General features: G+C 41.2%; 1 protein-coding gene and 1 long non-coding RNA gene across 2 annotated transcripts; one reads left to right on the top strand and one right to left on the bottom strand.

Annotated features, from left to right (window-relative positions):
- Nucleotides 1–1,216: 1,216 nt before the first annotated feature.
- Nucleotides 1,217–3,728, top strand: LOC122461293. Its single transcript, XR_006283189.1, has 2 exons — nucleotides 1,217–1,343; nucleotides 2,277–3,728. It is a non-coding gene; the product is annotated as an uncharacterized LOC122461293 (long non-coding RNA).
- Nucleotides 3,498–38,100, bottom strand: TGFBI (transforming growth factor beta induced). Its single transcript, XM_038413945.2, has 17 exons — nucleotides 37,812–38,100; nucleotides 32,391–32,489; nucleotides 21,426–21,490; nucleotides 19,643–19,800; nucleotides 18,394–18,558; nucleotides 17,608–17,754; nucleotides 16,682–16,823; nucleotides 14,720–14,932; nucleotides 13,826–13,963; nucleotides 13,385–13,530; nucleotides 12,813–12,949; nucleotides 11,879–12,009; nucleotides 8,393–8,517; nucleotides 7,973–8,075; nucleotides 7,072–7,151; nucleotides 5,889–5,913; nucleotides 3,498–4,556 (listed from the first exon to the last, which is right to left on the bottom strand). The coding sequence occupies exons 1-17, from the start codon at nucleotides 37,931–37,933 to the stop codon at nucleotides 4,516–4,518; spliced, it is 2,037 nt and encodes a 678-aa protein (XP_038269873.1). The 5' UTR covers nucleotides 37,934–38,100; the 3' UTR covers nucleotides 3,498–4,515.
- Between the last annotated feature and the right edge of the window lie 33,989 nt (nucleotides 38,101–72,089).

Here is a 72,089-nt window from a genome sequence, read left to right on the forward strand (position 1 = left end):
GACAGCATTGGCCAATGAAGCAAGAGAGCAGTTCCCCTCTAAAATTTCCAAAGACACACAAGCACACAACAGCACTTTGGTGCTTCCAGAAGTGTTACCAGAGAAAATATTTCCCATTCTTAGTTGCAGCCTCTCAGCTAAGAATATGCCTGCTCACAGCTGAGACTACAGGAGAAACAAGAAGGAAGGAGCATGCCTGTCTCTCTAATGCCAGTGCTGATTGGAGCAGTATCTTTATTTTCTACTGGCCGCCTTCAGCCCTAGTAGAACAGGGCACAATGGTGCGGCCAAGGGGTCCGTTATAGCTAGGTACTGGAAGGGGTAAAGAGCCTATAGCAGGAGTATGGAAATATGGGGTTACAAGGCTCAGGAGGGATGGAGAGGAGGAAGAATAGTTGGAGAGCAGAATAAAAGATTGAGTGGCAGGAGGGAGGGAGAAAGAAGAGAAAGATGACCAAAAGGAAGTGTGGAAAAGGAGGAGGCATCCATGGTTAAGGGACAAGAAAACCAAAGTGAACAAATAAAGGATGATTAGGTGGGACTTCCCAAAGGGCCTCCATAAACCTAGAAGCACACGTACCCTTGATTTTGAATGGAATATAGGTCATTTAGGAGCATAGGAGTTTTCAAAGATGCCCTCTGTTATAAAGCAATCACAAAAGCAGGACAGGTCAGTGATGGGAAAGGCAAGATCTAAAATGGAAAGACTGAAAATTAACTTTTAATATTTTTGATTACGTAGAAAAGGGGCTTGTTGCTTTGATCTCATCATACCCATATCTGCATCATTCTGCTGGCTCCCCTTCTCCAGCACATCAAACACAAATGACGCATCTTCACTTTCAACATCCTTCACAGCCTGTCCCCACTCTACCGATCATTTCCTGTGCACTATCAAGCTGCTAACGCCCACCTCCAATCAGCCAATATTGCTGGCCTTCATTGCCCACTTGTTACATTTTCAAAACAAGTCCCTTTGAGGCACTTCTCCCAGGCACATGAAGCAAAATAGAAGCAAGCATAAACGTCCACAAAAGCACCTCACTGTTGTCCTTCAAATCAGCCCCTTAGATTTCTCCTTTGCCACAATGCCTACCAAACACTCACTCAATGGCTAGACCCCCTGTGTGCTGAGATCACTCCCTCTCCTGCTACCCAGTATTGTCCCACCATTTCCTTGTGTGCCCACATCTGTATCTGTCACTACCTCTTATCTTAGGCTGACCTCTCTTTGGAGCGTGGATCATTTTTGTTCAGTGTTTGTACAGGATGTGGTATACTGTGGGACCAGGACCACAAATGTGAATCTGATCTAGGCACCACTGCGATATAAATAATAAAATGTGAGTATTTCTAATAGAATGCTGGTATTACCATGGTCGAGCTGTGTGTAGATTAAAACAATAGTTAAAATGAGCCACCATGGCCCCGTTTTATGCTGAGCAGCATTTCCCTTGGCCTCCCGAGAATTAAAGACCTCAGTCTCAAGCTGTGGGCCAGGCTGGCCTACCCACTTTAGAGAGGTCAGGAGCCTCCACTATCCTTGCCTATCACTGGCTGATTTTCAAGCCTTCTTCCTGCAACAAAATTGGATTTAAAAATGCCACCCCCACCCCCAGTAAAATCTGGGCCTGCTCCTGTGATCCCTCCAGTCTCATTAAGGTAAAACTGCATGTGGTGCACAGAACGTGGCAGGCTCAGGGCCCCCCCCCCACATGTGCCTTTGTCTTAGGCCCCTGTGGCTATAGGGTTGAAAAGCTCCATGTCGCCACTCCATTTTCCGAAGACTCAGATCCCAAAATCAAGTTCATCGTGCAGAAAAGTAAGACGTGCGAGAACTCAGACAAAAAGAAGAGGCTGTTTTTCAGCTTCCTATTATACACATGGTTCAGATACAGCTTGTGGAAACTTGTTTTGCATTTAATGGAAGAAAAATAAATTGGCATTTTTCTCAGCTTGGAAAACAAGAAGTCTAGATTTAATATTTCTGAAGTGAGATGTTTACATTTGGCTTATTCATTTTATACAGGCTAACAGATGGGCCCAACAGTGAATATAAAGGCTATAACTCAGCGAAGAAACCTTCCTGGCATTCCGATTTCAGAAAGCTTAACTCCAGATGTTTAGAAAATGCAGCAGAATTCCAGGAGGGAAGGCAGCCTTATGTCCGCTTTCCAAGTCTTCAGAGTATAAGGAGATTGATTTGATGCTCATTAAAGCCTTGAGGCGTTAAAGTTAATGCTAATTATACTTGTTTTTCATATTTCTTCTGATAGGCTATTGGTTGACATGTGAAGAGACTGTGGCTACCACAAATCAGTAGAGAAATCCAGGGGCTGTTTTCTGGCTGGTGTACAGAGATGCCAGAGAGTTTTGCCTTTTAGATGGCCTTTGGACAGGCTTCAGCACTTGGCAGCAGGAATTAGTGATTTAAGCCCCCACCCACCAAACCTGTTGAGCCGACTCCAGAGACTAACCTCAATGCAAGGTGATGGCCACTGGTGTGTCCCTGTCAGAGCTTGTAGGGGTCTCACAATCCTCTGAGGCTTGTGGAGAGATTGAGTACAACCCTCAGCACTGGACACCTGGTGGCACTGTAGAAGACCAACAGACCCAGCAGGCGAGATTGAACCTGGGGCCTCTGGAACTTAGTGCATGAGCTAAAAGCCATATGGCCCTTAGCTAAGGCTGTAGAGAGAGATTAATGATTCTGCATTAAGTGGTCTCGATGCCACTAGATGGGACAGAACACCCCCACCCAGGAAGTGTGTGGGTTATACTAGCCCTGAAGCCACTCACAGTGTCTCAAGCCAGCTGTCCTAGTCCCATGTAAGGCCAGCCTCAGTGCATAAACAGCTACAAAATCTCAGGTGTGGAGGTGGGCTGTACTACTCAGACTGCAGGGGCTGCATGTCCCACCTTCTGTCCGTGGCACTGCAGCCCTTCAAAATCCTGTCACTTTGGGAAATGGAGCCAGTTGCACAGTGGAGGCTTGAAACCCTGGAGTGAGAATCCTGCAAGATGATCTCTTCAAGAGAAGCACAAGTGCAAGGTTAGAGATGATCCCTTTCAACAAGTCACTTGTAAAGAGGAACAAGATTGCAAAATAGAAACAAGTGGGAGTTTCCAAACATTGTTTTTTCTCCTTTCTTTTTACATTCAGAGCTGAATAATACTGCCCTGCCAGTTGATGGTCAGGGGGAAATCAACCCTCCAGCCTCATTCAGAGGGACCATTACTGCTACAAGCAGCCAGGACTACTCCCATCTTCCAGTCCATTCTGCAGTGTAACCAGCACAATTATGGCTGCTCACGATTTGGGGAGAGAACTGCAGTGACAAAACAAAAAAAAGAGGAAGGTCTCTTGTTCTCTCTCCCCACTCTAATGCAGCCATGATTTGGCCCACAGTATTTACCAGGCCAAATATAACCTAGATCCCCAGCAAGTCCGAAGTCAAACTGTACCCTTGAGCAATAAAAATCATGCTGCTGTCATTATACATTTTTGATTTTATTGTTTTTTTTTTAAAACCAACAGTTATTACAAATGAATCATTTGAAGGTTTCTGAGAAGGAGAAGTCTCATTACAGATATGATGTATTTTCAGTCTTCTTGTGAACCGAGACAGCAAAGTCAAATCCATATGCATAAACAAAACCAAACAAAACTAGAACAGTTCACACTGCAGTTTATATCATGCAAATTCCCTAACAGAAGGTTTTTAAAAGAAAACAAAAACAAACAAAACCTCAAACTCAGACTTCCATGGAAGACTTTCAAAACACAGACTAGGGAGGGAGGGGTGAAGAGAAAGAAAAGATGTATTCTTTGGTTTAAAACACAGTATTGCTTGGAAAACATTTAGTGAGTTCAATAAAAGGATGATCTTTAAAATAATCCCTGTGTAACCAACTGTAAGGTTGGCACCTATGTGATCATTTACTTGAAAGGTGATCACGTACAATTATGGCCCAGTCATTAGGTGAATGTTTTTGAAAAGGTGACACTTGGATGCTTTTTATTTTTTGCACAAATTGAGACCATACACTTTAGATCTTGATTTTTCAGAGGTGCTTAGAATCCACAAATGCAGTTGAAGTCAGAGCTGAAGATCAGTCTTGATTCAGGAAAGTGTCCCTGTTCAGGATAGCCCTTAACTAGTGCTGTCCTGAACAGGGACGGACCCAAGTACTTGCTTAAGTTCTTTCCTCAACCAAAACTGTAATCAGCACTTGATCTGTGGCAGTTGTGGGCCTTACTTTTCAAAAGTGCAAGAGCAAGTACCTAAACTTGAAGCATCCAGAATCAGGGATTACTTCTGAAAAGCATTCGCCTTAATGTACAGCCCCTAAAGGTCAAAAAAGCAAAAATGGTTTAAAAATATGGCTTTTTTCTCCTATCCATTTGAGTGGAAACAAAATAAACTTAAGTGTGATATTTGGTTTTTAAAAACAATTCTGTCCTTTCCTTAAAATGACAGCAAAAGCTGATTGTTCTGCTGAATGTTCTTCACTTTATTGTTTCATCCTTGCTAATAACCTGGAATATACAGGTGCTGAAAAGGGAAAGGAAGAAGACAGACATGAAAAATACAATGCACAGAAACATTTAATTCCATCTTCCCCTGGATTCAAACAATATAATACATCTCACTTGGACAGAAATCAGTAGCCAGTAATATACATTTGCTATTGCTTTTGCTCTGCACTCATATGGTTCTAGTCAAGTCTTACTAAAGTCAGTAGAAAGATTCCCACTGATTTTAATGGGCTCTTGGTTATGCTCATAGTGCATGTTTTGGGCTTGTTCCCAAGAGGCAGTGAGCACTTACAACTTCCACTGATTGCACAGGGAGTTGCAGGTGTTCAAAGCCTCTCAAGGATCTAGTCCTTTAAGTCCAATAAAAGGAGGTAACAGCGCTATTTCTGATCTGCATTTCCCATTTATTGGAAATCATTAATACTAAGCTTGTAATTGTACAGTGGCACCTTGGTCTTTCCTGTGGCACACAAATAGTTTGGTTTCCAGAGGCCTAGAATGCTTTAGTCTAACCCAAGGCTCAATATAATGGCAACTGGGTGAAATTTAAATGGCCTGTGATATACAGAAGTCAGATGAGATGATCTAGTGGTTCCATCTGACCTTAAATTCTATGAAATAAAACTTACGATAGCAGATGGTCTGGCCTTGTAACACCTACAGTATGTGACTACACACCAGCATCAGGGTGGGTAGGAAAATATTAAGGATCCCTTTAGAGCAAGGATCAGCAACCTTTGGCACATGGCCCATCAGGGAAAGCCTCTGGCAGGCCAGGTCGGTTTGTTTACCTGCCGCGTCTGCAGGTTTGGCCAATCGCAGCTCCCACTAGCTGTGGTTTGCTGTTCCAGGCCAATGGGGGTTGTGGGAAGAGGTGGCCTGGCCCATGCCACTTCCTGCAGCTCCCATTGGCCTGGAGTGGCGAACTGCAGCCAGTGGGAGCTGCGATCAGCTGAACCTATGGACGCTGCAGGTAAACAAACAGTCCCGGCACACCAGTGGCTTTCCCTGACAGGCCGCATGCCAAAGGTTGCCGATACCTGCTTTAGAGGATGATAGTGAAACTCTTCCTGCAGGTTCCACATGGATGTTTTTTTCAGCACTTATGAAATAGGTCAAAGGCAGCCTAAAAGTGCATGTTTATTGGGGGAGGGATTGATTTAAAGTGATAAGTGGAAGTTGGTGACACGTAGAGTTCCATGAGCACAGTAGCAAACTGAGACCTATTTGAATTTGACTCCTAGAAGGGAAAGTTATTCCATTGGTTTAAAAAACAGAGGTGACAAAAGGGCTAGTAATATTGGAAATATCCCAGAGAATACGAGAGAAAGCAAGTTGTGTTATTTACCTAGCCGAGCACTCCTCAGGGAAACCTGTAAGAAAAGAATATTTAAAGAATAAATTCTGACTCTTATCTATATTGGATAGCAACTAATCAATATTTTCCAAGTATACTGAACAGAGCTGGTCAAAATGTTTGAAACTATCAGCAAAAAAGGATTTGTTGAAAAATAAAAGCCATTTTTTAAACCGGCATTAATATTGAAGCCTCAGCAGCAATAGCTTGAGCAGAATACAACTGCATCCTGCGTTCAGTGATGCGAGCTGCAGGAAGCATGTTACACTAGCTCTTCAAAGACAAATGCTGACTTCCTAGCTTTGTTTGGGTACAAGTGAAGGTATTGATTATGATGACTAAGGTAGCAATCCTGAACAGGCTTCTGCATGTACTTAAACTTTATACACTGAGACTTCAATGGATGATTGTTCACAAACGTTAAGCACCTGCCTTTATAGGCTCAAGCTCTGAAGTCCTACATGATTTGGGTCCTGGTTATCTGAGAGACCTCTCCCACTGTCTACCACCAGGGACATAGAGATCAGCTGGGAGTTAGAGATTTTTAGAGAGTGTGCCATCAAGTGGCTGGTGGAAAGGCATTCTCAGCAGAAGGTCCCACAATTATGAAACTCCTTGCCCCAGTGTGCTAAAAGACCCCTCGATCTGTAAGTGGCAAGGATCAGTGTCAGGTCCATCTCCTCTCCAAGGCATTTTCCTGAGCGGAGGTCTGAGGTAATTACGGAGTATGATACATAGTTTAATGTTGGATAAGAATCTCCCATTGGTCAACAAGTTAAACATGTTTCTTTCTGGTTATTACTTCTACAGCTACCATTGTCTAGGAGTGCCTGGCACATTAAAAACAAATGCAGAAGGGAAGTTCCCTGCAGTAGAGAACTTACTGGATCTGAACAAAGGAGCAGGGAAAGTGATGTAATAATTACATTTGAATACAACATATGCTGTTGAGGTTTGGCACACGTCTGTCTTACTGCAGATAAAATCCTGGTGCTGTATGTTATAATTTTTTTTTTTAAATTGTAAGCAAGAAAGAGAAGACTGCTCAGGGTTCAAAGTGTTACGTGATTAGTATTTTCTTAAATCAAAAACTGAATAAATATAATGATCCTTAAAAATTGTTAATAGATCTAATTTCAGTAGTGTCCCAATATGTGGGCTAAATTTTGTTTACCTTGGATAATGCAGATGCCTGTTTGAAGATTTCTAGTGCAGGATCTGCAGGCTCATCTCCTCTTTCTTGAGGCCTAAAAGCTGAGGGTGTAATTAAATCATTAATATAGACTTTAGAAGAAGGAAGCAGGAAATATTTTTTTTAGTGTTCTGTAGCTAGGCATGAAATCACACATCAATACAACAGCACCCACTGAATTATAATACTTACTAGGTCATCCCCCTTCTTCAGATAGCCAAGCGAGCAATGGTCCTGCAGCTTGTTGTTTATTTGAACTATTCCTGTGACAGCCCATTCTCTACTGTACTTTAACTGATGCGTACATAACAATAGCCAGATAGTCCCACTTTACAAATTGTTCACTGTAGCCGATAGCTGTACAGTCACTACACTACCATTAGCTCCTTCAGAGCAGGAGCACAATATATGAAGGCCCTGATTCATCCCTGGTCAGGACCGCTCTTGAGATGCTAAAGAGAAGCATATGCTTAAGTTCCACTGACTTCAACAGGACTGCTTACATGTTTAAACTAGGCACATGCTTATGTAGCTTTCTGAACTGGGACCCAACTTAATAGAACCCAGATGAACAGGTTTCAACTGTGTCACCATACGTGGTTAAAATACATTAAAAAACCACTGAATACTGATATTTTATAGTGTAACTGCATTGTGTAAAATGAACAGACTATATGACTGATGGTATATTGCACAGCTGCTCACAAAATATCAAAAATTGTACCTATTCTGCTAGCAGAACTTAAAGAACTAGTATATTTGCTATAGCAAATTTTGCTTCCTAATAAACCCGCACAGAAAATGTATTTCCTTTTATAAACTGTGCAAAACATCAGTGAAATTCCTAGCCAGCAGCTTTATATATTTAGAAACGTTGACCTACCTGGAGGTTGTAAGACAGCATTCACAGCATGAATCACACCATTAGTGGCCATGATATCAGTTTCGGCAACAGGTTCCTTGTTGACATTTACTACATTGTTTTTCTGAATGGGGGAAAGAGAGAAACCACCATTTAGTGGATGGGACAAAACCCCCCAAACCTCTACAATAAAGTTAGCCTGTTTTCTCCCTAGAAGGCTTTTCCTGAGATCTCAAAACAGGAGTTATTATTTCAAGACTGTCGGCTTCCTGAGGTTACACATCTCTCTGCTAGGAACCAGTGATGCCATTTAGTAAGAGCATGTGTCCATTTGGAAGCTGTTTTGACATTGTGCAAGTGAGCATAACCATACTGTTGAAAAACAAACCAGAAAACAAAACCACAAGGAAATCCCAAAAAAAACCACACACAAAAACTTACAGTGCTAACTTCAATTTTATCACCCTGCAGAGACTTCAATCTCACAAGAGCTCCAACTGCTCCACTGACCAAGATTTCATCCCCAATATGGTACTTCAGAATAGTAGCAAGTTCTTTAGCATTACCTGGCATAAGAAACATTTACAGAACAATGTTACAGCTTATTCCCTGTACACTGTCAGTTTTGAGAGATAAATGCCATATGCATATACAGGTGGGTGAGGTAATATTTCTTCATCTTTTATTAAAAGACATTATCTTACCACCTGGTCTTGCTAATAACCCAGGGCCAGCATGGCTACACCACCACTGCATATGCATATAAAGTCACTTCACCCTCTACTGAAATCCAATCACCTCTGACATCAAATGGAAAAATATCATTGATAGTTCAAAGTACAGAGATAATTTGAGGAGGTAAAATGTAAATATCCTAGCTGGAACATCAGGGTTAACACTCATCTGTATAGAAAGTCCCCTGGATCTTTAACCACAAGCAGGCCTAGAGCTGTGCAAACAACTGATTTTTTTCCTGTCTGCTGACCAAAGTTGGAAGTGGAGCAGGGAGAAAAAAATAAAAATAAAAAAAGTTTGTTTCAGATTGAGCCAATACAAAAAAATTCAAAGCAATTTAAACAAATTTAATTAAAAAAAAAAAGATTAATTCCAGATCAAAACATTTTACTTGATCCAAAACCAAGTGTCAGAGTAGCAGCCATGTTAGTCTGTATTCGCAAAAAGAAAAGGAGTACTTGTGGCCCCTTAGAGACTGTAATTGAGTTTTTTTTTTTTTTAGAAAAAAAACTAAAATAAAATTGAAGCAAAATTCTAAGCAAAAAACTGTTTTCAGTTGAAAAATTGAGATGTTTTATTTTTTAAAAGGTGAAAAAAACATTTCAACCTAAACAATTTGGTGAATCGACACAAATTCACAAAACGTTTCAGTCGACCCAAAACTGCAACTTTTGGGAAAGGGTTAAAAAAAAAGTTTTAGCTGGAAAACATCACCCAACTTTAGTCAAGACCAGTTTATGGTCCAAAAGATATGTCAGTAGTACAGTGCCCTCAAACCCCATGCAGAGGTATTGGGTCAATATTCACTCAATATTGATATTGAGATGAGATCTATTAATTGAGATCTATTAAGAAATAGATATTTCTTACTGCTTCCAGTACAGATTAGTCCTGACCGTGCTTAATTTATGAAATGTAACACGATGACAACCCGGAGCCACTCCTAGTCACTTAGAAGAAGAGGGGCATATGAAAAACTCTCCAAAATTAAAGTGTTTCTTTATATTATTTACTTTATTTCCTGGTATTGATTGGGTTTAAACAAAAAAAAAAAAAGGGAGGAACTCAGAATCTTGTCTGCTAGTTCACATATCAATGGAGTTACCAATACTAATATTACTTTAAAATAGATACAAAACTTGCTCATAATGAGCTAAATTGTGGCACTGGAGAGTCACTATTTTCACGGAACCAACAGAGTTTACAGACATTGGTATCAGAGTCTGATCCAAACCCCACTGACATCAAACAGGAGTCTCTCTATTGAATTCACTAGGCTTTGGATCAGATCCTGGAAGAACTAAGTTGGTGTATTCCTCGCAGTCTGTTTCCTGGTTAGCCAGAGGGTGGAGCAATAGTGTACATCAATCTCTCTCATTTTCTCCTTAGAGATGCAGTGCCAACAACTAAACTCTAGGTCAGACAGAACATGTGATGCTAAGGGCCAGATTTGTAAAGGTATTCAGGCACCTAACTTCCACTGATTTTAATGAGAGGTAGGCACCTAAATCCATTTAAAAATCTGGGCCTTGGTCCAAAATGAAAGCAGCCCATTTAACAAGATGTACATTTTATTTCAGCAGCTTCATCTCAATAAGCACCAAATCTTTTCCTCTATGGTCCATGTGAGGCAGTTCACACTGCATATCCTCACCAGCATGATTCACTTCACCTTCAGAACCATAAGCTAAATATTTGCTTTGAAAAACCAAGAACATTTCAAGCACTCACGTCTGGGATATTTCACCCGTAGAGCTGGTTACAGTAGTTGCAAAAACAGATGTGAAATATTTATACATAAACACTAGAATGACTGCATAGGCTGATGTAATAGATTACTGCTCCATGCACTTAAAAGGATAGCCAGCTACCATACACAGATGCTTTACAGATTATGTCGTCAGTGTTTGCTTGGGTTTTAAATGAATAGCCAGCATTCTTTCCAAACCACATCCATTTTTTAAACTCAAAAAGGGACAACATTCTGTTGCTTACACAGAAGATGGCTGTAAAAGTTCCCATATTTTTTCCATGTCATGTCTGCAAGCCTGTGCTTTACAGCTGTAGTTCTCAACTAGGGGTTCGGGCCCTCTGGGGGTGGGGAGGGGGCACAAGCAGGCTTCAGTGAGCCCACCAAGCAGGGCCAGTGTTAGACTTGCTGGGGCCCGGAGTAGAAAGCCGAAGCCCCACCGCAAGGGTCTGAAGCCTGAGGTCTTAAGCCCCCGTCACCCGGGCTTGAAGTCGAAGCCTGAGCAATGTAGCTTCATGGGGGTACCCGGTTGCATGGGGCCCCAGGCAACTGCCCTGTTTGCTACCCCCTAATGCCATCCCTGCTTTTACATGCAGAAACCACCAGTTGTGGCACACGTGGGCCATGGAGTTTTTATTATATGTTGAGGGAGGCTTCAGAAAGAAAAAAGGTTGAGAACCCCTACTTTACAGGACATTGGTCTCCTCCTGGTCTTTATCTTTTCCTAATCCAAAATATCTGTCTCTTATAGCAAGATTTGTTTTCTTCTTTCCCTGCTATTTTATATATATAAATATATTTAAAAAAAAAACATTCAGTTTGGGGTAGGACTCTGCCTGATAAATGCTTGGATAGGAATCATTTTCCATCTACAATATTAAACACTTTTCCACATCCATGCAAAACCTGGTTGTTAAAGTATCATGAGAACAGGGCGCAATGATCCTTCCGCCATATACATTTACTGTGCAGCAGACAGGCATGCAGACTACAGGCAGGTTCATAGATCTCACCCAGCTGGCATGTGAGGACCAGAGACCTCAAGTGCCAACAGCATTGCTAGAAATACCATGGACAGGTGAAGCAATTGTGATTCCATGGTCCCAACCAGTCTACACTGGCCAGGAGAGCTAAGCCCAGGCAGGGGAGTGTTCCCTGCATGCTCTGAACAATCATAACGGATGCCATTGTATCCCAAACGTTCCCAGAGGTCTTGTATCTGCCTCACTAGAAAATTTAAGGCCACTTTTTGATGCCTTCTGTACAGATCACAAGCTTTCTGTTAGTGCATGACATACGAGTTGGTTATGTAGGAGGAGAGCTTTCAATGGATAGGGAGACACAAATTTTAAAGATCAAAGAATGCGATATTGAAGGCATATTTATCTTGGTCAGTCCTTCAACATTATGCAACATTAAAAATCATATCTATGGATATTTACCCATAAGTTTGTTCAGTTCCCCTTGTGGCATAGCTCGGAAAGCTTCGTTTGTTGGAGCAAACACCGTGAAGGTACCTGGCCTATTTAATGTCTCCATTAGACCTGCTGATTGGATGGCAGCCACCAACGTACTGCAAGACACACGCAAAACACAGTTGTAGGCAGTGCTTAATTTGTAATGAAAGAGGTGCCAGGGCTTAAGCCATTTTTTTACATTCATAACTGATGCAGCAAGCCCAGAGGTGTCAGGGCTAGAAGCTGCCAAGCACAGAGGTACCGGGGCTCAGCCCTAGCAAGCCATGGCACGAAACACTGTTTGTAGGCTTCACTTGTTTAAACCTACATTATTCTAATGGCAGATACATTCAGCTAAAGAGTAACGCTGTAGGTTATTTTCAAGAAGAATTATGTTAAAGCTACAAAATATGATAGGTTCTGGCAAATAATTTAATTGAAAAGTTAAGGCCTAATCCAAAGTCCACTGAAATCAATGGCAGTCTTTCCCTGGGGCTTTGAATCAAATTCTTACTGTACTAACCTACAGATGATTCTTTTTAGATCCCAATCCAGCTCCCACTGAGTTGGTCTAGGGCTCTTTGATAATTTGAAACAAGGAACAAATTGGGGGACACAACAGAAATATTCTGGACTCACTTGGTAATTAAAATTTTTAAGCCCCACTTTTATTTTAAAAGTTTTGCTGCTTATAATTTAGAAAGACATGCATTTAGATGCTTTTTCATTAACAAATTATATAATAATGACTTCAATCCATAGTTAATTGGAATTGCTTTGACAGCTCTGCTGCTACTGCAAGACTAACAGCAAGAACAAAATTTCACCTAGTCTATTCTATGTGGGTTCTGATATTGTGCTCATCATCATGCTATCGGAGCACTTTCCATAAGGTGCATTAAGCAATGTGACTACACACCTGAAACGTTGGTCTGCCTTTAGAACATCCATGACTGTTCCTACTGGTGGAGTCAGCATTTTATCCACTGTAAACAAGGTGCCAAACCTTCCTCTCCTGTCATGGGCAGCAATACAGACGTTTTCAATGCAGAGGTTCTGCAAATATAAAAACACAGACAAAATAAATTAAAAATACATTTCAAGGGATAAAATATTTTAATTGTTACATTGTTTGTTTGTATTTTTCACTTTGATACTTCATTCAAGCTAACTTTTTTATATTATATAAATTAGCCCTTAGCAGGCTTGCATATGTATAACTGAGGGCACCATTTGGCCTCCAGAATTTTTGCTACAGATGATGGATGAGAAAGAAAGAATACAGCCTGACTCTCAGATCCCAAACTGAGTTTGCAGATCTGCGTTGAAATCCTGACCCCATTGAATTCAATGGAAGAAATCCCATTGACTTCACTGGGTCCAGAATTTCACCCCTGATGTGTTATCAGTGAGACATTAAATAACAGAGCAACAGCCCTTCTAGAGCAATAATACTGTATCAGACTAAGAAAGAGTTAAATAGACACTCACATTGCGGTATACAAAAACTCTCAGTTCTTTGCCACCCAGAGTTTCTAGCTTCTGTCCATGGTAAAGATATTTAGAAGAAAGCTGTTCTTTAAGAATGTGATCTAGAAGCAAATTCTTTGTGTTCCGGTTCATAGGAGGAGTCCCATCTGCAGCAAAAAGCATTTCAACACACAGTGATTAATTTTAACATCATCATTAAGACTCTACAGGATCTAAATAATAAATATGGTATCTGTGTTGCCTTTCAGTTTCAAAGCCATCCTAGCAAAACCAGTTTAAGTGAGAGAGAGGGGATGTGTGTACACACACACACACACCCACCCCTCAATGAAGAAAGCAATCATTAACAATAGTAAAAATCTGGCATATAACTCTGGTTCCTCCCAGAAGCAGGTCTGTGATAAGAACCAATGGAACGTATAGAAGATTTCCAAAGTTTACCTTTGAACACAATGTTTACTGGGGCAAGAAGCGTCACACGCTCATTTCCACTGAGATGAGAGCTGAGATCAGCTTGTCTAAAAAGGTCAATAGATGTTGAAACATCAGATTCTTTACCTAACTCGAACAAAGTTTTAGCTAAAGAAAAGAAAAAAAAAAAAACAAACAAACAAAACCAGGAATCACTTGTTAAAACTATATTAAATGCTTCAACAAATTGGTTTCAGCATGGACTACCATCTTTTTGTAATTAGAAATACATACTAATGAGCAATGCATATTGCCGGAAAGCAAATGGATGCAAAAAAAGGATCAATCAAAAGCACTACTTATTTCCAAATCCCAAATACTGGGATTTTCAAAATAGACACTGAATTTCAAAGGGAGTTGGATGTCCCAACTCTTAGGCTTCTTTGAAAGTCCCAGCCTTGATTTTTTTTGACTGAATGTAATACCTATCTTCTCTTTTGCCATCTGTTGAGTTATTTCCAATGAGTCCTTCATTAAAAAACCCTTAGAACTTTAAATTAGACACCCCATTAAACTGTAATGATACAAAATTCTACTGAAAAAAGATTTCCAAAGCAGGGTTGGAGAGGAGGAACATAAGGACATCACCAATGTAAAGGTGCACGTCAACCTTCCTAAAGGATCATGAAAAACCCTGTATTTACACATGCAGGTCAGGTAATTGGGAACCTAATGACATATCCAGTTACCAAATTTGTATGCGCAAATACTGGCTTAGGTGGGCAGACATTAGCGTGTGCACAGGCATGCTTGTTACATTGCCCAATGAAAAAATTCTATCACAAAATATATTAAAAACCCACTACATGTACTACTCCAAACAAAAACAAAAAAGAAATCCAATATGCAGATCAATGGTTTTACCTGAGTCTGGAATCAGCAGCTCATTAACAAAATGTACTACACCATTAACAGCTAGGACATCCTTTTCAGCAATGATAGGCCTTCCATTCAGGGTGAGTTCATCACCAGTACAGCCTACTTCCAACATGGTACCTTCCAGCGTCTCCATTGACAAGCCGGCAATAATGGCCTCAGCACACATGGCTGATTTCAATATGTGATGATTTAACAGGTCTAGAAGAGAGAAAATGCACATGGTAAGTAGAAGTGTGGAAAGCCAGCTTGGAAATTATTATTTGTAGTGCCTAGGAGCCCTAGTCAAGGACTACAACCACACTGTGATAGGCACTGTACAAAGACCAGTCCCAAAAGGGCTTACAATGATTGATCAGATTTTACAGCCTATGGACTAAGACCCCTGCAAGTGACAAAACCTGCACAAAAGGAGTAAGTCACTGTACTTAAGTTTTTATACAGGATACAATCTAGCTTTTGCTACGTTAGCAAAAGATTTAGAATTGAATTCTCTCTCTCTACTCAGGGAAACAGGCAGACATTATTATGTCTTTTAGTAGTGGAATCTTCACTCTGCAAGATGCAGAAGACTATAATTAAATGTAATAGCAACCATCCTCGTTTGGAGGCCACTCTTAATTCAAAGCTGCCAAGGAAGTAGTGAAATGTAATAGATGCTCCATTCTTGTCCAAGATATGGGTCTAAACATTATCCAGAGAGTTACATCAGTGGAAACCTGAAGGAGCTTTATTGACTTCAGTGAGTTGCTCCAGATTTACTGTGCTATAGTTGAGGGTAGGATTTGGCCCGAGATATTTAACTTCTCTAGTAAAAATTAATAATCTTCTGCTGGTGATAGATAAAGGCCAGATACCAGCCTCAACTAACTCCCCTTTGAGCTACTCCATTAACCCAAAGGGATGCAGCTAGGGATCCTCCCCGCCCTGCCAGTAGGCTCAATGTTACTTCCTCTCAATCTCAGAGTTTGGGGTGGGATGGCATGCCATGCATCCCAGGGTGCATAACAGCTCCTAGGGGGCCACCACGAGCATCTTGGAGGCTGTTGTAACTTATACCTGGGACTGAAGCAGCCACGGGCTGGAGGGAGTGCAAAGGTGGATCTTAGCCCACTCCCCAGGTCCTACACTAAGCAGAGCTTGGCTAGCTACAAGGATCCGTGTCCAGATGGCCGTTCTGATGGACTGGTAGCTGTGGAACTGATCACATGAGCAAGGTAGCATGGCCCATAATTTTACGTTCTAAAAATCATTAAGCTGCCTGGATGTTTATAGCAGGAGAAAACCTATTTTCTCTCTACACAGCAGCCCAACAAGTGCATTCATTTTGATCTGAAGATAGTAATTCTTTTATGGCCCAAATCCTGCCCCATCCCTGTCTGGCTGCAAAGGCTGTCCTACGCAGCAGAAGAGCTATAGTGCCACTACATGGTGTGGGCATAGATGGATGGCTGTTTGTGCGGGGCACCTTTGCCCTCTTAATGCCATAGAGCAGAGTTCCCAGTACAATCACACACTGGCTCTGTAGCAGTAAGGTAGAGCTGGAGGATTGGTTGCTTTGTGTGTCTTCTGATTCCCCCCCCCCCCATACTCAGGCAGAGATTTCTAAAGGAGTTTGTAGTCAAACTCCCAAACACCTTTGGAAATCTCAGCCTCAGTTCCCCTGTGAGCCAGCTGTGTGCTCTGGGGAGTGCATGGCTTCCTCTTTCCCGCATGGAGTTCTCCTATGCCCAGCTAACACACACAGCTTGGTGCAGCATGTGGACCTTAAGTTCCCTGTGTTTTGTCCTAAAGAAAAGGCTGCACCATCCAAGATAAAAAAAAATAAAAAAATGTCAAGTGGATTATTCAGCCTATGTCAGGACGTATCAAGGGTCAGTTCTCTTACTTACCTACTTGAGCTGCAAAAATACTTTTCTACCTTTCAACACACTTGGCAAACTCATTTACCTTTGAGAGCTTCCGGGTCCCCAAGGATCCTGTTCAGTGTTTCTTGTGGGATCTTCTCAAAGGCTTCATTAGTTGGAGCCAAGAGTGTGAATTGGCCATCACTTTCTAACAAGGTATTAAGACCAGACGCAGCCACAGCAGCCTTTAAAGAAGTGGGAGGAGAGAGGCTAGAATCCTCTCAACAAGAACACAAAGAAGGAAAAATATCCCCCCCCCCCTCCAGACAAGGGCTAAGGAGCAGACTTTTAAAAGCATCTGGTGCCTATCTGCATCCATAGGCACCTAAATACCTTTTCTTAAAAATCTGGCCCTATGTACTTAGCAGCATCTTACCCTTCAGGCAGGCAATCTTTGGAACACATCGGGTGGCAGACTTAGGGCTTGCTCCAATACCTATTGGAGTCAATGGAAAGGATCCCAGTGACTTCAAATGGTACTGGCTCAGCTCCTTAACCTGGTTAACTGGGAAATGCCAATTTATGTTTAAAATGTTAAAGTTCAATGTATAAGATGTGCATTAATATTTTAAGTTGACATTTGTTAAATCAGTTGGGTCAATGTTTCTGAACAGTAACATCTAATGCCAGGATTTTCAAAAGGAAATAAGGGAGTGAGGCCTGGTGTACATTTTAGAAGTTTTACCAAAATAACTGTCAGTAAGTGGTGTGATTTTTTAATTGATATAGTTAAACCAGTAGACACAGTTATGGCAGTACATGATGCTTTATACTGGTATAGATTCCAAATCAGAATAAACTATATCAGCATAAGCAGTTTGCTGGCAAAGATAAAGCAGCAAAACTTTAAAGTGCAGACAAGCCCTTGGTTATGTACATCCTACTGAAATTCAGTGGGAGTTGGACACCTTTGAAAATCATGGATGAAAGCATGAACGAACACGCTGTAAACCCTTGAGATGAACTCACCCGAAGAGTTTCAAGATTTTCATTGGTCTCAACGATTTGCTGAATACTGTTCGTTGTGGTGGCGATGACTTTATCTATCAGATGGACCACTCCATTGGTGGCATGATGGTCTGCTTTCAAAAGTCTGGCACAGTTCACGGTCACAATCTGCAGAGGAAACGATCCAGAGGGGATAGAGTTCAATTAATTAAAAAACTAAAACAAAAAACCCCACAATCCACAAACTGCATTAGTACTAGGAGAAGTTAAAGAAATATATGTAGAGAGGATTTAATACTGTAATGACTCTGAATTTACACTTTTCAATAAATGCTCCTTGTATATAGTTCTGTAATCAGAAGCTTAACACACATTTGATAAAATTATACTGTAGCAAAACTACTCACTATAGTATGAAGTATAAGCAAATACATATCAGCACGCTCACCCAAGTGTAACATTTACTGCATCATCATCTATGGATCGATCTGTGTATAAAAATTCTGTACAAGCGCCTTGTGCACCTATATACCAATATTTGCTCAGGTAATTTGGGGCTCAATTGTGTGACATGCAGAGTGCCTTCAATTCTCATTGAGATCAATGGGCACCAATCACCTTCCTGTATCAGACCCTCTTCCTCAGAGTTTTTGGTCTCTTTATGATTAATATTTTACCAAAAAAAAAAAAAAAAGATACAGTATAAGAATTCTGGGGCCACTGGCATAGCTCCATTCACTTGGATCAGTTTACTCCATTTGGGGGATCTGGTCCCCGTTGTTACAGTAGTACAAGTAATTCACTTACTCCGTTAGGATAGTGGTGGATCTGAATATCAATATTCTGATACATTGAAGGAAGGGACGTTCCATGTTTCAGCTCATCTGTTAGGACCCGTCTGTTCACCATATGGTAGCGAAGAGCATTTAGCAGTTCGATGTTAACGTTACTGACCAATGAATCCAACATTTCCTGAAAATAAGCAAAAAATAAGCAAAAAAAAGATTTGCCTGAAAATTACTTAGTGTCATTAAATCTAGTGTAAATATAATTTCTTCAATAGCAGGAGCCCTGATATTGCATAGGGATCTTTCAGGATGGATCTTGACTCCCAAATGGATTTCTACAGCATTCCATGCCACTGTAAAGTTCCCTGGCAACATCTTTCAGTAATCGGGCTATTGAAATTTTGTTGAGAAAAGCTATTGATCTAAAAAGCTGAAATAGAAGCCAATACTTCAAAATGTGTGTTTTAAAATGAAAGTTGGGCAAACCTAAAGGACATGTTTGTCTTGGACTTTAAAACCATAACTTTCATGTAGAACTAGCCATAACTTTGTATGCGTCTCGCCATAAGCTTTCATTTAGGATCATCATTTGTATTGTGGTAGCTCCTAGGAAGTCTACAAACAAGGACTGGAGCGCCATTGTGGAAGGTGCAGCAGGTGCATGTAATGAAAAAGATGGTCCCTGGCCCAATATCAATTTATTTACTGTTAAAATGTACACATTTGGCGTAGTCTCGGCAGACTAGGCGAACGAGTCTGAATTCTCTCCCAGTTCCTAGGAATGGGCTCTCTGGCTCAGGCACTATGGTGTGACTTGTGGTGAATGCTTTTTCCCCATAATGTGTAATTGAACTATGGAACTCACTGTTACATGACATCATTGAGGTCAAGAACTCAAAAAGAGACTGGACATTTATATGGCTAACGAGAACATCCAGAGTAATCTTAAAGATCCACAAAGAATTGTGGGAGGGATATTAACACTCATGCTTCAGACATCCTCTACCTGTTAGAAATCATCATGAGACCTAACACGGGGCAGGATCTGTTACTCCAGGGTTCTTGCACCTTCCTCTGAAGCATCTGGGGCTGTCAGAGATATGATGCTGGACAAGATGGACCTAGCTCTGATCAAGCAGGGCAATTCCTATGCTGGAAGCTTACATTGCCTCGGTCAGGGCTGTTCCTATTATGCGGACAGAGGACTCAGTGCTGCGAATCTAGAAGAGTCGGGGAGAGAACAAGAAGGAAGGCGGATTTTATCTTACAGCAGGCAAAGCAGCCCAGGCCTCATTGTTTGGGGCAAAGATTGTAAAACTTCCAGGTCCTTCAATTTCTGGTCTCAGGTTAGAGCTGTCGGAGTACAGTTGTGTGGTGGAGGCTCCAACAATCCCCAGGGTATCGTAGAGGTTTGAAAGTGGCAATGCTGAAAGAAGAAAATATCAAATTTGATAACCCGGTAGCAGTTCCAGCAGGCAGCCATTCCCATCTCCCTGCACATTGCGGAATGAAAACAGAGCTGCTGGCAAAAATGTATCTGGAAATGAAACATGTCAGCGAACTCAGACGTCAAAGGAATCGTTTGATATAAGTCTAGGTGTGCCACTCTATTTCCCATGTTTTGTCCCACCCCCCTCAAGACATAGCAGGATAGAATATAAAAATCATGCAATGTTCTGTACGCTGACACAACTTCATCCCCCATCCCTGAATTCTTCTGAAATGGTCCCCTCAAACATACATTTGTTGGTAATGGAATACTAGTTTATCCTTCGCTGCTGTCCTAAAACTGGGTGAGATTCTGATCACAATTACAGCAGTATAATTGACAACCTTAAATGGAGTTACTTTGGATTTATACTGGTGTAAAATGACAGTCCAAATTGGGCCCCATGTAATTGGGGTTTGAAACTCAAGAAACAAGGAGGTTTATCAATTTCATATAGTCTGTCATTAGACCTGAAGTTTCACATTTTCCCTTGATTATTCACATTTAGAGATGGGGGTTCACATTTTGGGGCTTAGATCTTGTACATTTTGGTGCTAGGAGATGTAAACTGTACTTCCCTGCAACTGCCGGGTACAGTGTGTCTCAGGTGGACTCTCCCTGGACAGTAGTGGTATCACCTTCCCTTAGGGCTGGTCTAATCTCCCTTAGGATCCTTCACTCTCATAGAAGCTGCCTATGGGATATACTGAATCAAGGCATCCCCTGCTACTCTTACCAAGACTGTCCATTTCCAGAGCTGACTAACTGCAGGCACCCCACTAGTATGGAGACTGCAGAGCCTTGTTCTGCTGCAACATCCCACCAGGTAAACTAGCCTCCCGCAGGATACATGAATGAATATGCCTGACTGAATCCAATACGAGCAGCCTCTCCCCCTCATGTGCCCCACAAATTCCACAGGGCCAGATCCTTGGCTGGTATAAACTGGCACCATACCTTGATCTCAGTGGAGCTTCACCAATGTAAGCCAGCCGAGAATTTGGTCTGCAGCATTTAAAATGAAATATTGCAACTCCCACAGTAGCAAAAAGGTTGTGTAGGGACATCACGCCCATGGGAATGATTAAAAGACAAAGAAAGCAGAAACCATTTTTTACTGTATCCAGCGGATTTCCCACCTTTTTTGAGGTCACTAAACTGTATCTTCTAATCAAAATAGATCTTGCTAAATTCATACTCACTGAAACAATAAGCATGGTCTGGAAGAACTGTGTGTTACAGTAGATCATTTTATATTAAAATTTCCAGTAGAGTTATATTACCCACCGGAATAAGTATTTTCTAACAGTCAAACTACCTTAACTTAGAATAAATTGCATTCAATAGTTTTAAAGTGGATAAAACATTTCTGTCAAAACTTGGCATGTACTGGAGCTGATGTACCCCATAACTTAGTGCTCCACTTGGTGGGTTTGCCCTTTCCATGGAGAGGAGTGTACAAAATCACACATAATGCCCAAGAATCAAATTCACTTTGAACAACTGTCTATGCTAGAGCTGTAGAATTATAAAGCATCTATATAAACAGAACACATTTTTACCAGCTGGGCAGCCTTTTTCTCCAGGTACCTTTTCATATCCAGGGCAGCACTCGTAGCTGATCACTCTGTAATAGGACACAGACACCACAGATAATGACAAACAGCTTTTCAATCCATATCACTTCTACTCAGTCAGCCCAAGATAATCATGGAGGGACAACGGCTGTTCTCTACATTTGACTACAGTTCCTATGTGTGTTGTGCCGAGGGCCTAAAGCAAATCCTTCCTGGCTAAGTAACTAGCTATTCTTTGGGCAGGTCTACACTTAAAATACTGCACCAATGCAGCTTATTGTTGCAGCTGGGCTGCTGTAGCGCTTAAGTGAAGTCGCTCCTACTCTGGTGGGAGAGCTTCTCCCACCAGCATGAGAGGCGGTAGCTATATTGATGGGAGAAGCTCTCCTGCCAACATAGTGCTGTCTACACTGAGGGTTAGGTCGGTATAACTATGTGGTTCAGGGGGGTGGATTTTTCCTGATATAAATCTTTAGTGTAGACCTGACCATTATCTCTTTCAAGATTGCAAGCTTCCATCTCGGCATAAAGCAAACAACATTTCCCTGAAGGGTTTGTTCACTATATATCCAAATGGAGGCTGAAAACAAATCCGATAATGCCAGTTGGTAGAGTAAGGTGGTGACGGATTCACAACGACCATTACAGCAAGATGAAGATTTTTATTTTAAAAATTTATTTAAAATACAAATAAGGTGACTTGTCAAAAAACAGCCTGAAACTCAAAAGTCACATGGATTCATTTAAAAAAAAAAATTACTAAAGTGTGTGGGATGCAAATCATACTTCTACTGTATGTAGGGACCTACCCTAAAAGAGATCTATGAGTGACCGTGGACGGCAATTTAGACATGAGTTTTCAAAGAGACATAGCAATAGATTCATAGATACTAAGGTCAGAAGGGACCATTCTGATCATCTAGTCCGACCTCCTGCATAGCGCAGGCCACAGAATCTCACCCACCCACTCCTATGAAAAACCTCACCCATGTCTGACCTGCCTAAATTTGGCCTTGATTATGTTTCCTTGAAGCGTGCTACAGAGCACACGTGCAATTCAATGGTATTTGAAAGAAAATGGAGATAGAGATTCAGTCTTAAATGTTCAGCACATCCATGCTGACAGTGCACCCAAACTTTAAGTGCTAGTCACATCAGTTTGTCCTTGAGAGAGGAGATGGACACATGAAATATACTGGTGAATCCATTTCACCTAATCTAATTAGCCAAGTGCACTTTATTCCTAAAGGAGAATTCTAGCCAAGTAGACAATTGGTGAAACACAAAATAGAGGCGGGAAGCCAATTTTTTTTTTCTGGCCTTAAGGCAGATCAACATCCCTAAAAATAGAGGCAAGCCGCTTGTCTGGCTGGGACCAAGTAATTATATTTCACTTGACCACACCTGGGTTTGGTCTATCCCAGTCTACTAGCCAACTGGATTTTGCTTACTCTGCATTACAGTAGGTGTATGCCCACAAGTTGGAAGCACATGCATTCCCACTGTATACTCTATCTGGTCTCCCTGCCAGCTCCACTACTGGGCTCCCCCTGGCCCACACCAGGGGACTGAAATTGACAAAATGCCTTCTCTTAGTTGCTCATTGTTAAGAAGTCTCATCAGTTTCAATAGCTTAATGCTGGGTCATAACTGGGAAAAAAGGAAAGATATTTTAAAGATCAATCAATGCCTGTTTCTTATACCTTAATAGTCAGTTGCTCCTCTCATATTCATTAAGGCCACAGGGTTCATCGGAATGCATCCGATGAAATGAGCTGTAGCTCATGAAAGCTTATGCTCAAATAAATCTGTTGGTCTCTAAGGTGCCACAAGTCCTTCTGTTCTTTTTGCAGATACAGACTGACCTGGCTGCTACTCTAAAAGGGTTCATTGTGCATTTCATTTACTGTGAAGGGGAGTCAATGCCCCTTTATACAAACAGATCACACCTCTATAGCCCTTACATATTCACTGGAGGAGGCGGGAAGTGAGTCCTTCACTCCTTACTCAGCAATCCCATATAAATTAATCACCGTGCAGTATACATGACACCCCATTTTTGACCAAAATATCACATCCTAAACAATCACCTAGAGACTAGTGCAATGGCAGTTGATACACGCAATGCTAACTATTGTAGAGATAGGTTTGTAGAAGATTATAATTTAGAAGACACTCCCTCATAAGGGACAGTATTATGAACATAGCAATTTGGAGATTTACCCTGAAGACAGGGATTGGGAACACTGCACATGGCTGCGTGCAGCAGTTCACCAGAGATGCTTGCCAGTTTAATTCAAGTTTTATTCCTTTCCCATTCACTGGTTTGTTATTTAAATGAGCCACAAGATAGTTACAACTGTACTACACTAGGTACCAAAAGCCTACATACAGGATTCAAGTATGGCCTCCATGCAACGTTGCTTCCTCACAGGAGGTGCAGCCATATGTTCTAGAACTAGAAATAATCAGACTATTTCTCTTCTCTAAAGCCAAGAACTGAATTCTATAAGTGGGGAGTAAAAGTATAAGTCGATTGACGCTGTACATTAATATTATGACATATTTGAGGCAGAAGAAAAAACTTTTAAATAAAAGTTTTAGTCAGTAATAAATTTAATACTATTAAATTTTAGTAGTTTTAATTACTTTGTTTGGCTTTGGAGTTACAAGGTCTCTTAAAAAGGCATCTGAAGAAGTGAGGTTTTACCCATGAAAGCTTATGCTCAGATAAATCTGTTAGTCTTTAAGGTGCCACTGGACTCCTTGTTTTAATGTATCTTAAACAATATCTGGAGCACTCAGTAACAGTCCTTGTGTCTACTTGGTAAGGAATGAAACTGCAAACGCCAATTCACTTTAGCACATTAAAACAAGCTATTCTGGTATCTCCTGGGCTTGTAAACCACATTTAATCACTGTTTGGATAACACCTTTTAATTCCATTATGACAGGTTTCAGAGTAGCAGCCGTGTTAGTCTGTATTCGCAAAAAGAAAAAGGAGTACTTGTGGCACCTTAGAGACTAACAAATTTAGAGCATAAGCTTTCGTGAGCTACAGCTCACTTCATCGGACCAAATGCATCCGATGAAGTGAGCTGTAGCTCATGAAAGCTTATGCTCAAATAAATTTGTTAGTCTCTAAGGTGCCACAAGTACTCCTTTTCTTAATTTGATTTTAGTGTCACCATAACGAAGAAGAGCAGACACTCCTCTTACAAGATACTCTTTCCCCCTCTGCAGAATTTCAGAGTGTAATTGGATTGGAGGCAAGTCTAACATCACACCCCCAAGAGCTGACTTTCAAAGAGCTGGGTTAAAACAAACAAAACACCCCCAAAACCCCAAAGCCCTCAGATATTTGTCAACATTTGACCACTGTTAAAAAACCCCAACAAAAACAGTGAAATGCCTTGAATTTAAACAGAATTCCTCTGGGTAATTAGGAGTCAGTAAGTGAAACAAATACCCGCACTTCTGTGACAGCAGCAAATAAATTGTGTGTCATGGTTTCTTAACAAAATTATAAAGCAAATCCAGACTGATTGTCTAGACATTATATATTCCATGTGGGAAAGAATTTGCCTAAAGCAATTCCTTCCTTTGACGACTTGGGATCTTAACACCCTGCTGTTCCACTTCTCTCAGCTCTCCTACTTTCTGTGGTCATTAGTAACATACACTTTTGTCTTTCCTCTTTCCCACCCCTGTATCTCTGATTTCCCTTTTTCCACCAAACACTAACTCAAGTCTAGACAATTCCTCAGTTCAGAACCATAATCAAAGACAGGGAGCTGATTAAACAGAAGTCATTCCAAAGCTCAGCATAACTAATTCTTGAGCTCTGATGTAGTCGTTAAAAGTTTTATTTACAGATTGACTGGAGATTAATGAGCTATGACTAACAGAGCAGGAAGCTGCTGATATACATCACAGAATGTGGTCTGAACTCATTCCAGGGAAACCCCACTGGTGGCTGCCCCCGGCAATGGAAAGGCTGCTGAGGGTGGGGAAGTTGTATCGAGGTAAAGGCTGGAGCCTCTTTCCCACAAGGGAGAGGACCATTATCTCCCTCCGTTGAGGGGCTCAATGTGGTAATGGTGCTAGGGGCAGCTCAGAGAGAGACTCTTCTTCCCCCAGGCAAGTGTCATTCCTCTTTTGTCACATCTGTAAAGCACCATGCAAAGTTACAGGGCTGTGTAAAATATTGACTTTTAAACTTGCTGCCCTTACAACATCCCTGGGGAGGAAGGGTTGGGACATCAGCAGCCAATAAGAGGACTCCAAATACTTTCACTGGCCAATGGAACTGGTGACAGACTAGAGCATGTGATCGATGTCAAAACTCTGACCCTGATGGTTGGGCCTTCTGTTGCAGAGTGACCAGCTCCATATCAACTGGAAAAGAAAAAATGCTGTACATTGTTCCTTTCCAACACGGAATTTGCTGAAGCCATATCTGTCAATCTAGGTCTTTATATGGTGCTCATATCTTTGGTATCTATGCCGTGGTGACCTCTCAAATGGGTTGCCGCAATACCTTCTTAGATACTTCAGTCAGTGCAGAAGGTGGGCTGTTCAGGAATAAAAGCTGTGGCACTTCTCCAGAGCCTCCCCTAACTTCCTGTTAGCTTCTCAGGGGTGGGGGTGCGGGAGGGGGCAATCTAAGGTGTTGATTTTCATCTGTAAAAGCCCTGAATGGTTTAATCCTGGCTATCTGAGCGGATGCCTCTAGACCACATGGGGAGGTCAGCTGGGGTAGATCATCATTGTAGCAGTTGAGATCAACTAATGGGCCCTGGCTTTAAACATCTAGGTGCTGCAAGTGTAACGCCGACAGACCCCAGATGTCGGCAGGCGGGATTGAAGTGGGGACCTCTTAAGCTTAGTGCATGAGCCTCTATCGCAAGAGCAAAAAGCCAACTGCCTCTGAGCTAAGGCTGTAGAGCAAACTCAATCTCTCTCACTACGTGGTCTTGGTGCCACTAGATGGGACAGACCACCACACCCAGGTGGTGTGTGGGTTACACAAGCAGGGAAGGTAGTAGGAGGAAGGCTCTGGCTGTGAAATTGGCTCTCTGTCCAACAGAGCCAGATTCTGTGCTTCAGGGCATGGAATAAGACTCGCCTGCCTCCTCCAGCTTCTGCCTTTGGGGTGAGGAGTGGAGAGGGCAGGGAGCGTGTGGAGCTGTTCAGGGGAGAGAGTCTGCTTGGTTTGCTTGCTCACAAGATCTTCAGTCTAAATTTTTGTGCCTCTGCTTAGATGCACATTTTAAAAAACAGTGAAGAACTGTGGGCTCAATCCATCCCTGGAGTAACATGACTAGCCTGAGTGGAATTACCTCAGGGATGAATTAGACCCAGAGTTCTTTGGTCTTTTGTGGCTGTATGTGAAAATAACCCAACACCCTCCTGGGCTATTCTCTCTCTCACACACACACACACACACACACACACACACACACAAAAATCATGCTCTGCCTATGCACAACACTGATGAGTGCTCCGAGGGTAAGGGCTTCCCAAAAACCTCCCTGCTGCTCGGCACAATGAGGTCATTTGCTTCCACCTCAGCTCAGCTGCATTTTCAAATACCTGGGCAATCTCCCAGCTAGGGCCTGCTAACTCACTTAAGTCAGCCATGTTCTCCCACAGTCAGTTGTGACCCAGGTAGAGCAAATTCCTTGATGAAACTACCTCCTAATCAGGGATAGGGTTAAAACTGGATGGAAGCTGCCACACTGGATGTGAGCTGCATCACTCCGAACCCTGCTAGAGATCTATCATGGAGCAAAATGTCACACTTGTATGATGCCACTGGGAATGAAACTACAGCATGGCGGGCAGGCAAGCAAGGAAGAAGACTGCAGTATATCACAATACACAACACAAGGAGAGACATTGACTAAGAGTGGAAAAAAAGTGCCCATGCTAATTGATGCAACAGTAGTTGGCAGCTGTACTGTTAATGTCAAGGCAAATGAAACTGCAGAAAGTTAAGTGTGACACAAGGGGTTTTAGTGATGTTTCTAGCAAATGCAAGGCTCCAAATACAGGATCAAATTCTGCCCTCTTATATCCATACAACCCACTTCCAAGCCCACATGTGCCAGTTAGGCAGAATTTTGCCCATAATGTACATAGTCCCATGAGAGCCTGTATGAGTGTTTATAGTCAGTGTAAGCATTCAGTTTTGTTCTTATACGGCTACACGTTACATAGTTTACAACAAAAATCATGAAATACACTTCACAACTTACAGAACGAGCCGGTGGTATGCTACTTGACAGCACTTGAATGTGCCAAATACAGTACAGGTTTATAATGTCTGAGCGTTGATTACAGCTCATTACATCTCAGCAAGGCTGGTGCCAGCTATGCAGGTTAAATAAGCAACCCCCTCAGAATGCCCTCCTACAAAGAGTGTTTGTCATACGTTCTGTAATGCCTTCTGACCACAATTTCCTGCCCTCCCAGTCAAGTAGTTTCAAGTAAAGTCTTTATAGTTATTAAATCAGATTTTAGTTTCAAAAGGCTACACTGTAAAATTCAATATGCAGTAAAACTTACACTGAGCTTCCCCATTTTTATTAGTCATTGTTTCACGCTCTTGTGTTCTTAGGATCCAAAATTAAAATAAGTGCATTTTTCAAGGTAATAAAAAACTCAAGCATACATTACCAAATAAAGATCCATTTGTAATAATTTTCTGTAATTAAACTCATATGTTTTTTATAACAAGAACCAGTCTTTCTGAGCTGGAGAAATCATGTCAGCCAAAAGAAGAATGTTAAACCAGCATGGGAACACGGGAAAGCAATCAGCGGCAGCTTCATACGATCAAGGATTTTTTGAAGGATTAAAAAGCAAAAAGTTATCCAGGCTCTCTCTCTGTTCTTAACAGAAAAGTAAGGAGTTTAATTATGTCCATGATTCAAAAAGCATAAGGCTCTAATAGTGTGCCATTGGATTTAGGAAAATATAAATACAGACCGATAAATAAAATACCCCTTTGCCTTTGGATTAAACTACATAACCAAAAGGGGAAAATTGCCAGCATGAAGATCTTGCTCATTAAGTCAAAGTAATATCAGACATCTTGCCCACTGTCTTATCCCACATCATCTCATTTCTTCCAAACAAGACAATTAAATTCTTTGCCAAAGAGCAAAACACCAAAGAAGCAGACAAGATGGTTGGAATCACATTTGATACACATGTTGAAATTTCCATTATCATCAATCAGATACAATGTATTGCATATATGTTCACGTATTTTACAGCAGTGGTCCAAACAATACGACTTAAGGATGAAAGCCTGCAAAAAAAAAAAAAAAACTTACCACCAGGCAGGTGCTTACTACCATAAGTAGTCTGTTGATATCTATGAGACAACCCACAGTAACATTTGCATGAGTGGACCCTAACATAATACTACTGCTGTGTTTTAAACCATTAATGTAGAAGAATAATGTGATTTCTAAAACGAAGGAAGGTGGCAACATACATACAGCAAAAAGAATCTACAGGCCAGATTTTTTAAAACCTGGATTCCCCTTTTATGCCTGCAGTAATGTGCAGGAATAATGTAGATCATTCAGGGATGTAACTATTCCACCATATCATGTGTAAATGCTAAGTCTACCCACTGGGAATTGCAGTGACAAAAATACATATAGGTTGTAAATGTAAAAACAGGAAACTTGGCCATATAAACCAGCCACTTATCTCCCAATGATGGAGATCACAAACAAGTTGCATAGAAATCAAAAAACAATAAGGAGTCCGGTGGCACCTTAAAGACCAACAGATTTATTTGGGCATAAGCTTTTGTGGGTAAAAACCCCCACTTCTTCAGATGCATGGAGTGAAAATTACAGATGCAGACATAAATATACTAATTGACACCTCCTCATCTATTATTGGGAGTGGACTACATCCACCCTGATCGAATTGGCCCAGTCAACACTGGTTCTCCACTTGTGAGGTAACACCCTTCTCTTCATGTGTCAGTATATTTATGTCTGCATCTGTAATTCTCACTCCATGCATCTGAAGAAGTGGGGTTTTTACCCACAAAAGCTTATGCCCAAATAAATCTGTTAGTTTTTAAGGTGCCACCGGACTCCTTGTTGTTTTTGTGGATACAGACTTGCACGGCTACCCCCGATAGAAATCAAAGATAACTTAAGTGCCGAGTAATGTTAGTTTACTAAGAGCCATGTTTCCTGTCCCGTCGCTATAGCATTCTTACAGATGCGCGCTCTCTCTCTCTCTCTCGTGTGTGTGCGCGCGCATGCGTGCACACGTCATGCCCAACTCCTTAATCAGTGGAACGGCTCATGAATTCAGGTATTACTGAATGCAGGCAAGGGTAGCAGAATCAGGTCCTTTACTAATGCATTCCACTGGACCTAAGCAAGTAAACCTGCTTATCCTATCGGGAATGGAAGTTATAGCCCTGAAGTAATAGTAACAACTTGTCTACCTGTCTCATTCTGACGACAATCTCCTCTCCGATCCACATGGAGGATCTGGACTCGGCTTTCTCTGGGAAACATGGTCTTCAAATGACATCTCTCCAAAGTACATGCTTGGCAAGATGGGTACAGGGATCTTACTTCAATGTTTGGTAAAAATCCAAGCACCTAATGCAACTTGCTTTAGAGCATGAGGCCTACTTCCCTGATACACTCCCACCTGGGTCCAGCACTACAGCGCTAATCAGAGACGTTTGCTGGAGACACTTCCCTGTGGAGGTCACATCTACGATGTGGAAAAAAGGGAAGGGGATGTCAAAACAAGTATTTCCTTTTAAAATGTATAATTCTACATCTCCTAATCATGGGCCACATCAAACTCACCCGCCCCCACCCCACGCCATGCATCAAGGGGTCTCAGCCACTCCAGCAAAGCTGGTGGAACACTCTCCATCCATTATGCTACAGTCATGAGGTGCTGTAGCACTGCTAATCCTGAGAGTCATCTAGATTTGCTCTTCCTGAGTTTTTGCATTATTGTATACTCTTGCTATAGTAAATATTTTGGTATAGATGAGTGAAACCATTTGGTGAAACCATTTATATTTTCAGTGTGATAATATAGTCCTTCTCCAGTTTTAATGAGTTACAGTACCTCCATGTAAACACTAAGGAATCCCCTCCTTCAGATGAAAATATGCTGAAAGTCCAGAAACTGTGTTAGGTGGCAATTTCTGGTTTTCCTACCTCTTCACTATACAATTAACACAGAGAACCGAACCGAGGCTAAATACATCCAGTTGAACCAATCTACTGTTTTCTTTAGAAGCCAACTTAAACTCCGATTTGTCCATTCAGGTAGACACTGAAAGATCTCAGAGTTTGCTGTTTACCAAAGAAAGTTTATTTCATTTGAACTTGAGACAGTTAAGATATCCCAAAAGACTTGGTTCCATACTGGACTGGGCAGTAAAATACTTTCCCACATGTTCACAAACATCTGGTTGATTTGATGTCAGTTCTCTTGATTAAATGATTTTCTACACTGGAGCTCAGTCAAGTAGAAATTGCTAATCCTTTCATTTCAACTCTTGCATTTATTTTAAATTTGCATGGAAACCTTTGTTTAACATTGGTGCTAGAAAACCCTGAACTAGCTCACAAAGCCCTCCGACTAGCATTTGTCTTTCAGAAGCTTGTGAAGCTTCCTCAGACCCAAATTATGATTTTCTGGGGCTTGCATGACCTTGCAAAGGCTTGTCTCTTGGAAGAGAGACAGACTTCATCTCAAATCCGGCAGGAAGCATGGCATACAGATTATTAAATTATGTGAAGACTGCAGCTTTCAAAAGAATGTGCTGAGGCTGGTTAAATAGATTACTTTATGCAACAGCTAGTTGAAGATTAATGTTTGCAGGTAAGGGCACAGAATTGATTTGAAAGCCTAATGAATTTTTCCTGAGAGTGTCATCAGGAAACTATTGTCTTAATCTGACTGGTGTTTTTTCCACCAAATGCATCCGATGAAGTGAGCTGTAGCTCACGAAAGCTTATGCTCTAATACATTTGTTAGTCTCTAAGGTGCCACAAGTACTGCTTTTCTTTTTGTGAATACAGACTAACACGGCTGCTACTCTGAAACCTGAAATCTGACCGCACTCTCTCACTTCATTTTTACTCCTTCACCCAAAAATCTACATATGTAGATGCATTTTATGTTGTTCCCAATAGCCATCAGCTTTGAACAACTTCTTTAGATAGAAGCATCTCTAGATCTGGGAGATGAACAGTTAGGTACCAGATAACACCTGTACATACTTCATTACAGCACTGAGAGCTCTGTAAATGCAGAAAAATGCACCCCAATTTATAATAAATGATTGGGCTTTAAGTTTATATAGCCCTTTCCCAACCTTAACATATCAAAGTGCTTGAGGATCACTATCAAAATTTTACAGATGGGAAATCATGAGACAGAAAGATTTGTTTGGGAATGAATGCTGAAGACTCAATGTATAATGCGTAAGAAATAAGAAGACTCTACATGTTTTTAACTCACCAACACATTAGTGCCAAGGATATGACACTACTTAAAATCGCATTTAAGGCCTCAGCGCAAGTGGCCCTTCCTTACCTTTCCATTGACTTCTCAACTCTTGAGAGTCGAGCAGGAGTTTGTGCCTGACCATTCATTCCAATTAGCACATGATATCATGTCTGATAAGTATGAGTGCCTTTCCCCAAAATGCACTGTTTAAAAAAAACCAGTTAGAATGCTGATAACAGCATTTAATTAAACTGATCTGAAGTTACATATAAACAAGAAGCCCTACATTGTAATTCCATGTCCAGCATGTTTAACAACAGCTGTTTCTTTTTCAGAACACTTTGTTTTGAGCCAAAAAAGCCTAATGCGTGTATCCATACTGAAGCTTTCTAGTGAGATTTCTAGATTCTCTCAAGTACTTACGTTGATTTTCCACAGACTTTTCTCTGGTACCACTGTTTGCAGTTTGTGTAGTATTTCCTGTTTGTTCCAAGAAGCTTCTGCACAGCACACACATTAGGGCTATAGATAAGACAGAAAAGATACTGTAAGTTTCTCCCTCATTCAGACATATAAAACATTGAGACACCCCATTGACTGTAGGCCTGAAAGCAGCACTTTGATTTTATGAAGAAGGAATATTTTATAGCTGCAATTTACCTTTCTAAGAGATCAGAACGTATAAGGATGACTATAAACTAAACTGAGAAAGAGCTCTCCCTTCATCAAGCCAGGACTTTTTTCTTTCCTGAACACAAAAACCTGACCTTTTCCATCCCCTCAACAATAAAAAATTACAGCTAAAATTACACTTGCATCAGTGTTTCCACTATGTACACCAACTTGCAAAGGAAAATAAGCTTTAGATAAAGACTTGAGTAGATAACAGTGTGAAGATATTTAAATAAATGTAACCAAAAAAATAACAATTTTTTAAATTAAAAATATCAGGATCCTTAGCTGAAGATTAAACTAGAACTATTTTGGACATGAAATTAGAATTGTTGTGTTACTAATAGTTAACATGTGCTACTGTTTCAACACAGTAACTTTTTCACAGTATGGATTAATATGAGCATGTTGATAGCATCCATCACTTATCCCGCAAGGGTCCGTGCACTCTGGCCCCAATCCTGCAAAACACTTAAGCACATGCTTAACTTTAAGCACATAACTAGTACCACGGAAGTCAATGGATCAGGGCCAAAGTGCTCAGCATCTCACAGGATAGAGCACATTCCAAAGAGTCCCTGCTAACTGATGAATAGGGTCCATATACAGGTTTGTACACTAAACTATGAGGATTTCAGGAGTAGCAAGATATGGACAAAATGATGGTGAATTCTGGCAGTACAGTTTGTTGCCTTTAGGGATGGGATGTCTCCCCCACAAACTACCGCCCCTGGGTCCTGATCCCTAGACATGATGAACACCAACAACTCAGAGCTAAGTTAACAGGAGCTGTGGATGCTCGGCACCATTCAGGGTCAAGCTCGTTTCAAATACATTGTTTGCTTTCCTCAGTCAGTTCCCAACAATTCCAGCAGCGGGTTACTGATGGCCTACTCCTGCAGAGCACTGAGTGCCAGCACCAAGAGGTGCTCTGCACCTGACAGGAGTCAGCTGAGCTGTAATTCACCGAGCCATAAACCTGGAGTAGGGAACAGGGAGAAACAAATCACAGTGGTCTCCTGTTACTTAGACTTACTCTGGCAAAATATACTACTCCAGCCTGTTAGCACATATGCTCTGGAGGTATTAAGAACAATGCTTACTTGTCCAAATGAACACAGGAGATGTTGTGGTGTAGTATTGATTTGTCCTCCCCCACCTGCATGATTCGTGTTCTCACTATTGCACAAAAGCTCAGTTCTCCAATGGTTGGTCTCCCAGTCATTAGTATGAATTTGTGAGGTTCTACTATATGTTTGCTAAATCTATTGCCAGTCTCAGTGGGAGAGTGGCTTCTCTTCATTAAGTCTTTGTTAATCTTGCCGCAGCTTTCATCTATAGAGACAGAGCCCAGTCCTGCTAGGTGCCGGGCACTTTCACCACCCACTGAAGCCAATGGAAGTTGAAGGCTCTCAGTACCTCATACTCACAGCTTCCATAACTTCTGCCATTTCCAATAAAAACAACGCATTTCTGCTTGAAAGTGTTCATTGCACTTTGCTTACCAAATGTTAGGAATGCAGGGGAAAAAATTAAAAACTACTAAAAATAAATCACACTGCCAGCTCTTCAGTTGGCATAGCTTGGCCTAGCCTCATTGACATCAGTGCAGCTACACTGGTGTCCATTGGTAGAGGATCCCACCCCAGAAATACAACCCACAGACATTCCTGCACCTTCTGACTCAGCCTACCTTGGCTACTACCATATTGCAGTGAGCAAGTCTGGTTACTAATACATGCCAACCAAAGAGCTCCTAGATTTCAGTGTCCATGTGATTGGACAATCCCCTCCAGGATTCATCCTTTATGTGTCTAGCTACTAGTGAACTAGTTTTATCATATTTTCTGCATCCTTTGGAATGGTCTCCTACTTGTTAAGAGGCTGATGAAGAAATACTTTGTACTCTGAGTACTGTTTTCATATTACCCAATTACCTTTTTTAAAGCTAAAATACTGAAGCTACATGCTGCCTCTGTTCAGATTTTGATTTATCAGTACAATGCCATGCAGGTTCAGATCAAGCCCCAGTGAAGAAACAAAAAAACACTGTTCTGTGTTTTCCGTGATCCCCATAACAAAGCTAGAGTAGTTGCAGTGTATATTCTAGTGTTCTGCCCAGTTTAGATTTAAGTGAATCTGCCAGTACTCTACACTGTCTGCACTTAAGTCCCTTACTTTAGCTGTGCAACAATTTACAGTGAAACAAGTTGACATATATAAATTGTTTCCTTTCATCTATCACATGCTGCTCACCAGTCGGTTCTTAACAGATATCCTTGGAGTAGGGACTGACCTTGAAAGTTTGGAAACAGCCTAGCACATAGTGGATGCTTCCAAAAATAATATACAGTTCGATCATAATGACTTACCTACCTGCCTTCAATGGAGCAAGTCACTGCCTATTTTATGACAGTGGAAATGCATTATTGTCCCTCAATACTTTTTCCAAGTAAATATTTCTACATTGGTGTTAATTTACCTTCCACAATTCTTAACTGCAGCCCCACTCACAGATCTGCCCCTTGTTCACTTTTAAAAAAAAAAAAATGTGCAAAAGTTGTCACTTATTTCTGTAGCTCCAGATTCTGTCTCCCTTACTCCTATTGAGTAGGATCTTCCCATGCAATTAGTACTATTGGCTTCAGTAGAACTACTCATGGAGCAAGGTGATATACAACATGAGTAAGGGTAACAGAATCTGGCCCTTTTAAGTTCTCTGCTAATGATACATGGATGTACTTTATGTCCAAGAATCGTTTAGTTGTTTCTCTATTGCTACATGTTTGACACATCCATATGTTGGCATCCAAATACTTTGTTTGCTCTTACTTGATGCTAATAAAACTGAACTGCATTTATAAAGCTCTGTCCATCAGAAAGGGACTAGTGAGCCAAATTCTGCTTTCAGTTACGCAGGATTTACATCAGGGTAAGCGACATCAGCATGTGATTCACTTCATCCAGAAACACTCGCTTCTTGTTCTCCCTCAGAAATGCCAGTGCTGCTAGGAAAGCAGTGGAAGAAGTGTGCCTCTACTTCTAATGATTGTACTGGCAACAACATTCTCCTCTGTCTCCAGAAATGAAGAGTCATAGGGAAAATACATTAAATGAGTGTAAGATTGGCAAGTTACTAAAGCCAAATTTGCACACTTTCATCTTAAAGTTATTGGCAGAATTTGGCCATTGTTTAGTTTCAAGGCATACGTACATGGAGGGCAACATTGCATGTCAATTACTTAAGGCAGGCAATAGCCTCTAGAACTCATCCATTAAGGTTCTATATCTCATTAAACACAAACTAATATACTGTTTTTACAACAGCTGATCTAGTTTCCAGGTGATATGTTGATTGCAATATTTCAACATTTTTTCCTTTAAAAAGAACAAAAAAAAAAACACTGTTTGTGGCCTTGTCTCCAACTACCCATCTGACCTGTAGTTTCTCTTTAATCAACATCATGTTGCAATGGTGAGTCATGTGAATTTTGTACCCATTTCTACGAGATTCCCAGTCAGATCTCAAGACAGATGTGACCCAGCGTCACAAACTACAGATTTCATAGTTAGTGTTATAGGTAACGATGCATCTGTGTCAATAGAACCAGCATCAGTACCGAGTGTGTTACCAATCCAGGAGATGACATCCACACACATTTTTAGATGTTCTTTGAGAAGCATACAACTAAAGAACTGATTACTTTTGTCAAGAATGCTTTCAAGATATATTGAAAAGATTTCATTAAATGCTACAGTTGATTAGGGGGGAAAAGCCCTTTAAAATCTGTCTGATATTACTTCAGAATATGTAAAAATAAAATTAAACCAGAAATAGACATGGAAAATTTCAACTCCGCAGATCAACAAAATGTAAGACAAATTAAAACATCATGCAAACGCACCATGTAAAATTCACTACAAACACCTTCTCTTTCTTATGCTTTGTCTAGTTGCTGTAGTCTTGATTTTGCATGATGTGGATAACATTCTTGGTGGTCTGCAGGCACAAATATAAAAGATTGTCCCTGCCCCAAGGAGTCACTAGTCTAGCATCAGAACTGTGCCAAAGTCTTTATAGACTAAAACAGACGATAGAGTTCCGACCATGAAGGGCCATTCTAAAGAGAAATTATTTTATGAGTGATACAGAAATATAACACTGTAAACTGGTCTAAAATGGCCCATGCAATACCAAGGTACTAAAGGGAAAAATAAGACGTGCATAAAATCTGTTATTGTTATTTTGTGACACATTCTCACTACGCTTTATATTTAAAGAATATACAGTATCATATTATTAGTTTTGAAAACATTTGTTCAACATAACAGCATCCATGTAACTTTGCTTGTATGCAAGTACCTTTCCTCTTAGCAGCTCAGGGCGCCTTACAACCATTAATAAAGCTATTGAAACCCCCCTGAGATACTTTAGGTGGAAAACAGAGGCAGCTTACAAACTTTGAAAGTGCCCGTTGTCCCATCGAAATGTTGTTATGGTCAATATTTTTCAACAAATTCTTTCCTACTTTGGGGGCACAGAAAGATTAAACTTGTCCACAGGTGACAACAGTACATCCTGCAGTATTTCAATGGTTAACGCTATTGGAGAGAAGCTGAATGTTGGCATCTCTACCATTATTCCAGGTATGTAGCCGATGTGTTCATCCTAGTGCACTCTAAGTTTCAAAAGGTGTGCACACACACATGCCCACATATATATATATGTGCATGCATGTATATGCTGTATAATGTTATATTTGGGCATGCATACACTCACGTCTGAGAGTCCTGATTGATGACAGGCAGCAACTCGTTCGAGTATATTTCATTGCCTGCTTCTAAGTCCGATTGTGCCAATACAAATGAGTAAACAGACTCAGCAGCACCTACCCCAGTACTTGCAAACACAGGGGGATAACCAAGCTCTGCCCCCTTCGCTATCCAGGGCGGATGGTTTCCCTTCGCGTTGAGCGGTCGTGCGGCTGGTCAGTCTCCCTCTCGCCTTTCAGCAGCGAGGGAGGCAGCTCAGTGCACCTGGGGGGCCGGCCGGCCCTGCGGGAACGAATCGCTCAGCCCAAGCCCCAAGGCCACCCCCTGTACCGTCTGGCCGCGCCTGGCGCCCGGCCCTTCTCCAGCCAGTCCCGCCGCCGCAGCGGGGGCCCGCCTTACCCGTGCTGCCGGCCGCGCAGCCGGCTGTGTTGCAGGACCTGCTGGTAGGGGCTCTTGGCTGCCCCGGACACGGTCACCCCCAGAGCCCAGGCCAGCGCCAGCAGCAGCACGCCGCGCTCCATGGCGCGCCGCGGGGACCGGACGGGAGCAGGCGGGGAAAGTGAGACCCCGGCGGGGCGGCCAGCCGCGGTTAAATAGGGGACGGAGCGGGGCTGGGCAGGGGGCGGGGCCGGGGAATGGGATCGCTCGCCCCCCCCCCCCGGGCCGGGGAGCGCAGCTGCCACCCCCGCCGCGGCCAGAGGGACCGGGGGGAGCTACTGCTCTTCCCCCGCCCTTTGCCCGGAGCCCCCGGGCAGGGAGCGGCTGGTGGGGCAGGCTGCACCTCTGGCTGATCGGCTCCTGCCTGCGCCCCTCTTCTAAACCTGCTCCCCAGCAGGAGCGGGCGGCCGACTGAGACCGGAGCGGGCGCGTTCACACAGGCGCCAGCGAGGAGGGAGTCCTGCTCCCCGCACGCCAGGGGAGAGGGGGGACCCGTGATCGTGTGTGGGTGTGTGTGTTCCCCCCACGCACACATACACACTCTCCCTCCCTTCTGCCCCGGCCCTCTCCCTCGGCTCCTCCAGCCCACGATCCCCCAAGCGACTCTTCCATCCCCCCAAAGCTTGTCACCCTTTCTGTCGCTGCCACCCAGCCGCCCCTGCCATTGTGCTGCTGGAGGGGAGCAGCGGAGATGGGGGAGCAAGGGAAGGGGCAGAGCAAATGGGGGGGGGAATAAGAGGGCAGGTTGGGGACAGGATTGCAGATCCTAAGCTATATAAACCTATAACCAGGTGTTAGCACCCTGATCTGGCTTGGCAATCAAGGGAGAGAAAGAACTGAAGTGATAAGAGCGCCAAAAAACACGCATGCCAATTATATCCCACCTCCTGGACCAGCTTCCTCCTGTGATTAGCTGTCACTGACCGTGATGTCAGGGTGTCTTCCCTTGCCGATTACATAGTGCCAGGTTGAGCATGAATCTGTGTAACATACAATAAATGCCCTCATTTTCCACTGACTTTCAAGTCAGATTGGCATGTGGATTTTTTCCCCTCTTAAATATATTTCCAGGTTTGTGTTTTTACTTATGGCAAATGCGGTTTGAAGTCTTGCTCTCTCTCTGGCCTGCTCTACACATGGTTAGGTTGACATAAGTTGCCTGGCATCAACCTTAGTGGGGAAGTGTCTTCACTTAAATTTGGCTCCTGCCGACACAAGTGCCTCTGTAACATCACCTCCCTGGGCAACGTAGAGTCATGGTCAATGTAATTAGGTCAACACAGCATGAATGTAGCTTGGTCAACTGCTACTGGCCTCCGGGAGCTGTCTCACAATGCCCCACACTGACAATCCGATTGATACATGCGCTCCTAGGGAGGATGTGCATTGCTGACACAAAGAGTCAAGTGTGCGCGCACACAAGCGCTTTAATAACGCTGGTGGCTGTATGCCAACGTAAGTTAGGTCGACATAATTGTTTAGTGTAGACGTCGCCTCTCACTTTCTGATTACTAACTCTTACCTGTGCAAAGCCAGCATAGCAGCCCTTTGTGGCTCCCCATGCATCAGAGGAATGTTCAGATCAGTGCAGAGAAGCTCCTAGGACAGTCGACGCCTGGGCCCTCAGTACGGGGAACAAAAGAATGGCCAGCACTCCCCCATGCCCCAGGGAGCCCCAGCTGCTGGAACCACCCCTAGGGGGTTATTTTTAAATTACCATCATTGTCTCTTGCACTCCTTTTACCCGTTGCTTTTAGGCATGCAGACAGATGTTAAGGTTGAATGGAAATACGTTCCCAATTGACTTTCCATGCACTTAGATATGAATACTCTAGAAACAGTCATATATGACCCAGCACTCATACAAAGGCACAAATACACATTTTTAGACTAAGCCATGGCTAGAAATGGCAGCTGCTTAAACAGAAGAGAGAAATCGAATGCATCTTAAGAGGTATCATCAACCCAAACAGAAGAAGCCTTTAGTAATAATAAAGACATTATTTGGCAAGCTTTTTCTGTGGTAAACAAATCTGACGGCTGGAAGGATTGAACTGTTTAGATCATAAATATTGTTGACATTTTTGTGTGAGCTGCATAGGAAGAGCAGGAGGTTGGTGGCCACTTCTGGAGAGTTTCTGAAAAACTATTCCAACCGATTTCTGGAGAAATTGACATGGAAAACACTAAATTTGGATCAACAGCATAGAATTAACGAGTAATATATGGTTGGCCACAATTATGTTCTAGTAATCCAGTAATTATAAAGTATATACAGTCAATACAGCCACATTCATTTCCAGAAAGTATTTAACCTCCCTCTAACTTTAATCTTCGTTGGGAGTCGTGCTGACATCAAGTGCTACGTTTTCCCAGATTACCTTCAAATTTCATTTATACAGAGCTCATTCCGTATAGGGGCACTGAAGAATTTTTGAGAACTTTTCAGCCTCTGCTTGTTTTAATTTCAGTGGACTACATTCTAAAAAATGAACAAATTGATGTGGAAGGCCATTAAATAGACATTCGTTTATTTTATTCTTTGGACATTTGTAAGATCATGGAAAATTCCCATCACCATCAACAGGTGACAATGGAAATTAGAAAACACCATAGTACCTTTGCAGACTAAGCAAACAAGCTAAAACCAAAAATAGAACCAGCCGAATGAAACCATAGGGATTTATTTTTTAGTTGTTTGCTATTTTTGTACTGCATTTCCTAGACAGTGAGACAAAGCCACTTCTGGAAAGCAGGACTCTGAAAATGTCCAATTTAACCAGTAGATAGATAACATAGGAATAAAGGGATTCAACCAGTGAAACGCTGGAGTTGAGGTAACTCAGCATCTGGCAGGATCAAGTCAAACTGTTAGAGAAAAAAGCAGCTGATTTTAAATCAACGTAACTCCATTTCACTTCAGTGGAGCAATTCTGATTTACACAAGATCTGGCCCCCAGTTTCATAATAAAACTGACAAGATCATGTGGACCAAATCCTGCTCACTTTACTCACTTGGGAAGCTCCACAGATGTCAAGCAAATGGAATTTGGGGCTAAGTTTGTCCCCTGCCAATTCCTCATCCTCTCCACACTTGTCTCTTAGTTTTCAGCTTTTGTGTCTGCACATGGTCCCCTTACAGATGGTGATACAGGAGACCATTTCTCATATTCACCATTCCACAGGGAACTGACTGTGTAAGTCATCATGCCGGTAGAATGCATGAGCTGGAGAGAGGTGATCCCAGCCACAAGTCAAGGATTAGTTATTTTGTTATTTCAGGAAACACAAAGCAGCTGTTCAAATTCTAGTTCCTGGGCATGTTCCCTTAACAAGACAAAGTCTTGTGGATGGCAGAAGATCACTGTGAACAGTATGCACAGCTAGCTGAGCAATGTGCTGTGGACCTAATCCTGCAAATAGTTAGTTCCAAGTTAATGGGACAACTCATGGCAGTAGGCTTGCTAGGTACTAAGTGTTTGCTGGACTGGGCTCTAAACCACTTTACTGTTCAAAGACTCATATAATGTGATATTGCATCAAGCAGGGTGAAGTGGACAAAAAGGGGTGGCACTCTGCTTTCTAGCGCATGCACCATACACACGCTTACTCCCCTACTTACTTGACGGGTATAATGAGGCCTGATCCAAAGCCCTTTAAAGTCAATAGGAAGATTCCCCATTGACTTCAGAGGGCTTTGAGACCCATATTTTCAAAGGTATTTTGGTGCCTAACTCTCATTGAAATACCTAAATATATTTGAGGATGTGGGCCGCAGACATCAATAAGACCACTTGCATGAATAAGATGGACCATATTTGGCCCTCTCTTTAAAATTCCAGACCACAGATATTATTACACTGAAGAAACTTAAGCAAAATATTCACATCATTAATTTTTATTTTCAGTATTTTATATTTTATGTCTTATCTTCTTACTCTCCCTGCTCCTCTCTCTCCTGTTTTCCTTATTAATATTCCCCTTTTTGGCTTCTCACCCCTTTTCCTTTGTGTTTCCTTTCCTTTTCATGTCTTTTTAAACTCTCCGTCTCGAAAGCATAAACATGTGCGCGCGCACCCACCCACCCCCTTTGTGCCTGCTTTTTTGGCTCCATGTGTTAAAGATATTGCAGATGCCCTTCTGCAGCAAACTCTTGCCTTCACAAGTGGATCTGGCTATAAAAGGAAACTGATTAGGATCACATAATCCTAGTAAATTTCCTTTCCAGACAGCTCCCTATGATGTATCCAGAGTTTGCTGAAGGAGGAAACTAGCTAATCCTAATTTCCTTCTGCAAGCGCCCGACACACTCAGCCTGCTGCAAAAGGGGAATTGACTAGATTTATGCCCCCATGCCTGTCAGATCCATGGCTATAAATCATTGTGTAAATCTAAAGTACTATTATTACATAGAGTAATACCGAGATCAGATATCTGTTCAGTATGGATGTAGCAATATTAGCTTTCTCCACAAATTCTTAAAAGTCGGCAGGATAAAGTCTTTTATAAAAAATGCAACCTGTTCTTAGGAAGTATTTGAAGTATGCATTTATAGTTAGTGCCATTAAAAAAAAGGTTACAGACTAATGAATAAAGCCATTCACAGTTTTGGTCAGACACGTATGTAATAGTAGAATGAAAAATGGGGAATAAAACCAAACCCAGAACACAAACCAAATTGAAACACATTTTGTTTAGTTAATTTAATGCCAGTGAAAGATGCCTGTGTAAAGCCCTGAGAAGTTAAACCCTCTAACAGAACAGGAACATCATGAGCAGAGGCACTAAAGACTGCTAGCACTTCCCAGGGCCCAGCTCCACGACAGGACTGAAGCATTGTGATGCTGAGCGTCGCAGCACCTAGAAAACTCACATGAACACACCACCATCCACCAAGCCTGCGTTAGGCACCTAGAATGAGTGGAGAGAGTTAGGTGCCTTAGACTCGGGAGCCACCTAAGCTAACCAATGGGAGACACCAACCAGAGTGGTGTGTGTTAAGTCGCCTTCCCCTCAGGGAGATAGGCACCTAAGTCTAGGATGCATGGGGGCACCTAGCTCTACTTGCAATCCATAAATTGGAGGAAGGTAGATGCTTGGTGAGGCCCGACCCAGCAGGTGTGCTCAGAGACCACCGATCTCCATAAAATAGGAGGGGGGGGAAGGCTGCAGCAGAACCTCCAGTCCAAGTCCCCCCTTCTTCCTGAGAGGAAGAAGGGATTTGAATGGGGATCTGCCACCTCTCGGGTAAGTGCCTGAACCACAAGGCTAATACATTAATCTAACATTGTCACTGGCCCAATTAATATTTAATTATTCAATTATTTAATTAAAGGGGAACTTCAATAGGTGAGATTGAAGGAGCCCCACATCAGACTCTTCCATAGCTTGTAGCGAGGGCCCACATGCTTTCTCCCCCTCAGGTGGGGGGACTTGTACCAGGGGTCTCCCACATCTTGGGTGAGTACCTTATCTACAAGGCTAAATGTTATAAGGGAGAAGCCCCCACCAACCTGGTGGGTTTTGGCCAGATCCAGTAGGAGGCCTCTACACCCAGCAGTTGGATCGGGCCCCGGCCCACAACTTAGGCAGCCCCATGCCTATCTTTCCTGGTTTGTGAATTGCTCGGGGGCTTAGGCAGGAAACAGACACCCAGATGCCACGAGTGAGGCAGCAGTGTACATGCTTAAGCTGGAGATAGATGCCCAGGGGGTGCCTAGAGTAAGGCTGCAGTGTATGGGGCCAGGACCAAAAACACAGATGCTGAGTAAGTTCAGGCACCTACTAGGTGAGGCAGCAGCTGAGTGGGAGTTCGGTAGATCACAGTGGTGCCTAAAAACTGGACTTAGACAACCTGGGATTTAGATGCGTAAGGACCTTTGTGGCTTGCACCCTGAAGACGAGCAGCCTCTCCTATCAGTGTCTTCATTATGAACAGCACCAATCCCCTTATGATGGATTTAAACGCATAACCAAGGCCAAATCCTGCTTGCTTTACTCTCACAAGTAGTCTCATTGACTTTATTAGTGCTGATCCATTACAAAGGCAACATAAACCCTCATTGTTAAATACATCCTTTTCAAAGCAACTCAAAATAAGTAAGACGATATTATTTTCCCTTTTCAATTTTCTTTCCAATCACTGAGGGAAAAATTATTCTCTTAGGCTTCGTCTATACTTAAAAATTTTAGTACTACAACTATGTCAGTTAGAGGTGTGATTTTTTACAGAAATAATTATTCTGGTTGTCGTGGGGTAGGTACACTCTGTTCTGTGTGCCGGGTCACGTATGGTGAGAAGAAGGAAAAAAACCTGTATAGCAGCCAGTTAGGTCCTGTGTTCGTAACCCTGATTATAAAACTTGGCAGTACAGCCTAGTGGCTGGAGTCAGTAAAGCAGTCTTTCCTCTCCCGGCGGTGGGGTCTAACGGTCGGAGTCAGTAAAGCGGCCCTTCCTCCCAGGGCCGCGCGGCCTAATGGCCGGAGTCAATAAGGGTGTCCCTTCCTCCCAGGGCAACGCGGCCTAATGGCCGGAGTCAATAAGGGTGTCCCTTCCTCCCAGGGCCGCGCGGCCTAATGGCCGGAGTCAATAAGGGTGTCCCTTCCTCCCAGGGCAACGCGGCCTAATGGCCGGAGTCAATAAGGGTGTCCCTTCCTCCCAGGGCAGCGCGGCCTAATGGCCGGAGTCAATAAGGGTGTCCCTTCCTCCCAGGGCAGCGCGGCCTAATGGCCGGAGTCAATAAGGGTGTCCCTTCCTCCCAGGGCAGCGCGGCCTAATGGCCGGAGTCAATAAGGGAGTCTCTTGCATTCAGGGCAGAGTCCTGGCCAGAGTCAATAAAGTAACTCACCTCTGTGGGATTGCATGGCCGATTGGAGAAGTGGGGTGCCACTTAGGGGTGTGTGGCGCACAGGGTAAGGGGACTCGGGCCCTCCCTACTCCTCCGAGTCCCAGCCCAGAGCCTAGCGGGGGTGGGAGTGGTCACCACCGAGTCAGCGGAGATCCTCTCGAAACACCCTGATTGATTCCTCGGTTCACTCACCGGAGAAAAGTCTAAGTCTCTTGGGCAGCTTCCTACCCTTTCTCTCTAGGTGAGGCTCCATGGTTCCCTCAGGTCTCTGGGGTCCTCAAGTGGCCTAGCTCCTGCCGGCGCGGTCCCTTATCTGGGCTCATCAGGCAGCCTGGAGTCCGTCTGGAGTTGTGTGTGCCGTGGTTCTGTAATCGGGGCCTGTAGCAACTCCCTGGACAGAGCCTGCAGTCTGCATCCTCCCCCTTCAGCAGCCTGCCCAGACCACGTTGGGCTGCTTCCTTTTATACTCCGCTGGCTGAGCATGCACAGCAGAGTCGGAGGGATGGCCTGTAAAGCACAGTTAACCCTTTCGGGGCTGGTGTGGGGTCGGTACACCTCATCACACCAGTAAAAACCTCTAGTGTGGACTAGGGTGACCAGATAGCAAGTGTAAAAAAAATCGGGAGGGGGGTGGGCGGTAATAGGTGCCTATATAAGAAAAAGCCCCCAGAATCGGGACTGTCCCTATAAAATTGGGACATCTTGTGGACAATTGTGGACACAGTTAAACCAGTATAAGGGTGACTTTTACAGGTAGAGTTAGTCCTCCTCCTGTGTAGAAATAGCTATACCGAGATACAGCATCTTTATACCAGCTGAACTACATACACAGCCGGGAGGTTGTACTGCTTCAGCTATATCGGTATGATTAAAGCAGTACACATTTCTAGTATAGAAGAGGCCTTAAGGACTATTTAGGGTTGACTATGACCAGCTAACACATTTTTAAAGGTGCTAAGCCCTATCCAGACAAGTGCTTAGAAAGTGTTAGCTAAAATATTGCAATTAAGTTTTTAACCATGACCTATTTTCCTAGACTAGACAGGCCATTAGCCATGCATTACCATTGAGGCTGAATAACGCAATTATTATCCAGTATTCTGCTTCTCTTTGGTGTGTTATTGTAGCTGCTTTGATATCTCCAGTATCACACACACACGGAAAATAGACAAAAACTTGCAGGCACAAGTACAGACGCCAGGCTGATGTCCCTTTAAAAATCTGGTCCTTTATCTGTTTTCTATTTTTCCCCAGTATCTGAGATAAGTGATACATTACAATTATTTAGCAATGTCATAATGTAAGGGTACTCAAGCTCTAGTCAGAGGCTACAGGGCCTCTTACCCACTCTACCTCATATAGAATTACGGGGGAAAGACAGAGAGAGAGAATGAAAACAGTTCCTACAAAGCATTTCTAGGGCTCATTTGTTCTCTTTTCTTTCTTATTTTTCAATTCCTCCACACGTTTCAATAAACAGACTATCAAGAACCTAAGGAAAATATACAACCATGTACTTTGAATCATTATATTTATTTGCATTTAGGCCTAGCAGCATAAGTGATGGAAAACTCCACAGCACCATGGGAGAACATATCACTTTGAGAGTGGAATCTTCAGACTTTACACTGGATAAAAGAAAGTTGTTGTTTTTTCTGGCCCATTGCAACTGATTTAAATGTTTGATAGATGCCTAATGTTAATGCGGTAATCTGCTGTGGTTGGCTGTAGGCCATTTTTTAATGTAGCAATAGAGTAAATTTTCAAGTGTCCTGAGCCAAACTATAATAGACTGTTATTTTGGGGGGATAAAATTTGACATCTGATTTCTTTTACTTTATTATGATCTAGTGCTATTGCCTGAAAAAAATATAGATTTATTAACTTTAATTAAACTACAAGAGGCTGAAAATTCTTCTGAAATGCAAGGAAGATAACTATTTCCTGCCAAAAAGATGCACAAACCATGCTGTGTCGATAACCAGAAATGGGTTTTAGCCAGAACACTGCTTCTGCACTCTTGCTAACTGTGAGTGAAATCCTGGCCCCATTAAATCCATGGCAAAACACCCATTGAATTCAGTGGGGCCAGGATTTCACCCTATGTGGCCTGGCTAGGACTCCAGAGTCAAATTCCAGAGATAGGACTCCACAGCTCAGCGTAAGAATTTCCATGTGGATTTTTAGGGATACAGTGCCACGTATAAAATCATTTCCCCATCTCCACCCCATAACCGCATACCCTGCTCCCCGCCCCACAAAACCCAGAGGGCTTGATTTGGTCCATAATTACTTAAGGCCACAAGACATCTTCACAATCACCTGTTTCCTTTCCTTTAGAATATATTTCACATGGAAGTATTGAAATTAGAGATGGAAAAGATCTATTAGATTGTCCAGTCTATACTTTTGCCAGAGCAAGAGTGTTCCCTACTGTACATTCTCCAATGTATTATCCAGAGTTTATTATTACATTTATGAGGTAATCCAAAAGTTTTATATAAACCATATGGTCGTATTGAGGACCATATTAAAATATTCTGAGTTACAGAGTAATGTTAAGTCAAGAAACTGTTTGGAGACTGGTATAGCATTACTACATAACACAGCATTAAAGACTGGCATGTTTTGTTCAATTTACTCCACAGTAAGAGAGGAAAAGTTACTTCTCAAAAGAAGAAAGAACCTTGAATTGGTAAATACTTTGCAGTATTCCTGGAACTTAATTTCTAAGAACCTCATATTGCAAATATTTATGCACATTTTTAACTTTATTACCATGATTAGTCCAATTGACTTGCACCTGTGAGTGTTTGCCTTTATTGCATGCACACAAGAAGCAGTAGTAAAAGAAACACTGAAGGGGGTAACAGATGTGAAGAGAAAATAGAGGGTCAATGACACTGAAATGTCAAGGCACTGGGAAAAAATAGCAAAGTGTAAACTAAAGCTTCTTTGATTTCTTTCGCTGCATCAGAACCCACGTCATGTACATCTACTGGTTTTGTTCATATGGTTTCCTAGGTATAATTGTGCTCATCGATCTAGTCAAGGAGTACTAAGCCTCACTGATTGGTTTCACCCGCACTAGCATTACCTGTTAAGTGTTCTGTTCTATAATGTCCTTTTCCACCTTGCTGTGTACAGACAAGTGTCCTTGGCTCAGGGAATGGCTTGAATGTGTCTTCTGCATGGAGATGTTGTCAGCTTCCACCATGAAAAGGCTGAGTTTGATTTTCTCCAGATCATCCATCCTGACTTTTATCGTCACGCACAGCAGATAAATGTACGTCTCATAGAGGCTCTCCTGCAGATATAATAGGCATCACAGAAACTTGGTGGAATGAAGATAATTAATGGGACACAGTAATACCAGGGTAAAAAATATATCGGAAGGACAGAACAGGTCATGCTAGTGGGGGAGTGGCACTATATGTGAAAGAAAGCATAGACTCAAATGAAGTAAAAATCTTAAATGAACCAAACTGTACAATAGAATCTCTATGGATGCAAATTCCATGCTCTAATAATAAGATATAGCAGTAGGGATATATTACCAACCACCTGACCAGGATGGTGATAGTGACTGTGAAATGCTCAGAGAGATTAGAGAGGCTATTAAAATAAAAAACTCAATAATAATAGGGGATTTCAACTATCCCCATATTGACCGGGTATATGTCACCTCAGGACGGGATGCAGAGATAAAGTTTCTTGACACCTTAAATGACTGCTTCTTGGAGCAGCTAGTCCTGGAACCCACAAGAGGAGAGGCAGTTCTTGATTTAGTCTTAAGTGGAGCACAGGATCAGGTCCAAGAGGTGAATATAGCTGGACAGCTTGGTAATAGTGACCATAATATAATTAAATTTAACATCCCTGTGGAGTGGAAAACACCACAGCAGCCCAATACTGTAGCATTTAATTTCAGAAAGGGGAACGACACAAAAATGAGGGGGTTAGTTAAACAGAAATTAAAAGGTTCAGCACCAAAAGTAAAATCCCTGCAAGCTGCATGAAAACTTTTTAAAGACTCCATAATAGACGCTCAACTTAAATGTAAAAAAGAAAAGGAGTACTTGTGGCACCTTAGAGACTAACAAATTTATTTGAGCATAAGCTACAGCTCACTTCATCGAATGCATTCGGTGGAAAATACAGTGGGGAGATTTATATACCCACACAGAGAACATGAAACAATGGGTTTTATCATACACATTGTAAGGAGAGTGATCACTTAAGATGAACTATTACCAGCAAGAAGGAGGGGGGGGAAAGGAGGAAAACCTTTTGTGGTGATAATCAAGGTGGGCCATTTCCAGCAGTTAACAAGAACGTCTGAGGAACAGTGGGGGGTGGGATAGGGGGAGAAATAACATCCCATCCGCCACTGTTCCTCAGACATTCTTGTTAACTGTTGAAAATGGCCCACCTTGATTATCACCACAAAAGGTTTTCCTCCTTTCCCCCCCTCCTTCCTGCTGGTAATAGCTCATCTTAAGTGATCACTCTCCTTACAGTGTGTGTGATACAACCCATTGTTTCATGTTCTCTGTGTGTGTAAATAAATCTCCCCACTGTATTTTCCACCAAATGCATCCGATGAAGTGAGCTGTAGCTCAGGAAAGCTTATGCTCAAATAAATTTGTTAGTCTCTAAGGTGCCACAAGTACTCCTTTTCTTTTTTGCGAATACAGACTAACACGCTGCTACTCTGAAACCTCAACTTAAATGTATCCCCCAAATTTATAAACATAGTAAGAGAACCAAAAAAGAACCATCATGGCTAAACAACAAAGTAAAAGAAGCAGTAAGAGGCAAAAAGACATGCTTTAAAAAGTGTAAGTTAAATCCTAATGAGGAAAATAGAAAGGAGCATAAGCTCGGGTAAATGAAGTGTAAAAATATAATTAGGAAGACCAAAAAAGAATTTGAAAAACAGTTAGCCAAAGACTTTAAAAGTAATAGCAATTTTTTTTATATATACATCAGAAGCAGGAAGCCTGCTAAACAACCAGTGGGGCCACTGGACAATCAAGATGCTAACGAAACACTCTAGGACGATGAGGCCATAGCGGAGAAACTAAATGAATTCTTTGCATCAGTCTTCACAGCTGAGGATGTGAGGGAGATACCCAAACCTGAGCCATTCTTTTTGGGTGACAGTTCTGAGGAACTATCCCAGATTGAGGTGTCATTAGATGAGATTTTGGAACAAATTGATAAACTAAACAGTAAGTTACCAGGACCAGATGGTATTCATCAGAGTGTTCTGAAGGAACTCAATTGTGAAATTGCAGGACTACTAATTGTAGTCTGTAACCTATCACTTAAATCAGTTTCTGTACCAAATGACTGGAGGATTGCTAATGTGACACCAATTTTTAAAAAGGGCTCCAGAGGTGACCCTGGCAATTACAGGCCGGTAAGCCTTACTTCAGTACCAGGCAAATTGTTTGAAACTATAATCTATAACTATAAGAAACTATAAGAACAAAAAAAAAAAGAACATAGATGAACATAATTTGTTGGGGAATAGTCAACATGATTTTTGTAAAGGGAAATCATGCCTCAACAATCTACTAGAATTTTTTGAGGGGATCAACAAGCATGTGGACAAGTGGGATCCAGTGGATACAGTGTACTTAGATTTTCATAAAGCCTTTGACAGGGTCCCTCACCAAAGGCTCTTAAGCAAGTAAGCAGTCATGGAATAAGACAGAAGGTTTTCTCATGGATTGGTAACTGGTTAAAAGATAGGAAACAAAGGGTGTGAATAAATTATCAGTTTTCAGAATGGAGAGAGGTAAATAGTGGTGTCCCCCAGGGGTCTGTAACAGGACCAGTACTTTTCAACATATTCATAAATGATCTGGGAAAAGGGGTAAATAGTGAGGTGGCAAAATTTGCAGATGATACAAAACTACTCAAGATAGTTAAGTCCCAGGCTGACTGCGAAGAGCTACAAAAGGCTCTCTTAAAACTGGGTGATTGGGCAACAAAATGGCAGATGAAATTCAATGTTGGTAAATGCAAAGTAATGCACATTGAAAAACGAAATCCCAACTATACATATAAAATGATGGGGTCTAAATTAGCTGTTATCACTCAAGGAAGAGATCTTGGAGTCACTGTGGATAGTTCTCTGAAAATATCCACTCAGTGTGCAGCAGCAGTCAATAAAGCAAACAGAATGTTGGGAAGATATATTGGATTTGGAAAAGGTTCAGAAAAGGGGAACAAAAATTATTAGGTGTATGGAATTGCTGCCCTATGAGGAGAGATTAATAAAACTGGGACTTTTCAGCTTGAAAAAGAGACGACTAAGGGGGGATATGATAAAGGTCTATAAAATCATGACTGGTGTGGAGAAAGTAAATAAGGAAGTGTTATTTACTTCTCATAACACAAGAAACAGGGGCCACCAAATGAAATTAATAGGCATCAGGTTTAAAGCAAACAAAAGGAAGTATTTTTTCATGCAGTAGACAGTCAACCCGTGGAACTCCTTGCTAGAGGATGTTGTGAAGGCCAAGACTATAACAGAGTTCAAAAAAGAACTAGATAAGTTCATGGAGGATAGGTCCATCAATGGCTATTAATCCGAATGGGCACAGATGGTGTCGCTAGCCTCTGTTTGCCAGAACCTGGGAATGGATGACAGGGGACGGATCACTTGATGATTACCTGTTCTGTTCATTCCCTCTGGGGCACCAGGCATTGGCCATTGTCAGAAGACAGGATACTGGGATAGATGGACCTTTGGTCTGACCCAATATGGCCATTCTTATGTTCTTATTCCAAAAGAAAAAATAAATAAAAGAGAAGCAGTATCACGAGGAGCAGACCTTAATGACTCCTTTCTGCTAAACCACTTCCAGGTGTTTGCAGCAGCAAACATATCACACGTTGCCATAACCTACTGACAAGTTGCTCCCTGCTTCTTAATGACAGCTACTGTTTCCTGGCAGAACAGTGTGAGTGTGTTTTTTCCCACCCCAGTAAGGTCATTAAAGTAATATTGCAGGAAGCGTTTCTTCCTTATCAAATCAAACTTCACCAAAAGGACAGCAGGATAATGCTACAGTGAGTGAAAAATTTAGTCTCAACTGTTAAGTTCAAAGATCTCAGCTCCGGGAGGAAGGGTGCTGACCCAAACGACCTAGATGTGCTGGATAAATAAATTATTTTGTTGTGGAGAATTTTAAGATTTTAATATCAATTTTAAAACAACAGATTTTTTAGCACCATGCATATTAATTAGCTACCACACACATTAACAGAGTGCAGAATATTCTTTTGTATGAGACAAATTCTACTATCCTTACCTCGGTAAGGCTGCCAGAAGTTTCAGTAGGAATTTTGTCTGAATAAAGACAGCAGGATTTTCCCCAAAAAATATTTTGCCAGGTATAACTTTTATAAATTCTTATTGGTGTTGTAAACACTAATTTGAGGGAGTTATGGCCCACTGTATGGACTATGAGATTTAGTTCCATGTGTACAACATTCAGTGGCACTAGACAATCTGTTATACAGGGAGAGTCAGCATTGTTGCTAAAACTGTTTTACTCCCAGGAAAACCTGGATTACAATAGATGGGGTATGGTGCGGAACTGATTTCAATAAGCATCCAAGCAATAGGTTGTCTATGTGAACCATGTCTCCAGAGGTTCATATCCTATATTTAGTGAATCCGGCAAACTATTGGTATGATACTCTTTTGATTGAATTGTAAGGCATATTCACTGTCATGGAATTGACTATATTAGAGGTGAATCAGTTATTCATGATACATAATTGATGTGATTAATTTCCCCTCTTTTGCTGTTTGTGGAAGGCCTGCAAATGCATCACCGTTTTTTCAAATGGTTTCATTATTCAAAAAATTATTAGACAAAATGTTTAGTGAATTTTGATCAATATAGTGTTATTTGAAATCTGAGCTGCATTGCTTACCCATAGCATGTCACTATTTAGGTTTTGCATTATCCATTCAGCTCTTCCCAATATCACGAGAGACAGTACGAGGCACCTTCTAGCACTTCTGGATCAAAATAAATGCCAACCAATCTGAAAATGTCTTACATTTATATTTTTTCCTTCAATCTTGTTAACAGGTATAATTAAGAACCATTTGTCTTGCCAGTAAGGATAAATGGTTTCTTCCACAGAGAGTTCCAATCTTGTTTCTTGGCCAGGTGGCATGAGAGACTGATGTAAAATCCACTTGGCTCATTCCCCAATCATGACTGCCACCACCACATTAGATGAAAAAAATGATATTCAATAGCTCATCCTTTCTTGGCACAGATGTTGGCCTGACATGCCAAGCCAAGGCTTGTGCTAAAGTCTTTCAGAAATGTTCTTTTAATGGTCGTGTTTGCTTGTTAACATGAAGCTAGTGTTCTGGTTGGAAAAATTTTTTTCCCTTGTCCTTTGACTTATGAAAGCCATTTCAAACCTTGTCCCCATCATGTATGGGCGTTGTGGCAGCTTTTTAGGAGCAGAAAATAGCAGTGGATTGCTTGCAATATGCTTTTAGTATAACCACCTTCAGATTCTATGCTTGATGGACTTAAGAATGTAAAGTCTGCTCTTTTGACTTAGGGCCTGTCTACACTACGGCAGGGATCAACACTCAGAGATCGATCCACCGGCGGTTGATTTAGTGGGTCTAGTAAAGACCCGCCAAAGTGACTGCAGATCACTCTCCAGTCGACCCCTGTACTCTACCCCCGATGAGAAGAGTAAGGTAAGTCGATGGGAGATTTTCTCCCATCAACCCCCTGCCCCTCGGTGTAGACCCCGCGGTAACTCGACCTAAGGTACGTCAACTCCAGCTATGTTATTCACATAGCTGGAGTTGCATAGCGTAGGTTGATTTACTGTGGTAGTGTAGACATAGCCTCAATCTCCTTGATTTAGTCATGTGGCTTCAACACACAAGTTCCACTAGCATTAATGTAAATCATCTGAGTTGGTGGGGTAATAGGCTGTCTTATCGCTAATTTGTTTAGCCTTATTCCTAAATTTCTGGATTGGACACTTACAAACATAGGGGCCAGCTGGTGTAAATTGTCATAATTCCATTATAGAGCTATGATAATTAACACTAGCTGAAGTTGTGCCACACTGACTTCTAGTCAATGGGAGCTATGGTTTCTCAGCAGTCAGGCACAAGGTGTCTAACCTAGGTATGCAAAAACTGAGGCACAAAAACTTATGGAAATTGTGGCTTTCATGAATCCTCCTTTGTAGTTCTTGAACATACTCTTATCTCCTTTTTCACAGATTGCTCCCTCCCTATTTACTCAGCACTTGCTCTTGTTTGTAAATCTTGTGGACTAGCTTGTGCATCGCATTTATGACGCATTCCTCAACCTGCCTGCAATCTTCAGGATTGTTTCATCTCCTGTGTTCTGCACATTGTACAGGTCTTCAAAATATTCTTTGCATGGCTTATTCTCTGCTTGTTAGCCCTCAGTTATTTGCCTGCATTTGTTTTTCACCGCCAATATCTTCAACTCGTATGTCCCACTCAGTTCTTTTATCTTGAGAGACAACCCTTGTGTCACATTTCTCTTCACATAGTCTTCTGCTTCTTTACATTGTTCGCTCATCCAGTCATTTGTTTCCTTTGCTTTCTGTTTTATTTCTCCAGTCAGCCTATTGAACTACAGAAAAATCACCTGAGTGTGCCAGGAAAAGCATAGGTCAAGATGCGGCAAAGGAGAATGAAGATGTATACGGAACTGGCACTTGCAAAGGAACAGGTAAAATCTGGACGAGGATGAAGTCCAACAGTTCAGTGTATTTGTGAAGTACACAGAATACAACTGAACCTGTTACAACAACTTTATAGAGTTCAAGTAGGCTTTTTGGTAACATTTGACAAAAAAGATCACCTATGGCAAGTTATGAGACTCTGTGGCATCTGCAAAAAATGATCAAGCTGGCAGAAAAAGTTTATTGCAAGTTGGTGAGTGCAGTGAGACTAGACAAGAAGCTGATGGAATGGCTCAGGACAACTGTAGGAGTAAGACATGGATGCATGCTATTACCAGATTTGTTCAACTCGGTAATGGAAGCAGTAATGTCTATAGCACTGAGACATGAAATGGAAAGGGACATCTTAGGTGGTAGGACAGTGACTAAACTTAGATTTACAGACTAATATTGACTTCATAGCATTGACCTAGGAGGATTTAAAGAGAATAACTGATGAGGAGCAGGAAAGCAAAAAATTCAGATTGAAGCTCATCAGCACAGAGAAGATAAAAAGTGTAGCAACCAGAAGACAAGAGGTAGAGATAAAAACTAGAACAAGTGGAAACATTTGTGTACCTTAGAGGACTAGTATTAAAGAATGGGAATTGTGAAGATGAGATAAATAGAAGAGTCAGACTAGCCACTACTGCAGTTAGAAAACTCTGCAAGATCTGAAAGGCTAAAGACATTTCGATAAAAAGTGAGACACCTCTCCCCACAAATTGTGCCCAAAATGATTGTGCATGTTCCCTAAGCTCCACTGGGTTCTTTGGCCTTGGTTCCCCCTTGGTGAGGCTTGAATAAGCACATGGGCTCTGTTGGGCATCTTGGGCTTGGCTCTTTCCTGATGAGAAAAAAGTAATTGGTATCAACTCACCCAAATGCCACCCACATGTGGCACCCAAATGCTGCATCAATTACAGTAAATTTTGCGGATCTGTGATCCTCTCTCTCCTTTCTTACATGAGGAATGAAAGAGTGAATAATATTTACATTTAAATTGTCATTATTGGGCACCTTGCTGAAATGAATGGGGCAGATCACATCTCTCTGAGCTATTTTTCCAAGTTCTTTACAGATTCATTACTGCACTGGTTATACTGTGTTCACATTTGAAAGGTTTTCTTCACAACTATAACAACTAGTGATTTAATGGGGCTTTTTAAAGCATAGCTGGGATTCTAGAGGCCAAGAATGCAGTTTGAGAGAGGAGTCAGTATGCCATATTATCCCCCATACTAGCCTAATCCAAAGCCTTTATACAAATGACTGGTTCTGCTCACACCTCTCTGAAACCAGGAGAAGCTGTTCTAATGGAAGTTACTTTTTATGGCAGTACAACACATCTTCAGTAGGAGGTTGGACTCAGGGCAGCCCCTAGGTATTTTGCCACTCCGGGAAGAAAACATTTGCAGCACCCCTACCCAGCTGACTGATTGGACTGGTGCTATTATATTGATGAGCAAACATATCCATTGTAGATAAACCCTTAGTCACATGGCTGTGTTTCTACTTCCTGACTAATTAATTGAACATTTAAACAGGAGAATAGCAAATAATGAGCACTCTTGTTCATGCCCAAGTACCATTGTCCATATGTTAATTCAGGCTTGTGTATGAATAACAGAGTGGGGTGAACATCAGTGTGAACAAAGACCAGTTTGCAAGCTTTTATCAAGTTGCCGAATGGTTCAAAATTCAAATCAATGTTTGCGCAAACTGTTTTGTAGCAGTCAACTAGCTTTAGTTCATTAACATTGTTCCCAGATCTTCTGCACAAATGTAAAGATCAGAAGATTAGAGTCACTCATCAGCAATCAATGTGAATTATTTTTTCTTTTTTATAAGTACATAAATCAGGATTTATATGTATAATCTTAGGACAATGTTAATGTCTACTGCAAAATTTTCCCATCACCTTTTCATCAGAAAGGCCAATAATGCAGAGCTGTGCCTAAGTCCATCCTTATTCAACAAAGCACTTAAACATGTGCTTAACTTCAAGCACATGCTTAGATACTTGGCTAAATAAGGATGGTCTGGTGAATTGGGACCAACACTGAATAGTGCTGTCAACTGTTTCACACATACATTATATGGTATGTGTGGCATTTCAGCTCAACTTTCATGCTTCAGAGTAGTCTGTATCTCTTGGGGATGCAGAGATTCTGAGGGGACTGGTGCTGATGAATTGGAAGCTGGAGAAATAATCAGGTAAAAAATAACACCATAAGAATACAAAAAAAGCTAACCGCTCAGTTTACCACTAATTATGTGAGTTATGAGTAACCCCAATCCGCTGGACTGAAGGGGATAATACAGGATTTGGAGGGGGGTGGGAAATCTGAATAAAGCTCTTGGACAAATGGTTGAGAGAAAATAAATCAGAGCTTGATCGTGACCCCATTCTACATGGTCACACAGGGAAGTGAGGCCAGAGAGCAAGATCCCACTAGCAGCCTCTTGTGCCACTGCAATAGTTATGGAAAGATATCATACTTTTCTCCTTTCTGACTTACCCAGGAAATTTGACTTCTGACCCAGAAAATCCAAGGAATAATTTCACTCTAACTCTGCGTATAAATCCCATTTTTAGGAGCAAGTCTGGACAAAAGACATAAACCATCAATGAATAACATCTGAGCAATTAAAGAATGGAGTAGAGTGGAGGTAATTCTTTGTGAACCTTTGCTTTGACAGCATTCCTAACCCCGTGATTCACTTTTCATGAATCTTATGCTGTCGTTAGCCAGAAGGTCCAGGAAAAGTGACAGTGTTATGAATTATCATGTATTTGCATTCATGATGGAAGTTTTTGCACAGCCACTTACAAAGCAATCTGGGTTATGTGAGCTTTCAGAGTAGCAGCCGTGTTAGTCTGTATTCGCAAAAAAGAAAAGGAGTACTTGTGGCACCTTAGAGACTAACAAATTTATTAAAGCATAAGCTTTCGTGAGCTACAGCTCAAATGCATCCGATGAAGTGAGCTGTAGCTCACGAAAGCTTATGCTCAAATAAATTTGTTAGTCTCTAAGGTGCCACAAGTACTCCTTTTCTTTTTGGGTTATGTGAGTTATCCAGGGAGCAGAAACAATTTCACGTGACAGCACAAATTAGAAATAGAAAATATTCACTGTAATAGTCATGGTCAATAATAGTTGATATTTAACCCGGAGGCAGAATATGTTCTGATAAGCCACTATTTGAGTAACTTAGAACAACATACAGATTTGTAAAAGTCTGTCTAGTCATGGATAATTTGCAAACAAAAAATGGGGCACATTGGAGATTTTTAAGAGCAAGTTAGACAAACACCTGTCAGGCATAATACTTAGTCCTGCCACGAGTGCAGGGGGAGGTCTGGACTAGATGACCTCTCAAGGTTCCCTCCAATCCTACAATTCTATGATTTATCAATTGGAAGGTTAGTCTTGTGCTTAAGGCACTGAACTGGGAATCAGGAGATCTGGAGCCAGTTTCTGGTGGTGTAACAGGCTTGTTAAGTGACCTTGGACAAGTCACTGAATCTTTGTGCCTCAGCTTCCCCCACCTGTAAAATAGATATAACAGCACTTCCTTTTCCCCAGATTTTGTCTGGCTTCCCAATTTATATTGTAAACTCTTCAGGGCAAGGAATGCTGTGTATTATAGACAATTAGATGACTAGTATAATGAGGCCCTGGTCTAGGTTGCAGCATCCAGACACTATTATAATACAAGTAAAGAATCATATGTTGAATACATTGTTCAACTGCAAAAAGTTGACTCTGCTTTAACGTGGAGGTATACCTGTCTCCCAGCAGCATTATAGAATCCAAAGCATGGCACAAAGATTTGCATCAATGGTGAGCATTTGCTAGGAGATGCAAGAACTGCTAAGATGTTCCAAATAAACATTTGTGATCCCTCATCCTTAGCAGGCAAGTGCCTGTGTATAATAATTAAGCAGTATTTAAAAAATACAATTACATAATTGCCATTCACAGCTGAAGATTTTTAAAAGAAAAAAATAGTTAAATAACAGAACATTTTTACAATGGAAGGCCCCAGTCAGCTTAAAGGGAGGGAAAACAAAAACAAAAAAAAACCAGTTACATAAAATTGATCTTACTAGGAAAAACAGTAAGGAGACTGAATTGTAAAAAAGGTCCCTTACTACACAAGGACACTCTTTCCTCTTATTATTCCACCTTCTAAGCTTCCCTTCAATTTTCTTGCCTTTCAGCACACTATGCTAGTGTCTAATAAATGCCTTGCGTAAGAAAATGAGAAACATATTGTAGCACATATCATAATTGCAGGCTGTGAGTCAAATCCATTTGAGCACCTACAGCTGACTTCTTGCTGCTATTGAAGTCTGTTTGGCAAGGGCTGCTTTTAATTTTCATCCCCAAGTGGAGTCATTTAAAAGGGAACATGAGACTGTGATGCAAGCGCCCACTGTGCTGCTTTCTGCATTATGTTGAAGAACCTGTTATTATACCAGAAAGACTAATTAACATTAACGGCATGGAAAACAGAGCAGGAGAAAGGAGGAGAAAAATATCACAGCAGTTTAATTACTATATAAACTTAATCATGCTTTGCAATTATACAGCACCTCCCATTCCAGGACCTCAAAGGTCTAACAAATATTAAGGAATGTCATTACAATGTCCTCTTGAGGAAAATAAGTAGTATCCCAATTTTATGCAGGGAATGCACACAGACAAGTTAAGCAACTTGTCTACAGTTACAAGGTAAATCTTCAGCAGAACTTGAAGTAGAAACCAAGGTAAAATCCCAGTTCCACCAAAGTCAATGGCAAAACTCCTACTGACTTCAGTGGGGCCAGGCTTTCAGCCTCGATCTTCAGAGGTCCAGCCCTTCTAACCTTTAGTCATATGAGTAATTGTATTCATGTGATTAGTCCCCTAGAAGGCAATCAGATAGCTCACTTGTGTAAAATTCACCCCTATGCAGGCCAACACAATGCCTAGCCACCAGTTTTGAATGTTTGAGTGGGACTTACTGGGTACACAGGCCTTGTGCTCAACCTGTGCTCTGTGGCGACTTTCATCCAATGGAAGCAGAACTGAACCCTCACATGAACCGTACTCTCTCACACAACTTAAAGTGTGCAGGATCCGGCCGTTATCAATCAGTTGCATTCAGTGTTGGAAGCCCAGACTGGCAGCTGGTCACCAAATGGATTGTGGCTCTCCACAAACCAGTCATCAAGGAGCATTGCCATGACAGTTTGTTACAGCATCTGTGCAAGATATTGGATCAGTATATTATATCAAATGGTTACATACAGGCTGGAAGGACCACAGTCCCAACTCTGTTTGTGCATCACCTAGCACAATGGGGCCCCAATCTCAGTGGTTACATCTAGGTACTACCAAAACACAAATAATAATAAAATCATCATCATCATCATCATCATGATTCTGAGCAAGCGTGAAATGACCTTGCTCTATTGAAGTTAATGGAGCTATTTGATTTACACGAGCTGAGGATCTGGCCCAAGATCTGACTTAATTCCTCTGTATGTTTTTTTTTAATGATGATTTTTAATTTTGTAATGTTAGAAGAGTGCCCAGTTTGCCTTTTACATGCTGGTTGGGTACCATTCAAAACTGGACTCTAACTCCAATGCTATTTGGTTGGAGCATTCTGCTTCAGAGAGAGACTGAAATAAAGCAGCAGAGAAAAAACTTCAATGGGAAAAGTCAGGGTGAAAAGTAGAGCACAACAAAGTATAGCAAAAAAGGAGACCACCTGAGTGACAGGACTAGACAGGGAGAGTGAAAAATTCTAATGAAAACACAAATCCAGTCCATAATGCCCCCTTTGTGGCAGCCTGGCATTCAGTGGGAGTTTAACTTCCCCCTAATATAGAACTCAGGCTTCCCTTCAGCTAGAAAAACATTTTCTCTTAAGGGGAAAAATAAAAAAGGATTTGCCCTTGAAAGAATAAAATTAAAGAGGGGAGTGAGTGGAGTGATGTGATGAATTCAAACTGATGCTGTAACCCCTACAAGCCACAAAATAATTTGAGAGATTCCAGAGTGTTCACACTAAATAAGGTAACTTAATGGAGTAGTCAAATACTCTGATATCTTTACTCACACTGAATAATACTTCAGTCCCACTGAAATCTATGGCTAACTCAGGGATTAAAATACTACTCAGTATGCATCTGGCCCCACAGTCTTTTATGGCAAAAAATTTGATGTGGATTTTTTTGAAATGTTAGACATGCCTGGCATGAATTTGGGTCACAAAATAGCTTTTTTAAATTAATACATCGAATTTGATTGCATTATAGTAATAAGCAAAATTTTTATTTTTTCTATGTTGTTTTATGTGAGGCTGGCATTTTAACTATGGCTAGCATCCATATATATATAGTTTGCAATAAGTTAACATAAACCATGTGAAAATGTAGAGCAGATGTTATATAGTAGCTGGGATTATCATGCCTTGGTTGTGCTTTCATGGAAAATGACCCACAGCAAGCTTAGAAGAACATGCTTTATGGATATAGTAATGTGGCTACTTGAAAAGAATATTTATGTGTTGGGCTAGCCAGGTTTTTTAATATGAGAGGTGACTTGTCTTAGTAGTCTGGTTTTAGATGAGTCAGACTCAGTACGCAGACAGTTTGGTTGTAGGAATATTTTCCAGTCACTGATTACCGGTAATTGGTCTGCAAAACTGGGATCTTAAGTTTTCTCAACCTTTTTCATGGTTCACAGACTCCCAAACAGTTTACACAGGATTATTGTACTCTTCCAGTGCACATCCCTGGAAGTTCTCTTTAATGGGGAAGTAATAAATCACAGCTTGTTTAGCATCTCGGATAGTTTCCAGTGAAACATTTTGTAGCACGTACTGAAGACTTTTGAATGATAGCCCAAGTTCAGATCTTTGACAAGAAAGTCACTATGTGCAGTACTCTTGTTGGTGCCAATGGGGATTTCCACATACAAAAGGTTTGCATGATCGGATCCAAGGTTTTGGTAAAGCAAGTGAAAAAGGACTGATTTAAGATCAGAGTCAGAAATATAGAGGCAGAATATAATAGGGGTTAATACCAATGTCTCTCAGATGAAATACTGGATCAGTTCTTTTTATAGGGTGACCAGATAGAAAGTGTGAAAAATTGGGATGGGGGTGAGGGGTAATAGGCACCTATATAAGAAAAAGCCTCAAATATCGGGACTGTCCCTATAAAATCGGGACATCTGGTCACCCTATCTTTATATCTTCTCACAGTTCCTATTTGCTACAACATATGCTACTTCACAGAGATATGTATATCCAGATCCTGCAAAAGCAGCAAGAAGGAGGTTGAGTAGGACCATAACTCTGCACAAATAGCTTAAATTGTAATTGGTTTGTTTTTCATATTCCTGGATGATATTGCAGTTGCTGACTAGTCCAAAGCTTGACTGTAGATTGGTGTTAAAAGTAGGGAATTATATTCCTCTACAATATAAATTACAATAATTAAGAAGTCTCGTAATATCATCCAATCCTAACTCTGTCAGTACTATGCACAGAACTTGGAAGCAGACTCATATTGAAACAGTGACAAAGCAGAAATTCACTGCAGAGTAATTTCTGGAAGACACACAAATCTAATGTTTCCTGCATTTTTTAGGGTTTGTTTTGATTTGGGGTTTCTGTTTTGTTTTTAGCATATATAAGAGTGCCCACAATAGTATAATTGTAAAGGGGTAGATCGCTCAATTCATTATGTAGCAATAGAGATATTTAGGAGTAAAATTAGAGCTAGGAGGGAAATGTGAGAGTTTCCATCCTGTGAGAGTTTGTGAGGTTTCAAAAAATTCTCCTGTCCCAAATTGGGATAAAAAGTCAAAGTCTTGACAATGGTTACACATTGCTAAGCAGAAAAAAAAAATTGATGGGTTAATCAAAACATTTTGTCTCAATTTAGACCTTTAAAAATGTTTAACCTTCTTTTACTATAAATTACGGTAACTAATATTTTGAAATAAAAATGTGCTTAGAAGCAAAAATAAAGCCCAAAGCTTTGCATTTTGAAAATCAAAAGGAGACATTTTAACAATTTCAAAAAGAAAAGGAGTACTTGTGGCACCTTAGAGACTAACAAATTTATTAGAGCATAAGCTTTCGTGAGCTACAGCTCACTTCATCGGATGCATTTGGTGGAAAAAAAACGTTTTTTGGGGTTTTTTTTCCACCAAATGCATCCGATGAAGTGAGCTGTAGCTCACGAAAGCTTATGCTCTAATAAATTTGTTAGTCTCTAAGGTGCCACAAGTACTCCTTTACTTTTTGCGAATACAGACTAACACGGCTGCTACTCTGAAACCTGTGACAATTTCAATTATTTTGTCAAAAAATTTGAATCAGAAAATTCACTGAAGCCAACTTTTTCCCACAACCAGTTTCCGTTTCGACAAATCAACATTTTCAGATGAACAAACATTCTGATGTAAAATTCCTGAGAAGGACTAAGATATCTGCATATGGGAACTGTGGGCTTAATACCCGTGAAGGGACGAGTGTATGAAGGGGTTGAAGGTGGTTGGGGCCAGACAGGTGCCAGTTCTGCCCTCAGTGTAATTTTGAGCAGTCTAAATGATGACATCTTCTTACAGCTCTCTTACCAGAGCACGGTATACTCCAGCCATGCCAGTCCACACCTCCAACATACACCATCCTCTCCCAGTCCACTGGGATAAGCAGGAAGGGGTGGTAGAGAGCCCGCTACCCCATCAGAGCAATCATGAATGCTTCTATCACAAAATGTACCTTCTTTTCATTAGAACTGGGCCAAAGCCACAAGATGCGACTCTCCCTCCTCCCCCAACCAAAATATTGGCTCTAAAATCGTGATTCAAAACCCATCTCTAATTTGGGTGGGAAGAGATCAGTTTAAATTATTTCAGTGCTCATGAGTAATGCCTAGCTGTTTATTCTGTAAAACTAATGAAGGCTCAAGCAATATAAGACTTGCGTACAGCATAGCTATTAAACCTTTGCTGGGAAATGGGGGTTAGATTGCCGGGGGGGTCTATGGTGCAAGGAGCTTGTAAAATAAGCCAGGTGAAAGCTGGGCAGGTTCTGCTTTCTGAGTGTACAGATTTATGGCAGTGGAGAGAATATTTTAATTTATGGGTCAGATACAGTTACACCATGAGGTAGGGGTGTGTGTGTGTGTGTGGTTGGTTCTCTGTGCAGCCACCACAGATCAGGCACCAGCAGTCCTAAAAAATAAATACTGGCCTATACAGTTTGTTTTATATGCGGGAGAATTGCCTCAGAAGAGTTGTAAGTAGGGCATCAAGTAAAGATGCGGCAAACATGACAACGTCTCTCTGAATATTTTCCACATTTCAGAAAGGACAGTCAGTTGAGAAATGAAGAACTAGAAATATACACACACACATTTTTTAAACGACCAGTTTCTAAGTGAAACCTGCCAAGGGACAGCTCTAATTCATGTCTTTGGCCATCTAAGTAGAATTTTCCTTTATACGATTTGCTAAACAGCGTCATTACCATGGTAACTAATGCTCTGCATTGCTGCTCCTCTCTCACGTACCGTATGTTTTTTGTTTTGAAGACACAGACACCATATTGACTGCATTAATATTATTCTTTAGAACACTTGATTTCCAGAGACAGTGCCAAATTCACCCCTTACATGGACTCTGCTGAATTCAGGTTAATTATACCCGGCATGATGCTGGCCCATGGAAAAGCAGCAGGAACAAACAAGAAAGACTGAATGCAAAATGGAGAAAGGAGGAATGGGAAGGGAAATGGGGGGATGAAATAAAATGAGGAGGAATAAAGAGAGACCACAAAGTGGAAGGAAGAGAGAGGAGCAGTGTTAAATTGGGGAAAGGCAAGATAAAGCACAACAAAGATATTGAGCGAGAGAAGTACAAAGTGAAGCCTAGAAGGAGAAGCAACACATAATGGGGAGAAACCAGCAAGATTAATGGATAACCCCCCTGCAGCACTCAATACACACCCAGGAGGTGTCATGAAAAAGTTGCCATGTTGCAGTAAAAATACAGCAGTGATTAGGCCCTAGCATTAATTAACATCTATCTCTTTGAAGTCAACCGCCCAACTGCCTATATGGCTTTTGAACACATTCAGCAAGTTTACTCATAATAAATGTATCTTGATGAGCAGCTGTTGATATGCTACTTAATTTCTCACTAGCCTGAGGCTTTATCTATTAGACAGTGAAGTTTGGGTCCTGGAGAACAATGAGTAACATTACATGAAAACACCTGTGCAGCAGCATATCCATCTAGTATTCACTCATGCTTCCCCTGACATGGATTCTGAAGGCATCAGGAATAGATTATGAATAATTTACAAACAGAAGGAAACAGTGAAGCAGAGGGGAAGATACAAGTAGAACATATATACAGTCTGTTTACTGTCTGAAGCGATTTCTAGCTGCATTTGGGTGGAGACACTGTGATTCCCCGTTTCTTCTGTTTCCACAAGCTCCGAGTCCCACATCACAGCAACTTTCCCTTCCCTGGAGATGACTCACGGCTCCCTCTGGATCTTATGCATGTTACTTCTTCAGTCACAGAGGACCCCAGAGAGAAATGCAGACTACTCCCTGCCCCAAAGGGATTCTCAAAGTTGGTCTTTCCCTCAGTTACCAGCTCTTTTCTCCTGATCAAGCACTTGTTTGTCATGTAGTGATTTCCACTGACAAACATGTTTTACCAAGCTTCAGAGGGATCATGTACAGTGTAGAGAGACCAAAAAAAAAATAAAAATAAAGCTCTGCTTTATCCTGGGAGAAGCTAACTTGCAAAGGGGTGGTGGGGGTGTTGTTTATGTTCTCAATTATTTCTTTTTGTGGGCAGACCTAAATGGCTCATTCCCACAGAGATGAAGGGAAGATGTGCTATGGTGGATTCCCCCTTCCCTTCTCTGTAGTAAGGCATCTTTGGGAGTTCTCCCTATGTGACCTAGGAGAGAGGGAAAACAACCCAGCCAGATCTTTTGATAGGATGTAGAAGAGTGAACCAGTGCCCGTTCCTTGCTAGCTAAATGCACTCAACATAAGCTAACCTGGGCAACCCCTTTCCAAATACCTTTTCCAAGCAATGATATTCAGGGTATTTTTCTCCAGGCATTTTTTTTATATGTCTGGTATTCACCAAGAATATTTGATTTGGCTCCTGTCTCTTCCACATACAGTGGGCCAAATCCAGCCCAGCTACTGGCCCACTGAAATCAAAAGTTACGTGATGAATGGCTGAAGCTGACCCTACATATAAGGTTTCAGAGTAGCAGCCGTGTTAGTCTGTATTCACAAAAAGAAAAGGATGCATCCGATGAAGTGAGCTGTAGCTCACGAAAGCTTATGCTCTAATAAATTTGTTAGTCTCTAAGGTGCCACAAGTACTCCTTTTCTTCCTACATATAAGGGGTACCTATAACACATAATAGTTACCTTACTACTTTCAGCAGGGCTCGCACTCTTTTGCTGGATTCTTTTTTGGGTGTGTAGGAAGGGGAATTGCTGGGCTAAATTATAAGATATTTTAAAGCTGAATATGATAGTTAATAAATTTGAAAAAAGAGGTCATAGAAGTGCCTGCATTTGATGTGTAATGAATAAATTGCATAGAAACCTCCACAAAGCACACAACTTATTAATAAGTATATCGTCCCTTTGTCCAAGATGTCTAAGTTTAAATCAAATGCACAACAACCAGATGTTTTTCAAATCACTATATTTCAAGATTTTACTGGAAGTGATCTCATCATACATGGTTAACGTAGATGTCCAACTGTGCATATTATTTATATCATGAATCCAAGCTTCCAGCTTTAGGACACTGAGCAGCAAACATAACTATTGTTTAAAGTGGATACAATTTGTGCTAAGCCTGCCACTGGGATATGGAGGAGACCAAATTGTATGTAATAAACTGACTCTGATGAGTGTCAAAAGTGAGGAAATTATATCACTGGTAAACATTTGAACATATTGTTAGGAAAGACTGAGCCACTGTTTCTGGGAAACATATTGAATGTAGCCAATCTAGTAAATCAAAGACTTTACGGGCCTCAAATAGGCAACTAACTACAACTGATATGAATAATCTGCAGCAGGTTGGGAACAGGAGACAGACAGCAACAGGGGGAAAAAAAAGATGCAGGTTTTCCCAAGAAAGTTAAAATCAAGACCCATTTTTGTGGAAGCAGCATTTCAATAAGGAAACTTTGCTTTGCAGTTTTGAAAGTAAAATATTTACAGTTGAGTTAGGATTTGAATTTTAGATTAAGAAGTATAACAGGACTGTGGCGTAAGGTTCTTACACAAGGTGTCAAGGTAAGTGACAGTCTAATTCATGTATTCACACTGCATAGTTTCTATTCTGTGTGCCCATGAAAGTGGGATGTAACCTGAGGTACAGTTGATAGGGAAACACCTTGTATGCACTTTACCTGTGAGCCCAACAAATCAGTCACTAATTATCAGCAACAGTTTGATGAGGTTGTCAAGGCTTGGTGAAAACTATATATTGCATCAGTTAATTATTAGTCATGTTCATTGCACATAACAGCAGCATTCAAAATTTTGAATCTGCATGAGCCTCTTATGTCTGCAAATCTGAGCTAGAACCTTCACAAGAACATTGTCTAAGGAGCATTCCTGTCCTCTTTATTTCTATTCAGTCTGAAAATACCATGAGAGCAGCCTTCCGTGATACTAATTTCAGAACCTCCACAACTGATGCAAATGTGCAGTCTGTGAGTGGTGCCTCATTTTGACTTACAAGTGGGTGGAATATGATTAATAGGCAGAGCTTGGAAGGCAACAAAGAAGAAGGACAATGAACGAAATAACTTACCTGAACTTTCTCATGCCTCAAATTAGTTCATTTCAGATTCGGTTAGAGAAATGGGCGAAATAAGATATGGTTTTGTTTTATCCACGTCACTTCATCCATACCTAGTTAAGCTAAAAATCCATAGGGCAGGGACATGGCACATCCACTTATCCTGTGAGAAGGCTAATGCCACTGTAGTTGCTAGCTTTGGGGTACATATTACTTGCCATAAGGTTTCCGTATAGCCCAATCCAACTGCTACTGAAGACAATGGAATTGTGTCCCTGGCTTTGGTGGAAAAAGGAACACCAATACAATAAAAGGATGCAGTTTGTTGCTTAGAGGTTCATGGGTGGTGCATCAATACAATGACAACAATGAGAGCTGCGGATACACATATGGGTGCAGAACATGCCCCAGGAGTATTCAGTTTTCAGGTATTGCCAAGTGAAAATTGGACTTGACACACTGCAGGTAATAAAAACTAGTTGCAATTCCTCCTGGAAGTGGAGGAACTTTTAATAAGCAGTGGAGTTAATGCAAATTTTGCTAGCTGGCAGCTGACTGTAATAAGGTTTAAGATGGATCAGCAATTCAGAAACTGAGAAAGTATTTTATTCTTTCCCCCTCCCGCAAAGTTTCCAGTAAGGTTGCCATACAGCCTATGTCACACACTACCGTCTTCAGCAAACAGACCTGCTCAGTAACAGACAGAAGCAGATTTAAACTGCAAATATTATTGATTTAGATCTACTGTTCTGTTCGTTATGAAACGAGCATCTAATCCAATTGGGCTGCAGCCAGCTGTAATGTTGTTAGCCTTAAAAATAGCCACAATGTACAGTTCCCATTTGTGGTGTATTATTTGAACATGAGATGTTCGTAAGGATCAGCATTCATAAGTATTCTGATCATTTTCACAATATTCATTACTTTCATACCACCTTATATGTAGGAAAATGCCACAATTGGTAAAGGTTACAGATTTCAGACCTGGAATCATCCTGTCACTAATCTTAAGGAGCTAATATTTGGCCAGGACACCATGAATACCCTCACTATTGCAACAGTGCAAAATTACAGTGCTGCTTTTAAAGAATTTTGGAACTCCACTAAGAACTGAAAACTGCATAACAGTGCACACTGGTGGATAAGCACCACTCAGACAACTCACTGCTATGCAGCTAACAAGACTTTGATCAATACTCTCTCCACCAACATCCACTAGTCTGTAATTTAGTAAAATTACCCTTTATTACTTATAACAGTATGTTGGGGTACAGAGAAAGTAGTTTACCCTTGTGAATACATATCCTAGGCTGCATAACATGGACAAAATTGGCTCCCATTGAAGTCAATGGCAAAAATCCTATTGACTTCAGTGGGATCATGACTTGGCCTTACGAAAATGTATTGAGACAGATTTAGCTCTCCAAAGAGGATCACTTGGCCTTCCAGAATTCCTTCATGCTATTTTGCTGACCCCGATATAGAAAAAAATATTTTGACTGGTTGTTTTAAAAGGAATATTTGATCACGGGCAATTGATTTATAAGGAGTATAAATAATCAAGTGGCTTTGGGACCCAATCATGCAAATGAGGATTATGTAACTGCTGTATTGAATTCCTCCTGACCAACTGGGCATACAATGTGAAAATAGTTTCAGAACGTTTTACTACAGGAGAAAAATCTAAAATCAATTCTTGAAGTTACTGAAAGGAGTGACCGCTAAAAGACTGTTAGAAAGGAGACCTTAACTTGACCAGTGGTAGCAATGTATTTTGATTTAAAAAACAACCATATAAAAGCAAAGTAGGGGAATAATAGTCTCGGTCCAAGGCAAGTTTCTGTCAGAGTGAAGCGATTCATCAGAAAATATTTCATTTGCAATCAATAAGACTAAAAACTCACCCCACAGTGAAAGCAACAAGAATTTCTCATAACTTCCTGGTCACTAGGTAAAATGTTATCTGATTCTGATAGTTAAGAATAATTTACTACAACATTACTGGGCTTTTCTAACATTTCCAGCATGTTTCTCTTGAAAAGCGATTGTTAATTAAAAAAAAAATTGATCAAGTGCCACATGACATACAAAAAGATACTTTATACTCAGTCCTATCATTTCTTCGCCAGCATGCCTTTACACATTTTAGACAGTTACATATTACTTATACTTTGTGGGCAGAAGTTTCTACTGGGGAGGACGAGGGAATTATAAGAATATTATTGTATCTCAAACTAAATAGGAATAATTGTTCTGACGAGAACATTACGTTTGTATCCATTTTTAATAGCTAAAGACAACAGTAAGCCCTTTGCTCTCTAAACAAAACTTTTCAAAAGAACGCCAACAATGGAGAGGGATAAAGGTAAACTTTTAATGAAGGAAGTTCAGATAAAAACATAAAGCTATTGCCCCATCTGCTGGCCTGTACTGCAAATATGCAGAGGTGTCATAGCAGTGACATGAAGAAGAGTTCTGAGAAGCGGGTGCAATAAAAGATATTATCTCATCCACCTTGTCTCTGAACTGAAAACAGCTATTTATACTCCTAAACTAACAAAAATTTTATTGTCCCCTTGAGAAAAATTATTTTCTGAAAATGTGGCTTATGCTTTAATGTACTGTACATTTCCAATATAGATAAAAACTTAACATATACTTAAATTATTAGAAAGTTTCCCAATTATAGATTACATCAGTAATATATTTAAAAAGTAGTTTTGTATATTTCATATTTTAAATGTGAAGGTTGACCAAGACAAATATATCAACTATAATTGCGAGCAATGTAACACATTGTTTTTCTGAAATGAATTGTTGTTACTGTAAAAATGCCTTTTTCAATTTGACCAAGAGAATATTGTTCTTTTTACAAGCTTCATAACATCAAGACATTTTTAACATTTAAATTGTACATTTAAAGGACTCAATCCTCCAGTCCTTGATGTTGATGGAGTTATTGAGATGAGTAAGGATTGCAGCATAAAGGCCTAAGACTCCCTTGAATTTGATCTGTCTGATGTTTGCAGGCAGAAATTTAAAGGAGAGGTGTGAACTGTCCCATTCATCTCCCTCTGAAACAGAAAGAGAACAGATAAAATACTTAAAAGCACCTAAGTGACTTCAGAGCCCAAGTTCCAGTTTAAAAAGTTGCTTAGTTTCAGATTTTCAAAAGTATTTAGGCACTAAAGATGCAGATTGGTGCTTACCAAAGGCGATGCATGGGGGGTAGGGTTGCCAACTGTGGTTGGATGAATTTCTGGAGATTTCATCATATGACATAATCTTTAATTAAAGATTAATCTTTAATTCCTGAAGACTCCAGGACAATCCTGGAGGGTTGGCAACCCTAGTGGGGGGGCACATGCCCTACCCCTATTTGACGCGTGGCTTGTACTGAGCATGCTTGCATTGGCAGAGCATGCTCAGTAACATACATGAAACCAGCTGCCCTCACTCTGCCTCCCTCCCCACTATCGGTAGGCACGGGTAGTCTCTGTTGCCTAGTGAGATTTTCAAAAGTGCCTAGACGTTTAAGTGCCTAACTTGATTTCAGGGACATAATGACATTAAGGTGTCATACAGATGTCAGATCAGAGCACAGTTCTGAGGCTAGTTAGCAAACCTGGCCGTTCCATGAGTTCATTGTTATTTGAGGCATCTTTAGTCATGATGAAGCAGAGCTAATTAAGGAAGTGTTTTCAGTCAGATAGCAGTTATATTTATAAAGCTATTTTCATTAAAGCAACAAGATACGACTTCCTTTAGAATATTAATGGCAAGCAGGAACATAAGCCAAAAGCAAAGCAATCTTGTTTATTGGTATCTCAGTGCCAGCCCGCAGTGCCTCCATTTCCTGTGGCACATGGAAAGTGATGGTGGATCAAGCTTCCTGGGAATGGAAGATCAAAAAGGGCAGGTTCCTTCTTGCTCTCTATTGTGAAACCATGGAAGCAAAACAGAAGAGCCACCGCCTTGAGGCACCACAGTGCCAGAGTCATGGTTTCCTTACTGTCAGGCCCTACTGTAGTGATGTACAGTTTATAATCTTCTTCCCTATAAGCATTTGGCACATAGCTACTGTGCAACTTTTAATGCTGTTCTGAACCCTTCTTTGTAAGCAGAGATGGTCCAAAACCAGAATGTATTTAACAGGCCCTCCTGAACTCCTTCAGCATTGTGGGTTTGGGTAAAATGTGTCTTGTAAACATCCAAGAGTGGTTTAGATAGAATATGTTAATTGTTGAAGTTTGCAAAACTTCCCTGATTTCACACTAAAGATGGACCAAACAAGAACCAAGCATCCATCACAAGATAGATGTTCATTTTTACTTTTAGACTGTACGATTTTCATCTAGACAACCCAGGACAATAGGGAATTTCCTATTAGAGCTGTGAGAGCATGGAAAAGGCTAGCTGGTGACCTTGTTGTTATTCTTTAAGAAACAAAGAAAAGGCTTTGATGCTAATGAGCCTAGGGGGATTTTAATTAAGCTCATTGGAGAACATAAATATTTGGTTACATTTCCCAGTAAGAAATGATACTATTTTAAGCTAGTCCATGAGAAGCCGTACAAGCCAATTAACAATCCAAGAATAAATACAAAGAATGAATTGTTGTTCCAATGAAGCAACCATGTGGCAAGAGGAGCTCACTGACGAATTTGCCCTTTAACTGCAGAGCGTAATAATTATACAGGAAGACTGTGTTTGGTCACTTGCTGGTTGCTGATATTATTAGAATCAGG

This window comes from Dermochelys coriacea, chromosome 8 (genome assembly GCF_009764565.3).
Source record: "Dermochelys coriacea isolate rDerCor1 chromosome 8, rDerCor1.pri.v4, whole genome shotgun sequence".
Classification (NCBI taxonomy): Eukaryota; Metazoa; Chordata; order Testudines; family Dermochelyidae; genus Dermochelys; species Dermochelys coriacea.

Excerpts from the sequence above, each read along its gene's own strand:
- TGFBI (XM_038413945.2), bottom strand. The coding sequence starts at position 37,933 with ATGGAGCGCGGCGTGCTGCTGCTGGCGCTGGCCTGGGCTCTGGGGGTG. Across the intron at positions 13,964-14,719 it reads GCTGCTGATTCCAGACTCAG|CTAAAACTTTGTTCGAGTTA; the intron begins GTAAAACCATTG and ends TCTTTTCTTTAG. Across the intron at positions 8,518-11,878 it reads GGAACTGAACAAACTTATGG|GTAATGCTAAAGAACTTGCT; the intron begins GTAAATATCCAT and ends TTCTTATGCCAG.